Source organism: Triturus cristatus, chromosome 5_2 (genome assembly GCF_964204655.1).
Source record: "Triturus cristatus chromosome 5_2, aTriCri1.1, whole genome shotgun sequence".
In the NCBI taxonomy this organism is placed as follows: domain Eukaryota; kingdom Metazoa; phylum Chordata; class Amphibia; order Caudata; family Salamandridae; genus Triturus; species Triturus cristatus.
In genome coordinates, this window is record NC_140588.1 from 1,112,888,431 (window position 1) to 1,112,960,519 (window position 72,089).

The 72,089-nt window shown below is 45.8% G+C and overlaps 1 protein-coding gene across 1 annotated transcript; it reads right to left on the reverse strand.

The window, feature by feature from the left end:
• Positions 1 to 1,054: 1,054 nt before the first annotated feature.
• LOC146829822 (nicotinamide N-methyltransferase-like) lies at positions 1,055 to 56,998 on the reverse strand. Its single transcript, XM_085606736.1, has 3 exons — positions 56,792 to 56,998; positions 46,963 to 47,170; positions 1,055 to 1,847 (listed from the first exon to the last, which is right to left on the reverse strand). The coding sequence occupies exons 1-3, from the start codon at positions 56,937 to 56,939 to the stop codon at positions 1,412 to 1,414; spliced, it is 792 nt and encodes a 263-aa protein (XP_085462862.1). The 5' UTR covers positions 56,940 to 56,998; the 3' UTR covers positions 1,055 to 1,411.
• Between the last annotated feature and the right edge of the window lie 15,091 nt (positions 56,999 to 72,089).

Sequence of the window (72,089 nt, forward strand, 5' to 3'; positions counted from 1 at the left end):
TCTTCCTGCGAGTGCCTGTTGTGAGATACAGCATTCACTCTTGTGACAATTCTCTCTCACATTTGCCTGGGTAATAGTTGCACAAGGACACCAACACCTGTAGCTCAATCCTCTTTATCTCCTCTAGCAGAACAGTTCATTTTGTATCCGAAAATAGTAGGTTCTTTTTCCATAGACATGAGGCAAGCAAAAATATAATTTTACAAAAATCAAGATTATTTGAGAAGAAGGATAAGGTAAGAAATACACTCTAATTTCTGCATCTTCTAAAAGAGAAAGGTAAAAGGTCATGGCCTGAAAATAGGTGTGCTTTACAAAGAGATCTGCAGGTGTGACTTCTTTGCACATTCATCTCAGGTGATTTTGAAGACTGTTGGATATAGCAAGGGGAATCCAGGACCACAACATGATCAATCTACTGCTAACTCTTGCAAGGCTGCAGATCTGAAGGACAGACAGATGTGTGCTGGGGACAGAGGAGACCTGCTGGTCAGATGATAAGGCTGATGGAGTCTTTCCTCTGCATATATAAATTAGGCAGGAAAACCTCCACAAACAGGATGAGCAGATTGAAGCCTCCATCATGAAGGATGGATGGACATAATGCCAAGATAGAAGTCAGGCCCGTAGATTGCAAATTCTTTGACAATTGTGAGATGTCAATACATTACTGAACAGATGTGCTTCATAGGTTGACGTCAGCCACTAAAAAGGTATAGGTGGCTAGGGGGCAGTGGGTAAAAGGTTTGGCGATCAGAGGAAGGGAAGGGTGATGGAAAGAATACAGTGGGGTGGACTGTCCTTGTTTTATTTATTAGCAAATTATTTAACCCTAAAATGAGTACATCTTTGGAATTACTGCTAATACACATTTCATTTGTTTTTTATAGCTGTATTTAAATATAAAATGCACTTTTGGAATTCATAAATAGTAGAAAGAGGGCTATATCCTGTTCTCTAGTGGAAAATACCACTAGATAGCTGAACCATCTATGTATGGGCAGTAATGGACACACACACAGACTTAGAACATTGCAGAACAAATGGCACAAGATTTAAATTGCTTGAGAGAATGGACCATCATTTTATTGTAAGATTGAATCAACCTTTTAAGCTGCAATTCAAATACAAGATCAATCATTACTACTACAGGACGTTATTGACTTCATTTCACCTAGCAGTAAAGGACAAGGGGACATTGACTGAGACAGAACCTGGCAGAGCCAAGGGAAGGCGGTCCCAGCAAAAGCAATGTCCAGTTGTCAAGCAGTGAGGAGAGGCAGAGAGCAGAGCACCACTGGCTTCAGCAGCAATAGGGTCAACAAAGGCGGTGAAAGAAGACTTTTGATGCAGGACAGGTACAAGCTAATCCTTTCAATATTATGTCTATAAATTAGGATCCATAAGTACATTAAACAGGTATTTCTTTTCGAGCATGAACAAGTATTATACCACTGTAATCTATCACGTCATACAATTGATTAAATCTCCTGGGAAACACCTGCAGCTCCTCAATGACATAGTCAGCATCCCCTAACGCTTTCCTTATAAAACTCTCATCAATACATAGATGGGGAAACCTAAATCTCCCATTCATGTAATAAGTGGTCTCAAGGCATGCTATCATTATTAAATGCCCTCCATTTTTTAACAGTGATGAGACATTTCTTAAAGCACTGCAGAAACCTTCTTCATCTGTCATGAGGACCTCCAAGCAATGAGGCAAAATCAGACAGTCAGCTTGAGGCAGGATGGTGGGAAACAAGGGGTTACTTTTGCTGGCGTCAAATTTTAGAACGTGCCTGAATTTTCTTCTTAACAGATTTTGCTTCTCAGCCCCCGCGTCTCTGAAAATAAAATACAAACATTTTAGTTTGATTTTATTATTGATTAAAACGTGATATTTTCTCACAAGTTATGTCAATTTTTCAAAACCAGTTTGTATGAATATGTTTACAAAGGGGCTATATATATATATATTCACTTAAAAAAACATAGGTTTCACACATGTTATAGTTAGCTGGACATTTCACTTGTGAAAAACCATTGAAATTCCCCTGTTATAGTTAGTGCAGGCAACTATAACTCACGCGACCGCAATCCTCTGCTGATGACGTCAGATATTACATCACTGTATTTAGACACTTATTTACCCATGTCTTCTTCCATTAATTTTTAGCTATACATATATTACAAATATTTTTTTTTCAGAAAGACACATATGTCATCAGTGATGTAATATGTGACATCATCAGCACTGGATTGCGGTCGCGTGAGTTATAGTTCCCTTTACTAACTATAACGGGGGAATTTCAATGGTTTTTTACGAGTGAAATGTCCAGCTAACTATAACATGTGTGAAACCTATGGTTTTTTAAGTGAATTTGCAAGGTTTTTTAAATGCTAATTCCTAACTATAATGTGTGTGAAACCTATGGTTTTTTCAGTGAATTTGTACGTTTTTTTAAATGCTAAGTTATGTATTTATTTTTATATTTTTTTTTACAGTTTTTCACCGTGCACGCACGGTGCGTGCGCTGTGGGCGCACAGTGCGCTTCACGCACCGCGCGCCCACGTTACGCAGTTTGCGGAATTTTTCCGTTTCTACCGTGTGCGCACGGTGCGCGCACTCCGTGATTTTTCAGGAAAAAAATAACATTTTTGGGCCTTGGGGGTCCTTCTGGGACCCCCTGACAAAGGCTAGGGGGTCAGGAACTGTCCACCCTGCCCCCTTTTCACGTTCTCCACCCTTGTTTATCACCCCCTCAGACTGCGAGAGACAAAATGGCGGCCGACACTTCCTGGTTTCGACCGATTCGAATGTTTACTAAGATCTAACAACCAATCAGAAGTGCGCTCGCGCACGGCAGGGTGCGCGCACCGTGCGCGCACGGTGCGCGCCTATAGATATGTATATGCTTTTAAATGCTATTTTCTCAGGAAATACTGAACAGATTTACACCAGGCCTGCAAAAGGCACATCCCTGACCTGAGGACTACCTCTTTGCCAAATTTCAAGTAATTCTGTTCAGCCGTTTGGTCTGTAGCTTGGACTAAAGGTCCCTATAGAAAATTGCATGGGAAAAACGCGTTTTGGGACCCCCCCTTTTTCTCAGCCCCCGCTTGATGAATCCCCCCGAGACTTTCAGGGTACGAGCGGAGCGGAGTGCCCCACCTATTTTAAAAATTTCGCGAGGATTCGTCGATTGGCGCCAAAGTTATTCCAAATAGAATGTTGCGGATTTCCTATGGAAACACGGTCCTAACTATAACTATCTACTGGCGACCGCCAGTAGATAATATATATGTATGTATATATATATATACACACTAGCCATCAATTTGCACAAAGTGCGCATTTATAATAATAACTCCACATCCACTTTGACACTGTGGTATGTTTTGCGACCCATGACCTTCCTGGTAGGTCACTTCCCCTCCGCTGCAGATCTGCCTGCACCCCGCTGAGGTGTACTGATCGCCACCAAAGTCGAGGCCCTCCTCCACCCGCAGGCTTCCACCTGCACCTCATCCCTGGTGGCCAGTGGTGACCTTAGGTTCGTATCTGCTCTGCTGTGCCATATATCTGTCTGTCCGCTCCACTTCTGTGCCCCCCTGCCCCCCGCTAGCCGTTTTGTTCTGTGCCCCCTTTTTTGATTCTGTGCCCCATTTTTCTGACTGCTGTTGCCCCCTCTTTTGATTCTGTGCCCCGTTTTTCTGTCTGCTGTTGCCCCCTTTTGATTCTGTGCCCCGTTTTTCTGTCTGCTGTGCCCCCTCTTGATTCTGTGCCCCTCTTGCTGACTTCTGTGCCCTCTTGATCCTTGCCCCTTGCCTGTCTCCTTCCTGCGGTCGCTCCGCTCCGCTTCCCTGCCCCGTCCCAGCCGCTGCTTCCCCTGTGGCCCGCCCCTCTGCGCCCATTCGCTGCCCCTGCAGCACACCTCCCTCCTCCCAGCTGCTCCTCCCTCCCCACCTCCCCATATATGGCGCCCGCTGCGCGGTGAGGAGAGCGACCCTTGACCTTCCTGGTAGGTCGCTCCTCCCCGCTGCAGCTCCGCCTGCACCCCCGCTGAGGTGTACTGATCGCCACCGAAGTCGAGGCCCTCCACCACCCGCAGGCTTCTACCTGCGCCCTATCCCTGGTGGCCAGTGATGGCCTTAGGTTCGTATCTGCTCTGCTGTGCCATATCTCTGTCTGTCCACTCCTCTTCTGTGCCCCCCTGCCCCCGCTCACCGTTTTGTTCTGTGCCTCCTTTTTTGATTCTGTGCCCCATTTTTCTGACTGCTGTTGCCACCTTTTTTGATTCTGTGTCCCGTTTCTCTGTCTGCTGTTGACCCCTCTTTTGATTCTGTGCCCTGTTTTTCTGTCTGCTGTTGCCCCCTTTTTTAATTTTGTGCCCCGGTTTTCTGTCTGCTGTTGCCCCCTTATTTGATTCTGTGCCCCTTTTTTCTGACTGCTGTTGCCCCCTCTTTTGATTCTGTGCCCCGTTTTTCTGTCTGCTGTTGCCCCCTTTTGATTCTGTGCTCTGTTTTTCTGTCTGCTGTGCCCCCTCTTGATTCTGGGCCCCTCTTGCTGACTTCTGTGCTCTCTTGATCCTTGCCCCCGTCGCTGCTTCCCCTGTGGCCCCACCCCCTCCGCACCCATTCACTGCCCCTGCAACACACCTCCCGCCTCCCAGCTGCTCCTCCCTCCCCCACCTTCCCATATATGGCGGCCGCTGTGCGGCCGCGCCTAAGGCAAGCCCATCTGCGCCCGTCCGCACCTGGACCGCGCCCAGCGCCAGAACCCCTGCCCCCTGCACCAGCCACAAAGACCGCCTCCGCTACGACGTCAACACCCTTGTCGCTCTCAACCCTGGAAGGACCCACACCTGCTGCAAGGCTGCCCCAAAGCGCACCCACGGTCCCTTCACCTGCCTGAACTGCAGCTTCTCCAGTCTCGAAGGTGCCGAGACACCCGCCACGACGGAACCCAACCAGCTTAGATACATTCTGATCAATACTTGCTCCACATGCAAACACGCCGTCGAGCTCTGGACCTACTCGACACCGCATCCCCAGACGTCGCCTTCCTGACCGAGACCTGGATGATCTAAGCCTCCTCGCCAGATATCGCCATAGCCATCCCCAACGGGTACAAGATCACCCGCAGAGACCGCACCAACGGGGTCGGAGGAGGAATCGCCATCTTCCACAAATTGATTCTGTGCCCTGTTTTTCTGTCTGCTGTTGTCCCCTTTTTTAATTTTGTGCCCCGTTTTTCTGTCTGCTGTTGCCCCCTTTTTTGATTCTGTGCCCCGTTTTTCTGACTGCTGTTGCCCCCTCTTTTGATTCTGTGCCCCGTTTTTCTGTCTGCTGTGCCCCTCTTGATTCTGGATCCCTCCTGCTGACTTCTGTGCTCTCTTGATCCTTGCCCCTTGCCTGTCTCCTTACTGCGGTCACTCCACTCTGCTCCGCTTCCCTGCCCCCGTCCCCGCCGCTGCTTCGCCTGTGGCCTCGCCCCCTCCGCACCCATTCGCTGCCCCTGCAACACACCTCCCACCTCCCAGCTGCTCCTCCCTCCCCCACCTTCCCATATATGGCGGCTGCTGAGAGGCCGCACAGCTGGTGCGCTGCTGGCATGCCTAAGGCAAGCCCGTCTCCGCCCGTCCGCACCTGGACCGCACCCAGCGCCAGACCCCTGCCCCCCGCACCAGCCATGAAGACCGCCTCTGCTACAACGCCAACACCCTCGCCGCTCTCAACCCAGGAAGGACCCACACCTGCTGCAAGGCCGCCCCAAAGCGCACCCTCTGTCCCTTCACCTGCCTGAACTGCAGCTTCTCCTGCCTCGAAGGTACCGAGACACCTGCCATGATGGAACCCAACCAGCTTAGATACATTCTGATCAACACCCACACCGCATGCAAACATGCCGTCGAGCTCTGGGACCCACTCGACACCGCATCCCCGGATGCCAACACCCTCGTCGCTCTCAACCCAGGAAGGTCCCACACCTGCTGCAAGGCCGCCCGAAGCGCACCCACGGTCCCTTCACCTACCTGAACTACAGCTTCTCCTGCCTCGAAGGAGCCGAGACACCCTCCACGACGGAACCCAACCAGCTTAGATACATTCTAATCAACACCCGCTCCGCATGCAAACACCCCGTCGAGCTCTACGACCTACTCGACACCGCATCCCCGGACGTCGCCTTCCTGACCGAGACCTGGATGAACGAAGCCTCCTCGCCAGACATCGCCATAGCCATCCCCAATGGGTACAAGATCACCCGCAGAGACCGCACCAACGGGGCCGGAGGAGGAATCGCCATCTTCCACAAGTTGATTCTGTGCCCTGTTTTTCTGTCTGCTGTTGCCCCCTTTTTTAATTTTGTGCCCTGTTTTTCTGTCTGCTGTTGCCCCCTTTTTTGATTCTGTGCCCCATTTTTCTGACTGCTGTTGCCCCCTCTTTTGATTCCTTGCCCCTTGCCTGTCTCCTTCCCGCAGTCACTCCACTCCGCTCCGCTTCCCTGCCCCCGTCCCTGCCGCTGCTTCCCCTGTGGCCCCGCCCCCTCCGTACCCATTCGCTGCCTCTGCAACACACCTCCTGCCTCCCAGCTGCTCCTCCCTCCCCCACCTTCCCATATATGGCGGCCGCCGTGCGGCCACGCAGCGGGCATGCCGCTGGCGTGCCTAAGGCAAGCTCGTCTGTGCCCGTCCGCACCTGGACCACGCCCAGCGCCAGTACCCCTGTCCCTCGCACCAGTCACGAAGACCACCTCCGCTACGACGCCAACACCCTCGTCGCTCTCAACCCAGGAAGGACCCACACCTGCTGCAAGGCCGCCCTGAAGCACAACCATGGTCCGTTCACCTGCCTGAACTGCAGCTCCTCCTGCCTCGAAGGTGCCGAGACACCCACCACGACGATACCCAACCAGCTTAGATGCATTCTGATTAACACCTGCTCCGCATGCAAACACGCCGTCGAGCTCTGGGACCTACTCGACACCGCATCCCTGGACGTCGCCTTCCTGACCGAGACCTGGATGAACGAAGCCTCCTCGCCAGACATCGGCATAGTCATCTCCAACGGGTACAAGATCACCCACAGAGACCGCACCAATGGGGCCGGAGGAGGAATCGCCATCTTCCACAAAAACACCATCAGTGTTTCAACAAACACCAACGACACCCTCAGCACCGCCAAACACATGCACTTCCAGATCCACACGGACCCCAAGACCACACTAAGAGGCACCCTCGTCTACAGACCCCGGCCTCAATTCTGCGACTCCACCACCGACCTCATCAGCAGGCACGCGCTGACCTCCACCAACTACATCCTCCTCGGAGACCTGAACTATCATCTGGAGAACAACAACGACAACAACTCCTCCACCCTGATTGACAACGTCGCCAGCCTCGGACTAAAACAGCTTGTCACAACGCAGACCCACATCGCCGGTCACACACTTGATGCCATCCTCTCTTCAAGCCCCCATGTCACCTTCAGCCATGCCTCCGAACTCCCCTGGACAGACCACCGCTGCATCCACTTCTCCTTCCGAAAACCCCCTACACACCACTGCACCCGACAGATCCCCCGCCGCTGCTGGGGCAAAGTCAGTGAAGAACAACTACAGACAAGCCTCGCACTCAACCCTATGACCAACCCCACCAACCCCAATGATGGTGTACTCACCCTCGAATGCTGGATGAACGACTGCCCCAACACCATAGCCTGCTGAAAAAACCCACCAACAGAGACACCAGCAAAAGAGCCAGCTGGTTCACCCCGGAACTCCTCACCTCAAAGCGCACCTGCCGGAAATTGGAGAACATATGGCATAGCGACAAGACCCCGGACAGCCGCGCTGCCCACAAATATGCCATCCGCAACCACCACCACCTTATCAGGACCGCCAAAAGGACCTCCTTCACAGACCGCCTTGACAACAACGCACACAACAGCAAGGAGCACTTCAACATCGTGAAGGAACTCTCTAACCCCAGCTCCAGCGCCAACGACATCCCGCCATCGCAAGCCCTGTGCGACTCCCTTGAAACATTCTTTCATTGAAAAATCACCGACATCCATGACAGTTTCAAACCCCGGACAACCGTCCACGACTCCCTGACAACCTGGGCCAACGTGAGCATCGAGGACACAATCAAGACCAGGGGCACAATCAACTCCGGATCCCCGTCCGACCCTCTCCCACACCACATCTTCAACAAAGCCGCTCATTCCATCACACCCCACCTGCGCAACATCATCAACCTCTCCTTCGAGGCCGCTACCTTCCCTGAGAACTGGAAGCACGCAGAGATCAACGCCCTATTGAAGAAACCCAAGGTGGATCCGAGCGACCTCAAGAACTTCCAGCCCATCTCCCTGCTTCCATTCCCAGCAAAGGTCATCGAGAAGATAGTTAACATCCAGCTCACCCGTAACCTTGAAGACAACAACATCCTGGACCCCTCCCAATCAGGATTCTGCAGCAACCACAGCACAGAGACCGTCCTCATCGCCGCCACTGACAACATCAGGATCCTTCTAGAAAACGGCGAGACGGCCTCAACCTCTTGGATCTCTCTGCCGCCTTTGACACCGTCTGCCACCACACACTACGCACGTGCCTCCAAGACGCAGGGATCCGGGAGAAAGCCTTGGACTGGACCACCTCCTTCCTCTCCGGCAGAACTCAGAGAGTCCACCTCCCCCCGTTCCGGTCCGAGGCCTCCGAGATCATCTGCGGCGTCCCACAGGGATCCTCCCTCAGCCCGACGCTGTTCAACGTCTACATGGCACCACTTGCACTCATCGCCTGACAGCACAACCTCAACATAATCTCATATGCAAACGACACACAGCTGATCAAGCTCACCAAGGACCCTCTCACCACCAAATCCAACCTCCACCAGGGAATGAAGGCCACCGCCGACTGGATGAAGGAAAGTTGACTTAAGCTGAACTCAGACAAGACGGAGATCCTCATCCTCGGGTCCAACCCCGCAGCATGGGACGACTCCTGGTGGCCCTCATCACTGGGGACCCCCCATCCCCTACCGACCACGCACACAACCTGGGAGTCATCCTCGACTCAAAACTCACCATGACCAAACAAGTCAACACAGTCTCCTCCACCTGCTTCAACACCCTCCGCATGCTCCGCAAGATCTACAGGTGGATCCCGACAAACACGAGGAAAACAGTCACCCAGGCCCTAGTCAGCAGCAGACTCGACTACGGAAATGCCCTCTACGCCGGAGCCTCGTCCAAGCTCATCAACAGACTACAAAGAATCCAGAACGCCTCTGCATGCCTGATCCTCGATGTCCACATCACCCCCACCTGAGGAACCTGCACTGGCTCCCCATCGACAGAAGGATCTCCTTCAAGCTCCTGATCCACGCACGCAAGGCACTCCACAAAACCGGGCCAGCCTACCTCAACAGTCGACTCTTCTTCTACGTACCCAACAGGATACTCCGCTCCGCTGACCACGCACTGGCCACGGTCCCACGCATCCACTAGAACCACTTCCGGAGGCAGGTCCTTCTCCCACCGCGCCACCAAGACCTGGAACACCCTCCCCCTCTACCTACGACAAACTGAAGACCTGCTGACCTTCAGGAGACAACTCAAGACCTGGCTTTTCGACCAGTAGCAGCAGCACCCCCCCAGCGCCTTGAAACCCTTACGGGTAAGTAGTGCGCTTTACAAATTAACTGATTGATTGATTGATTGATCATGCTGAGGAATAAAGTGAATGTTTCATGATTAAAGCATTTGAAAAACACCCTTTAAAACAATGTCAAACATATAATACTGTAGGAGGTTCTGTCCCTATAGTGCACATGGCTCTCACCCATATGGGGTTTGTATGACACAGACATTAAACGAAATTGTGACTGGTCCAGTCTTGATAGCAAATGCTCCATGGAGACAGATACAAACACATACACATGAACCACATACATTTGTGCACATACACAAGCATTCTGAATGATGTTTGTGATTACTAATATATTATTTTCCAGTCTTCCTGTGATCAATATATCAGTTTATAACTGCATTACTGCCCTCCTGCACCATTTCTTTTAGATTGTATTTAGACACCTGGACAATACATCTGAGTGCTATGCTCAGAGAATTCTCATCTCCATTTCAACTTGTTGCACAGCTTCAAGACATTCCCAATCACCACCTTAAGAACTGCCACTTCCCCCTCTTGATCACAGTAATCAATATACAATTTTTCACTGATCAATATATTTTCCAAACTCTTCTCTCTTGTAGTAACTGGACTCTACCTGCCTACTTACAGTCTGGAAGTTAGAGTGACAAAATTCCCTTATAGAGAATTATCGCAATGAAGTCGTAACATTTACCACTTATTTGTATGTATTATTTGTAATTAGGATTTCCAGAGGCGGTAATGCCGCTGATATTTGTCCGTTAATAGCTTTGTTCCAATTTGATGAATTTCTTCAAAACTTTGCATGCTCATTCCTTTTACTACGTCGACAGAAGATACAAGGTTTTGTGGTGATTGGTCAACGGGGTGCAAATAAAAAGGAGTGACCCAAAGCGAGTTTTTACTCTTTTGCATTTTACATAGAAATGTGTATTGTAGATACCAGTTAAAAATGGCTGAACGGATTTGGATGAAATTTAACAAGCTTTTATATTATGTTTTTCAGATTAACATTTTTGGTTGAGGAGGTAACTAGGGTAAGTATTTTAAAACTCATAATCAGTGTTTCCAGTAAGTTGCGCGTGCGCGCGTCTGTTCCCCCGAGCACACAGTCTTGTGTGTGGAGCTCACACCCACAGCACATCCCGAGAGAACATTCATGCAGCAGCTTTTACAACACAGAGGCACACAAAATTGTGTGATTTCCTGGTTGCAGGGGTTCCTGCACTAGCTGCATTTCCTTCTTAATGAAGCGTGGCTGGAGGCTGTTTGTGGGCCTGTGTGAAAATATTTGTTAATTGCAGCACCGTCATGCGCTGCAATTAACATAAATATTTTCACAATGGCCCACAATCATCCCGCAGCCTCGCTCCTTCAAGAGAAGTAATGTAGTAAGTCCTAGAGCACCACGTTGAGTCTCAATATCTCTGCTAGTCAGTCCAGAGCCCATTATTTCTGCTCATGGGGCTCATGTGTGGCTGCTCAAAGCTGGTCTGGTTCCTATTACCGTGCCCGTGTCCTGCCTATCCTCAGACATTCCAAGCACATCCTTCTGTGCTGCATAAGAGACAACCTAGAGGTATTTCGAAGACTGGCAAGCTACAGAATGGGACTCTTGTTCTAAAAAACGCAGTGTTGCTCAGTTGTTAAAGGCGGTAGGAAATTCATATGCAAGTGTTGTTGAGGTAATTAACACGCAATCGAACAGTGACTTTGTGAAATATAATGCAATCACCTCACAAAAATCTGCATCAGAACTGCTACGTGACACATCTACGAAGGACTTCACATCCCAGCCAGCGGCCTCATCGGAACCACCGCTGTGCGATGTATTATCAACACAGGCTTCTCACTGCAAGCCCCTTGTCGATGGTGTCCTCGACAACAATGCAGGACTCCTCATCACAATCCCTGCAATGTCCTTGAAACCAGCCGGTATGTTACACATCTCCGATTCGGGACTTCCCATCACAAGCCCCTCGTTGGCTGCATCCTCAATGACGATGCAGGGCCTTGCTTTGCAGCATTGAAGCTTACAGGAACCACTGCTGATTGATGCATCTCCACATCAGAACCTCACATCTCCTCCACTACACGACTGATCCTTGGCGTGGGATCTCGCAACGCTTTACAACCACGCTTTAAGGTGCTCTTGTCTAGCGGGTCTAACTGGGTCCCTGTATCTGACCAGCGCTGCATCGCGGTTGGCCTGAACCTGTGACTTTTTCCCAGTCTGACGAGCCTAGATATCTATAATTGGTGCTTAGTGCTTATAGGCACTGTTTTTACTTAAATCTTTAAACTTGCATATCTCTGGTACTACCGATTAGATATTTGTCATGTTGGTGTCAAATCATTTTTATGGTTTACTGCTTTTTGCCATGATACCAGAGGGTTAAGCACAGGTTAATTTGGGATTTGCTTGTTTTTCATCCTGACAGAATGTGGTTGATGTTTGAGTAGGGTTACACCCCACTCAACCACAAACCCAAATTCCAACAAGCAGGGAGTAGCAAACTCTGAATCCAGCCACTTGTAGGCCAGGCCCACTTGAGGTTCCGTAGCGATCCGAACCCGTGTATTCGGTATCGTAGTACTGACACGATTTTGGTACCAATGAACCGCAAATGATCCATTATATACATGACAGTATTTTCGCTACGCAACGAGCATGAATTCACTGAGAAATAGGGCATTCTGTTGTTAAGTCATGGCATCCATTTTAGATACTGCATCCATTTTGTTTCTTGCCCTCACATAGTCAATGTACGGGCGATGACCCCGGCAGAATCACCTTGTTAAGGACACGTAAGTTCGAGCCGCCCGAGAAAGGCTGATGCTGCATGACTAGGCAGAATCAAGCTGCCTCCCTTGCCTGAGGCCAGTCCTGCTATACTGGTTCTCGTGTCCATTGTCCTGACTGAGAGGCCGAAGATGGTAGCCATGCCCGTTTATGATCCATAAACACCTCTTATCCTACTTTTCAATCCTTTGCACCTGGTGCTGCTCCTCTCCTTCTGGGCTTTTACAACGGGGAGGTTACGATTTTTATGATGGGGAGGATCGGGCAAAGAATGGAGAACTGACAAGGAGACCTGATCAAATACCGAAAACCTACGACTAATTATTGTTTGATGTATATTTATTGTCTGTTTGGGATACCGGGTTAGGCATGAGAAATATTCGGGCAATGTTGCCTAAAGACATATTTGGTGTATTTAAGACGCAACCCACTTAATGCAATTTGAACAGTCTCGTAGATTCTGCCTCTGTGTGGTTCCTATGACTTCTGTGTCCCTGCAGTAAATAAACCTTGGTCTTTGACGCCACCATCGAGAAACCCGCGTCTCTGTTTATTTTGTGCACCGAGACAGGAAGGAACTCAGGGGTCTTCGGGTGTTGTTTCCCTGACACCTCTGGACTCTTAAAAGTCCAGAACCTCAATTTGGCGCCCAACGTGGGGCGACGTCATCCGGTACCGGTCCAAGGCCTGAAAAGTTCGAGGAGCTTCGTGTGAAGATTCCGGAGGGAGGTACCCCGCTTCATCGATCCCTGCATGTCGTAAAAGTGGCCCGACGATCTCTTCCACGAGGGTTCCCGTTCCCAGACGGCTACAGAGGACCGCTGCCCTGACTGTCGCCCTGTCTTGGACCCGAGGTGCAGACCTTAGTACGGCGAGACGTAGACGGGTTCTCCTTGGTGACGTCTTCCACATTTCAGTTAAGTATTAAGTGGGTCGTGCTCAGTTTGGTTGTCTGGATACGTTTGTTTTGAATTCGTAGATTATCATCGGTTGCTCTTGTTAGGATAATCTTTGTTTTGATATTGGTTCATTTTGGTAGGCCTAAGTTCTCTGCGCATCTTGGTTGGAATTTGTCTTTGTTTGTCATGACTAAAAGTAGTAATTGTTTCTTGTCCTGGTTACGTTGCAACGGGGATTCCCGGTTGGAGGACTCGTGTACGGTTCCTCCGATTGGAACTCCTACATATGAGCTCTATTGTAAACATGGTGTAGGTCCTATTGCGTATAATGAAGTATGGGTTCGTTATACCAGAAAAGATGGTGTCCTTAGTTGGCCACTGCATGGTAGCTTCGAAAGTGAAATTCTAGACAACCTAGAGATGAAGTTGTTTAAAAGGAAAGCCCGGCCGGCAATGTTTGATTCTTTTCGCGTATGGCGTAAAGAAGCCAAACAGAGAGAAATTAGGAAGACGAAGAAAGAACAGAAAGAGAAAGGGTTGACTTTAATGGAGTCTGCTGGGCAGCTGCATGTCAATGAGACTGAGAAAGCAATGGAGATGGCGAATAGAAAATATAATTTGGCAATTGATAAATGTTACCCTGCATTGCCATCTTGTTCTGCTAAGCCGCTAGAGGACCTTGAAAAGGATCCTCTGTTGTCTTACCTGTTGAGCTCACCTCCACCGTATGCACAGGGTATTACAGCACCACAGTTACTACCTGTTGTACAGCCAGCTGCTGGTCAGCCTGGAATAGGTGCTCCACTTCCTTTGATTCCAGCTCCTGTCCTTCCTGTGGTTAATGTTCCCACGGCACCCCCTCTTCCTGGGTCGCCTATTCCGCCTTTGCCTGTCGTTTCGCAAACTGCTTTACCTGCAACACCCACCCTTACTATTTCATCTGCTCCAGCTGCCCTATTCCCGAACCCTGTAAACATTCTGACTCCGCTTTCTGTTCGTCGGAAAATAACCGACTCTGTAACTAACATCTTAACTCCTCTCTACAGGTCTTTAGTCGGGACCCCCGTTTCTGACTCTATACAGAGACGTAGCCAGCTTCCTGGTCCCCAGGAACGAGAAATATTAGATTCGACAGCTCTTAGGTGGATGTCGAAAGCTGCGAAGTATGATGCACGAAGAGTGTTAGATACCTTTATGCAATGGAACGAACCAACTCAACGTTATGTTTTTGACGTGATGTGTTCTCTTGTGCGTGAGGAATGGGATGATGATGACTTAGATTCTGTCCCCTCCAATCTGATAAATGTTCATCAGAAATTCGCCGCAGGAATGGTGATAGGTTCAGAAGTAGGGAAAGCGATAGAACTGATTTTAGCATATAGGGATGATTCCCCTCTTCGAGCGCCAAGGGACCCTGATGGTTCACCGATTACTAGGAAAAGACGAGGTCAATATCCGATGAGGGAAGTTCCGCCCATATGGCGCGAAGCAGTTGCCGCTGCTGGGGCTAATGGTATTGCAGCTGCTCCAGCACAATTCCAGAGAGTGTGGATACACATCCCTTGGAAGCGGGCTGAAGTATTAGCAGTAAAACAAGCATTGCCAGACCCACGTAAAAACCCTGCTGGTTATTATAAAGAATTAACGCAGACAGTCCAAGCGTGTGTCATGAATTTGGCAGATATTGAAATGCTATTTGGCAACGTAGTGCCACAGCCTATATGGGCCAAGATTCGGCAAGAGAACCACCCAGTCGCCCTAGGAGGTGATTGGCCAGCTATTGTAGCGGCAGACGCACAACAAGTTGGCGGTGCTAAACCTGAACCTCTGATTGCTGCCTTACCTGACAGAATAATTAATCTAATGAAAACGCTGATGCCAGCGTTACGGGTAAATTGGGATAAACTATCGGCATGCAAACAGAAGAAGGACGAAAGCGTCTCTGACTTCTTCACTAGATTTGAAGAGACCTTCGTAGACCACAGTGGGCAAGATATGAGTACTGAGGGAGGTCAGAGGTTGTTTGTCGATAAGTTCGTGTTTAATTTACTACCTGAGCTTAGTAATAAGTTAAAGGATTCCGAAAGCGCATGGGCAGTATCGACGACAGCACAGATACTTGCAACTGCTCAGTATTACGAGAATAGAGAGAAAGAAGAGAATGAAAAGTCAGAAAAGAAAACAAAAGATTTAAAGACTAAAGTACTATTGCAACAGGCATATCCGCCTCACTCGAATCAGTCAGATTTTCAGCAGCGACCCCAGTTTCAGCAACAGCCACAATTCCAGCAAGGGACGTCCCAAAGATTTAATTATGGATTTCCTCGACAACAGTTAGCATGGAATCAGTGTGCCTATTGTAAAAAGGAGGGCCATTATAAGAACGAGTGTCCAGTACTGCACGCACAGACCAGTGGTGTCCCAGCTCAGAGAGGTAGTATTGGGTCTATGCAAGCTCCTAGAGGTAGAGGACGTGGTACTATGATACCACAGGCCGATCGCCCATCAAATTATTTCGATCAGCGAAATGTACAACATGCACAACCAGGTAGATCTTCACAGTATCATGTTGAGGATTACTATGATCATAATGAACAGATTCAGAGAAGCGAGTACTAGGACAGCCACAGGCAAAGAGAGGGAGTAGTATCAGTTCCAGTTGATCAGAGTGGACCTTATGTCGCAGTAGTTACATCAGGCGTGGTCGAACAGTTTCTGTTGGATACTGGTGCGGCAAAAAGTTCAATTATGCATGCGAAACTCCCTGGCGCACCTTTGTCTGGCTTAACGAACACTTCAGTAGGTTTCTCAGGCGCCCCTGTTCACAATCCTGTTTCTATTCCTTTATCAATCTCTGTTGGGCCATGCGAACTAGAAGCACCCCTTATATTAACAACCGGTTGTAATGAGAATCTGCTTGGTTTAGATCTGTTGAAACGCCTGCATGCGACACTGTACTGTTCTCCTTCGGGAGTGCAGCTCACATTAGGCAAGAGAGTCATTTCTCCAATGTACATGTCGATGGATAAGCTCCCACCGGAGCTGCGTTCTCTCCCTGATACCCTTTGGGCGACTGGTCCTAACGATGTAGGCCTTTTGGAAATTCCCCCTTATGTGGTAAGTCTGAAAGCGAATGTTAGATTCCCACGAATCCCACAGTATCGGATTTTGAATGAAGGTGAACGAGCACTTTTACTGATTGGAAAGACTTAATACAGAAAGATGTGGTAGAGGAAACCAGAGGAAATGTCTGCAATAGTCCTGTTCTGCCAATTTTGAAACGCACTGACCCTTCCAAACCTCCAATCTACAGATTTGTGATTGACCTCAGAGAGGTCAACAAAATTGTGATTCCGCAGTTTCCAGTGGTACCAGATATCACTGCATTATTGACGTTGATTCCTGCCTCGGCCTCATGGTTTACAGTGATCGATTTGAAAAATGCATTTTTCAGCATCCCGATAGCCGAGGAAAGTAGAGACATTTTTGGTTTCTCCCTAGTAGGTCGCAGTTTCAGGTTCAAACGCGCTCCACAAGGCTATTGTGAGAGTCCTTCAATTTACAGCCAAGCATTGAAAAGTCAATTAGATGCTCTTGTACTTCCTCCTGGTGTTGCTCTGATCCAATATGTAGATGATCTTTTACTAGCTGCCGATGACAAGGAAACTTGCAAAACAGCTACAATTTCTTTATTACGTCATTTGTCCGACTTACATCACAAGGTGTCACCTTCTAAACTGCAATATTGTTGCCAAGAAGTGACCTACTTAGGTCATCTTTTGTCAAAGGAGGGAAGAAGGTTGACCCCAGAGAGAATCAAAGCAATTTCGCAGATGACTGGACCAAACACACAGAGAGAAGTGCGTGCGTTCTTGGGTATTACGTCATACTGCAGGCAATGGATCCCAAATTTTTCCCTCATGGCAAAACCATTGTTAGCCCTGACTGGAAAAGGTGTTCCGAGCCCTTTGCCATGGTCTGATGAATGTCAACAGAGTTTCTCCAACTTACGTGATGCGCTGTGTTCAGCTCCTGTGTTGGGTACTCCTGACTACAGTAAACCGTTTACACTATATGTCCATGAAAGAGAAGGTTGTGCATTGAGTGTATTAACGCAACAATTTGGTGACAAACAGCGGCCTTGTGGGTATTTCTTATCTACATTAACTAAGTTGTTTGAGAGCCACAGCAGCAGCTGCAGTGTCTATCCGACAGTCTGCTGGACTAGTCATGAACAACATGTTAGTAGTTATGGTCCCACATGCTGTGGATACACTCATGAATCGAACGAAAACTCAGCACCTCACCAGTGCCAGACTATCAGGCTACGAGCTGACGCTTTTGGCAAGTCACATTCAGATCAAGCGATGCAACATACTGAATCCAGCAACGCTGTTGCCGACTACTCAGGAGTCGAGTGATTCAGAGCCTCATGATTGTTGTTTTAGAACTGAGGAAGAGACAAGATGTCGGATTGATTTAAAAGACACTCCGTTACTAGATCCAGATGGCACTTTGTACGTCGATGGGTCTTGCTTTAAACTACAGAATGGTGATGTGACGGCCGCGTATGCAGTTACGACTTTGAGTACAATTGTGGAGACCGCAAGAGTGAGTCAGAATTCTGCCCAGGCTGCAGAATTAATTGCACTAACAAGAGCGTGTGTTTTAGCTGAGGGAAAGAGAGTGAATGTGTTTACTGATAGCCAATACGCCTTCGGCGTAGCACATAGCTTTGGACGCCTGTGGAAAGAAAGAGGTTTTCTCACGTCCCATGGGACTAAGATCCAACATGGACAGTTAGTCAGCGATCTATTGGAATCTCTGACCCTACCGAATGAAGTTGCGATTGTGAAGTGCAGTGCACATCGAAAGATTACGGATGATGTTGGCCGTGGGAATGCGTTTGCTGATGAGGTTGCCAAAGAGACGGCCAAAAACATAACGAGCCGGATGTACGTTGCAACGTCTGCGAGATGGATTGCTGAATCAGGAATGTGTGAGAACACGATTGAAAGTGTGAAGGCAATCCAGAATGAAGCAACTGAAAATGAGAAGAATGCGTGGAGGGAGAGAACGGGTAAATTGGATTCGAGTGGATGTTGGGTTGATCTGTCTGAACAGCAACGTTGGATGTTACCTGATGCGTATGTGCTTGCAGTAGTCACGATGGCGCACGGAGCGGCGCACATCAGTTCGAAAGGGATCTGTAAAATGTTAGCTCCAGTATGGAAGAATGATGGAATTACTAAGTGTGCGGAAAGAGTGGTGAAAAATTGCATGATATGCCTGATGCATAATCCTGGCAAGGGAACCCCAACCCCAGTCGGTCATTTTGCTCCCCCTTCTTGTCCCTTTGAAGTGATTCAGTTGGATTATATCCACATGGACAGGTGTAACAATCTTAAGTATGTCCTAGTGGTAGTCTGTGCCTTTTCAAGATGGATTGAGGCATATCCATTAAAGGATAACACTGCTATGTCCAATGCCAAAATCCTCCTCAAAGAGTACTTCCCTAGGTATGGTATGCCACGGATTGTTTGGTCGGACAACGGAAGTGAGTTTGTAGGGAAAGTTATGAAGAGTGTGGGTGCGGGTCTGGGGATTGTCCAGAAGTTCCACAGTGCGAATCACCCACAGTCAGCAGGTTTGGTTGAAGGGTACAATGTTACCTTGAAGCTGAAACTTGCTAAAATTCAAGCTTCCACTGGTCTTTCCTGGCCAGACGCACTGCCTTTAGCTCTACTGTCCACCAGAGCAACTGTACACTCTCGAGTAGGGCTTAGCCCATATGAGATTGTGTTCGGTCGTCCTGCCAATGTTTGGGGAGTCCCTAGGCCAAAGGAATTCAAACAGATCGAATATCCTATGTTGATTGATTACCTTTTTGATCTGACTACTAAATTAAGCCTTATTCATCAACAGGTATTCGAATCCTTGCCTAAACTGCCAGAGAGTCCAGGCCACACGTTGAAACCAGGCGACCAGGTGGTTGTACGGAATTTCGAACGAACTCGGAACCTCCAGCCAAGATTTGTGGGCCCGTACCAGGTGCTCCTGGCAACGAGAACTGCTTTACGACTAGCTGGGAGAAAGAATTGGGTGCACGCTAGCCATACGAAACGTGTCCCTCTCCCACTCCCCTACGACAACTGGGTTAGACAGTGATTTGGTGTATCCGAGACAGAACCTGTTCCTAGGCTCATCCCTTTCAGTGATGCAGAGTACATAACGGACAAACGAACTGAAACGCAAAACTCTGACACCTCAGCAGGAACTGCTCTTTCGAACCCTGAACAGAGTGTTGTACAAAGTGAATATTTGTGATCTGTGGAGTCGAACATTTCTGCACCTGTAGACCAGCTATTTCAAGATCAGACAAGACCTGGAAAGTACAGATATAATCTACGTTCTCATGCTATGAACTAATGACATTGCATAATTACTTTTCTGTTTGAAAACTGTGTTGATCTTGCCGCATCCCATTCAGTCAGGAAGTTTGCTTTAAATTCTTTATCTTTTTGTTTTTGATGTTCTCTCACCTTGCCGTCTGGGTTACCGTAGGGTCGTAACGTGTGCCTTGTTTTAATTTGCAGGGAACCAGACACAAGGTCGGTTTCTTCTGTCTACTTTGGGAACTCCCAGGGTAAACAGAGGCAATTTTTTAACAGGTACAAACCATCCGTTGCGAACGGTTGTAGAAGATGGAGCTTCCTGAACTGCGACGGGTTAACGTCATAAATGTGCACAAGACAAAACTATATGATATAATGTATAGCAAATGTTTCCTAATGCAATGTGTCCTGACACTTCTGATTGTTTTTATAACTTTGGTAGGCGGAATTATTTTTGGTATTCAATTGATCTTTGCACCTGTTACGTCTACAGTATCTCCCCATGTTTCTGTTTCCCCGACTATTGTTCCTATTCATTCTTTCCATCCTTTTCCTGCACACGAGCAAGCTCGACGCTCCGAGTTTATAAATAGCACTTTCATTCAGCTCTTGCACCAACATCAACTAGTGGTTAACACAACGAACTGCTGGGTATGTGGCTTGATACCACATACCATGGATAAGGGCATCCCTTATCTAGTTCTGCCCTTTAGTTATAATGGATCATTCCGGGCATTTCAGACCATGTTCGCCTATGCCCTAGAGACCTATCCTCCACGACCTCCGCGTTCCACTAGGTATAACTCCGCTAACAGAGCCTTGGTAAAGGGAATTACGGAGATGGTTAGAGACGTCAATAACACTCCGTTTATTCCCAAGGATGAATTGCGAGTTTACATGGGTTGGAACGTTACGGAATATGGCATTACTTTGGGTGAGAACAAACGTAAAAGCTCGACTCCGATCTGGGTCGTACCCCACCAAGGTCAAGTCTGCTTGCAAGGAAATGGGAGGAATCCGAGAGCTCGACTAGGGAAGAGTGACTGTATCAAAACATACGTTTTCCCGTCACAATCTTCCCCTGCATTTTTAGCTGCTAAGGGTACCTATTTTGTTTGTCAAGACAGAGCATACACATGGCTGCCCGCTGACTTCTCAGGCTCATGTTATATCGCTCAACTGTTACCTCCGACATACACTGCTGCACCGGACTATCACAAAACGAGAGTTGTGAGAGGTGTTTTCAGTAAAGAAGATACTACTGGCCAAGAAGAGGGAGACTTTTTCAAAGGTTTCCTCCCGTTCTGGGGGCCTATGGCCAACAGTAGAAACTTACGTCAACTTACACGGGTAGTTGAATCCACTATTACCGAAACTACGGGTGCCCTTATTAACCTAACAGCTGAGCTTCAAGCGGATCGCCTCATGATGTTACAGAACCGTATGGTCCTTGACGTGTTACTTGCAGATCGAGGTGGGGTATGTAAGATGATCCAATCAAGTTGCTGTGTTTTTATCCCAGATAATGCGCCAACGGTATACAAGGCCATCTCTAAGTTACACAAAATCTCTGACTCCATTCATGTAGAGGAAGGTGACTGGTCATTAATGGGATGGTTCTGGAGCCTATTATCTACGTGGGGATGGAAGGTTCTGATGGTCACTGGTGTTGCGTTGGTATTTTTATTTTCGTGCTGTCTCATCGTTCAGTGTGGTCCTGCCTTATGTAGCGTTTGTGTTTCGTCATGCGTAAGAAGACCACCTATTTTTAGAGATACGCCACGGGATAGAGTAATGCTTCAGCAACATATCAGTGACCTGATGAACATAGAAATGGACTCTGACACAGAGTAAGCTATTGCCTATGTAAGGGCAAAAGGACGGTCTGAGGTTCCGTAGCGATCCGAACCCGTGTATTTGGTATCGTAGTACTGACACGATTTTGGTACCAATGAACCGCAAATGATCCATTATATACATGACAGTATTTTTGCTACGCAACGAGCATGAATTCACTGAGAAATAGGGCATTCTGTTGTTAAGTCATGGCATCCATTTTAGATACTGCATCCATTTTGTTTCTTGCCCTCACATAGTCAATGGACGGGCGATAACCCCGGCAGAATCACCTTGTTAAGGACACGTAAGTTCGAGCCGCCCGAGAAAGGCTGACGCTGCATGACTAGGCAGAATCAAGCTGCCTCCCTTGCCTGAGGCCAGTCCTGCTATACTGGTTCTCGTGTCCATTGTCCTGACTGAGAGGCCGAAGACGGTAGCCATGCCCGTTTATGATCCATAAACACCTCTTATCCTACTTTTCAATCCTTTGCACCTGGTGCTGCTCCTCTCCTTCTGGGCTTTTACAACGGGGAGGTTACGATTTTTATGATGGGGAGGATCGGGCAAAGAATGGAGAACTGACAAGGAGACCTGATCGAATACCGAAAACCTACGACTAATTATTGTTTGATGTATATTTATTGTCTGTTTGGGATACCGGGTTAGGCATGAGAAATATTCGGGCAATGTTGCCTAAAGACATATTTGGTGTATTTAAGACGCAACCCACTTAATGCAATTTGAACAGTCTCGTAGATTCTGCCTCTGTGTGGTTCCTATGACTTCTGTGTCCCTGCAGTAAATAAACCTTGGTCTTTGACGCCACCATCGAGAAACCCGCGTCTCTGTTTATTTTGTGCACCGAGACAGGAAGGAACTCAGGGGTCTTCGGGTGTTGTTTCCCTGACACCTCTGGACTCTTAAAAGTCCAGAACCTCACACTGATCCCTGTATGGTATGCACACTTGCGCGTACCCATGTTACCCATGAGCGTGCCTTGTCTTCTTTAAAGCACACACACACAGCACATCCCTGAGAGACAAGTATTCATGTTAATCACAGATGCCTGTAGAACCATGACGGGCGCTGCGAGCAGCCATCTCCGCCCAGCTGCGCTCTATTAAGAAAGGGCATGAAGCAAGCCTAAAAGCTTTCAAAATCACAAATATGGATTAGTGATTGATAAAGCCCACGTCATATTTCAGGCTTGCTGCCCGCCTTTTGTTAATAGAGCGCTGCAGATTGTGAGCCTTTTTGAAAGTTTTAATGTTAAATGCAACCCCGTGCATTAGTATGTCGGGCTCTGCAATTAACATGAAAACTTTCAAAAAGACACGCAATCTGCCGGCAGCCACGCTCCATTAACAAAAAGCATGCAGCAAGCCCAGGGCTTTAAGTGAGCTGGGTCCTGCCGATGCTGAGTTTTTAAAAGCTGGTGCTGAGACAGGTCCCTATCAGGCTCTTCATTTTTGCTCTCACCCTCAGGGTCAAAAGAATTCTCAATTCTGCAGCAGTGGAACTGCTCAATGCCTTTGGTGTAACTTCAGAGGACTTTTTATAGTTTTTTAACAGTCTGATCATTTCAGAACTGATGCATTTCAATATTATATTCAACAAAGCCATAGTTTTGCTTATGTATCTTATGCAACTAACAACCTTTGACAAAGCCAATAGTCCTGTCTTGTTGTAGGTATAATGTTACTTGTTGTGGCATATATCTGAATGCAATGAAAGAAACAGCAACATTCAAGTAGGGCGGCACACTATGCTAAGCACAGATTTTTAGCTTACGTGTTTTTAAGCCACGCCCTTAATTACATAAGGCACGCCCCTTTGAGAGAACCCCCAGTTTTTTCATCCCACTTAAAGTCCTGAGCAAGCCTAAAACACCACATGCGCTTTCAGAATCACTAACATATAATAGTGACTCTGAAAGCACACATGGTGGACTTCTATGTACATTCCCACTGCGTATACAGGAAACCATCTTCAGAGCTGATAAGTGAACTCATGATTATCAGTTTTAAAGAGTGGAGTAGCCCCTGTCTTGCCCTAATGACCTTGAATAATTCTTAAACAGATTATTAAGAATCGCATTTTCCTTACATTTATTTTTAATCTGTGTCATGTGTGAGAGTGTATTACAGACATTTTATGACAAATGTGTTTTTGTTTTATTCAACATCCATAAAAAATATTTCTTTTAGATCCAAACCGGATCTCAGATATGAGAAATGGGAGGATGTCGCAGTGATTATTTGAAGTTGTATTAGTGAGTTTCTATTGTGTTACAGTATTGGAAAAATACATCACTATTCCTGAATATTATCTAAAAACACATTTGGAATTTGAACCAGTGTGTCTGTGCACTGTTTGTGATCTGGCCAAAAGGACACAAGAAAGCTGAAACTGGATCATAAATTCAAAGCTGATCCGCACAGAGGCTCCCAAAATGTGTTTGGCTGAGGGCTCTTAAAACCCTTAAGATGTCCTTGAGCCGCCGCTGTGTAGTTAGTTTCGAGAGCAGAGGTTCACTGGTGCTGTGGAATGGGGCCGGTTGCCGGGTTTCCTAAGATATGTTAGTGTAGATTTGTTGTGGTTGAAGATGCTCTGCACTGCGCTTTCTCATTTCGAGCATGACACAACCATTGTACGCCAGTCACCAATATGAAGGCTACCCCCCTGGCTGGACTGGCCTTAGCAGGCATCAAGCATTTGCCTGGGAGGCTGAAAAGGTGGGGGTCAGTTTTGGAGCAGTGTGGGCCAGTTTTGTTACTGGTGCAGTTTTGCAGCAATGCTGCAATATCGTCTCTCAGTAACAAAAGTGTCAGTGCTGGGGACCGGTTTTAAGCAGTCCTGCTTGACACTCCCCCTCCGCCACCCCACCCCTGGGGGGGTGAGAGCTGGTGCAGCAAAATTGCCAGTGCTACTTTGGGTTCCCAGTCCGGCCCTGCCTGCCCAATTAAACAGGCCTCTTCCGTTCCAGTACCTAGGTCAGTTATCTGCACAATCAAGCAGGAAACCCGAGGCAGAACCCCTGTCACTTCACCCACACACACGTTCAGGTTCTTGGCACCCAGTGCTGTGGGTGGAGCGCACAGAGACCTCACACTGCCTCACACAGAGGAAAACAATTAGAGGGAAAATTGCTCATAAGTCATTTTAACTTAGAGATATCTGTGGCAATGGTAATTTTTGGGGTGTGTTCTGAGTTAGGGGCTTAGATATAGGTAAGTATTAGGTTTTATATTTTCTCCCTACCTATACTGTTATTAAAGTGGTAATAGGTAAGGAAAATTATATAAAGTTTCTGTATATCTGATTATTTCTGAAAAATTCACAGAGAACTACGTATGAAGTACCAAAAAATGTAACCTGTAGAACAAATAAAAAACAATGTGATACACTAATAAAGTGTACTACAATTTTCTAAATATACAACCCTTTCAAAAATATATTGGACGGAGTTCTGCTGAAATATCAAGATATTTCTGCACTACTTACAACTATTAAAAAAGTTAGTTTAAAAAACACAGTACCACATACGTACTTGAGCTGTTCTCCTAAAACGTTTAAAAAAAAATTGCAGAAAAAAAATACATTTCCCTGCCTATTACCACTTTAATAAAGTGAATATAGGTAGGGAACAACAAAATGACTTACTCCTACTGATATTTTAGGGCCTAACCCAAAACACCGATAAGGTGTCGTAAAGCGATAATATACTTTTACTTGATTTCCTAAATTCATAAAAGGATGGAACATACCACCATAAGATGTACAATGTAACATGAGTGTACTGGGTCAAAAATAGTCTAATTCATTCCCAAGACCAAGAATATGTTATGATGTATTTTGACCACAAGATTTGTATAATTAGTTGTAGACATGATTGTTCCTCTTATTTCGAGTAAAGTGCTTGTGCTAGCAGGGAAAAAGGAAAGAGAGAAAGTGCAAGATAAAATTCTAGAAGGGACTCAGCCCGACTACTTGATGGAGTGCCGGTCATCTGTCTCTCTTTCCGAGTTCTTTGATCATAGAGTTCTTGTTTCCAAGCTGCTAGTTTCAAGAATGGACATATCTATGCTTCCAACTTCAAGTAAAGTGCTTGTGCTTAAGAGTGGGAGGGGAGTGAAGGAAAGTGCAATATAGAAGTTCTGGAAAGGACTCTGGCCATCTTCATGATCAAATACCAGTCATTTATTCTTCTTTCAAAGTTCTTTTGACCTTGAATCCTTGTTTTTGATTACTTGCGCTGCCCAATTCAAGAATGTAATAGTCTTACAAGACAGTTGGACAGAGGAGCCACTCAAGCATTTTATGAGTCCCTATTTAAGTTTCCCTTAAGGCTGGTCATAAGAGGATTTTCCTTTGATTGTGTAAAGCCGGGCAGATGCATAGTATGTGTGATAGAGACTCTGCTCCCTTACCACAGAGGTGGCAATCCGAAGTTGACCAGATCCGTGGCCATTTTGGAGTGAGATCTTTTATCGTGAGGGACCCCAGTCTTAGGAAAGTCAGTTTCCGCTTGTAGTGATCTCAGAAGCCTTCTTGTAGATATGGTGGCGGTTTCAACTGTTTCTAGGTTGGCATCTCCATCCATGCATGTCTTTTGACGGCCAATAGAGCTTTATCTGTTTGCAATGATGTTTGTTTGATCTCTTTATTGGTCATTTTTTGGAATGCGGAGTATGGCATTAGCATGTGCCAGCTTCCTCAAGGTTTAATGTTAAAAGAGCTTGTTTTAAAATTAGAACTATGGACAGGTGCTGCCTTGATTGTTTTTCAACCTCCTCCCAGCAGTGGTGGGCCAGCATGTTCTCTTCGGCTGCCCTCATTCTCCAGTAGTACTTGACCATGGCTCCTTGTCTGGCTGGTATCTGATTTTTTAATCCGTATTCCAGACATATCTGTGCCTGAGAGATATGACGTGGGATAATGAACAGTTTCTTGAATAGTCTCGACTGGGCTAAATTTAGGGTTGAGGAGTCCTTAGTGTTTAACAATTCAGAGATGTACATCATAGATGGCAAAGATTTGGCTGCTACAACCTTTAGTAGAGGGTTTGTTGTGCTGCTGATTATGTTTTTCTGCAGAGTTTTAAAGGCAAATAATAATGGTTTTATTTTAGTTTGACCATGGTCTTGATGTTGTTTGTAGGTTAGTTGACAGTCTAGAAGGACCCCCAAATATTTATATGTATCCACCTGCAAGAGGATGCTGGAATGTATCCTCCATATGAAATTCGGGCATTTTTTATGGGTGCTAGAGAAGCATGAGATATTAGATTTTTTTAGATTAATTGTCAGTTGTTCTTTTGAAATATATAGCGCTAGTTGTGCGATAAGTCACTGCAATCCCAGTGGAGTTTGGGAGAACAGCACAATATCGTCCGCGTATTGCAGGCTCACTATTGTTGTCTTTCCCAATTTAGGTGGGTAACCCTGAATAAGACGGAGGTTGCTCTCTAGGTCGTGGTGTAGATGTTGAATAAGCTGGGCGCCAGAACACATCCCTGCATTAGCCGTTGGTTGTCAGAAATATCTTTGGTAAGCTCCGGCCGTCCCCTTTTTTTATTTGGACCCAAGTTAGCGAGTATAAGTTGAAGATAGCTCCCAATAATTTAGAAGGGGCTCCCCAAGATTTCATTTTGGCACATTGCTTAGATCGTGGCACTTTTTTAGGGTGCCCATGCCAGCCCGGAACACGGTCTGTGTTTTTGGGATCAGATTTATGCTGCATGACCAGGACTCCAGGTCTGCCAATAAATTTGATGCATAGGTCTATGCCTCTACATCTTTGAGGGCTATCAGTCTATAGCTGTTAGGGTCTGAACGTGTCCCTGATTTGTGTATGTGCTGAAGAAGGCTGTCCCTCCAAGAGTACGGTATAATACCGGTCTTTAAGCTGTGTGAAAACAGAGGAGTTAAGTGGCTGGACCGAAATGTTGGAAATACCCCTAAACGGGGCGTTTGGTAGGCAATTGGGGCCTGGGGCTCCATCAGATCGCAGGTGTTTGATTTTGTTCAAAACCTGTTTTTCCGTTATCTGGGCTAATTCTTCCCTTGGCTCATTCTTGGCTACATCTCTACTTTCTTGCATTTTGATATTGTTTGGAGCGTCGACTGTGGTAACTGCGCTATGGAGTTAAATGTAGCTTCGATGTGAGCACTCCAAGTTTGCTCCATAATGTCTGAGTTGAAGTGGCGATGTTTGCTGTGTAGCATGGAATTAATGTTTGCCTAAAACTGTTTTGAATTTCTCTGCTTACTAGCTTGGATCATTCTGATCTCGAGTTTTTCCTTATATGTTTGCTTGGCCAACTTTTTTTCATGTTTTAGTTCCTTTTTCGTTTTTTTTATAGTTGTGAGGATCAATTGTGTTGGTTGAAAGCCCTTTGTTCAGAATGTCCTTAGTTATTTATTTAGCCACGTTTTTATTGACGGTAGGTTTAGGGTGTACCACTGCCACCCTCCTCTTCTTGCAGTTTTGTGACCGGTGTAGTTGTTTTGGAATTTTTTGTTTAAGTCGGTTACAAATGACTCCCAGGCCTTGATTATGTCTTGATTTGCATCTAGAGGTGTTAATAGTGTGCTACATGTCTCCATAATTAAGTCACTGTTTTTTACGTTCCAGGTTAACCGTTTTAGGTGGTAGGGTTGAGTTAATAATGTAAGAGGCTTGGCCCGCTCTGACCCGATTGGGAGATTGTCAATGAGAAGGTCTGGGGGTAGTGATTGCTTTCGACTCATTCCTCTATTTGAAAGTCCGTTATGTAAGGAAACAAATCAGGGTCTACTAAGGTGAAATCAATTGTAGAACCTGTTTTCCTTGTAACCCCCATGAATGCTGCTGGGCTGTCCAACGAGCCATTTAATGTGTGCATGCAGAGGCTGTGCAATTTTCCTGCACATTTCTTTCCCATGCTGTCTTGTCTGCTTGTATTACCCAATCTCGGCTGTACAAAGCTCGCTAGGTTTCTCTCCTGGCCTTGAATTAAGTTCATGTTGAAGTCCCCGGTTATTATTATGTTTTCATTTGGGTAAGTGCCTTTCAACATTTTGATTGTGGTGATTAATTGCTTAATTCTTTGCTCCTTCTGCATTCCTGCTGGATGGATGTAGATGTTCAGAATTAGCAGGCACATTGAGGGCCGAAGATCTAGTTTGGTGCATTGCATTCAAGGTGAATCAAGGTCGATGATGTGATCTCTCCGAAGGAAGTCGGTAGAAATGAAGGTTGATAAGCCACCTTTGCCCTTCCATGCTGTGCCTCCTTTTTTGCTGGAATGAAATATTCTTTATAACCAATTAATGGAGAGTTGTTTATCTGCCAAGTTTCTTGGAAAAGGAGTATGTCATGCTGATTGATGAATTCTACGAAGTCGGCTTCTTATAGCTTTATGCTTAAACTATTTACATTCCAGGACCAGATCCTGCAACCCCACGCTTTCTCTGGAGATGAGCTTAGTCTAGTTCATGCTGCTCCCCAATGCTCTGGTTCCGATGTCACTTGGAGGTGCCCCTCAAGATTCACTGCTTCTTGTTGAGCTATAGTTATTGTAATGTGTCTGCGTAAATGACCTTCTTCTACCTTAGAGCTTGTCAGGTCCGGACCTTTAGCTCCTTTTAGGATGCCCTGTTTTTGTATTTGCTGTTGTAACAGGCTGGGATACCCGGGGGGGGGGGGGCCCTACCTTTTTAGATCTATGCCCCAATTAGAGAACTCTTCCAAGTGCTGCAATATCTGATCTGTGATGTTATAGTCGATCCAAGTTACTATTGTGGAATCGTGGTCTGTTTGGTTGGGATTTGATTTGAACTCTATTCTGTGCAGGTCTCAAGATTTTATATGATTCAGGGATGGTAGTGCTTCCAATAGTTTTAATATAGACCCTCTATTCAAGATGTTGTGTGACCCCCTCAAACTGTATTCCAGAATTATCTCTATTCATGTGCTTATGTTTAGCCTTGGTGAGTCTGTATGTTGCTTTTTTGAGCACTTGCTTGATGTAGCCACTGATGCCCAGGTTGCGTCTTTGTCCGGTGGGGCTTGAATTAGGTGATTGAGTGCACTTTTACCTCTGGTACTCAGGAATTTGCGGCCAGCACTGCCTTGTTTCTGCCCATTAACTGATCCCTTTCTTTTCCTCCTGTGGTCTTGCTTCTCTCCTCTGGGTCCACTTTTCTACTACTGATTACCTCTTGTGAAGTGAGGAAACCTGTGTTTGCTGTGTTACCCAGGGCAGTAAGTGTGTTTTTTTGTATGTCTAGGATGGAGGGATTGAAGGATTATTGCCCAGCCTGAGCATAGAATGTGCTGTACATTTTCCTTGCTTGTAGAGTTTTGGGGTGCCCATACCCCGATCACAGGCCTGGTGTTATTTCCTGTGTTTTCCCTCTCTGTAGATTCCTTATCTTTTGCATTGGACATTATTTTTTGGGGGTGCATTACGTTCGGCCCACAATTGTTTGATTTGCTTTTTCTTGCTTTCCGCAGGCATTTTCTTTCCTTCTTTGTGAGGGAGATTGCAAGGATGGACTGTTTGGGGCTTGAGTGTATCGATGTATGAGATACATGGTTAATTAACGCCACTTCTTGTGCTCCGAAGTAAGCTTGATCAGTCAGATCATCTGGCCTCCTTGGATCATCTGTAATAGGAGCACATAGAGGTTCTGGGGATTTCAATCTATCCTTGTCTCTTGGGCTGTTACTCGCCCTGCCAATTCCTTAGTCTTCTTGGTTGTCTGTTTCCAGCTTAGGATCTTTGTTGGGCTCTGTGGAAGGTTCCCTGACAGCCCTTAGCATCTGTGACATCATTGTTGGTACCGTTGCCAGTTTATCAATTATTTGGGGACAGTGGCAAGTATGAAATGTGGTATCCATGTCAAGCTTAACCTTCTTTATCATGTGATTCAGTTCTTGCAAATTAGCTTCTATCCCCTGTACGCGGATGGCTAGGATGTTTAAAAGTTCGACTTGAGTGTCGAGTCTATCATTGCATTTCCAATCGTTTCCATAGTGTTTAGTAGTTGGGGCCAAAAAGAAGCCATTGGAGGATTCAACTTTGCTTCCATTTGTATTGGATTTGATTGAATTGATTCTGAATTCTCCCTTTGATCATTATGCTCATATAGTGGCTTATTTCGTAATAGAGCGTTAAGTGCTGTTGACCCTGCCCTTGCAGGACTGGGATTGATGGTGTCTTGTGACGGGCACCTGCTTGGTTTGATATGGAATGAGTCGTTAGTCTTCCATACATTGGGGGTTTTGGGAATATCAAGTTCTATTTGTAAGGTGAGTTGGTTGTAATTTTTAGCCGAGCCCCCTTGTTACAATAAGTATGGGTCTGTCATTAAGGAGGGAAAATAGGCCATTGCAAACAGACTTGGAGTTTGGTCCTGATGGTCCTATTGGTGGTGATAGAAGACGTCTCCTTCTGTTTCTTTCATAAGCATTTGCGGTGATTCCAAATGTGTTTGTTGGATGGAGAAGGAGTCCCAACTTTTTTCTACCACCCTATGAAAAAGAGCCTCTGCTTGCTGGAGATGTTGAGCTTGATGGACTGAAAAAGGATCCAGAACTTTAGATAGGAGTTGCTTGTCTTGGACTTCTAATCCAGGAGGACAGATATCGATGCTCCCTAAGTTTTTTTCATTTTTTTCATTTTTGTTATTGTTAGTGTTTGTGCTGCATACCACACAGCCTTTGCTTTGAGTACCTGATATTTTTTTGATCTGTCTCAGTTCCTTGGGGTCCTTGGGTTCATTGCATTCCGTGTGGTCCCTGTGGCTCCCGGATGAGAGTCTGCAACATACTTTTCGAAAGTCTGTTATCAGCGCCCTCTTACTGGCTTTAGTGCCAGAGCCGGAGCCAGTACCAGTGCCAGTGCTATTTACGGTTATGGGTGTGTCATCTTCATTTACTCCCTTTTTGGTTTTAACTGATCTACCCACTGTTTCTACGGCACTGGCGTCTTCGGCTAAGTAGGGGGCAGGGCTCAACTTCCCTTGCTTTGGGATGTTTAGATGGAGTTTTAAGTGGGTTTTAATTTCTCTTTCTGGATCGGGTGCAGACTTGGTCTTTACCTCCATCTTTATTTCAGTTTCAGACTTGGTCGCCAGCCTTGTCCTTGGTGAGACGCTTATGGCGTCAATGTCCGTGCCCATGTCCTTGCCCCGTGACCCCACCTCTTCTCTTCCTTATTCTTCCCTGTGGTTTCTAAGATTTCTCTGGGGTTTTGTAAAAAGAATATGGCTGCCTTTGATTTTATAAAGGTTGCCGTTAGTCATTCATATTCAGGGGTGGGTGGAAGTCACTGAGCTTCACTCTTTAGGATTCCATGGAGTTACATAAGAACTCTGCAGTTCCACAAATGGGTGGAAATATGCATGTCACACTAATTGTGATGCAATTCAGTGCCCGTTGCGTGAACACAGCTGAAAAATCAGCACAAACGTCAGCATGTGGTGTGCACGAGTGCACAGCCGTTCGAGTTGATTTTGCTCCCGCTGGAGTAGAAAATCCACTCAAGCACCAGAAAATCTACTCAAAAAGCAGCCCTCTGAGTGCAATTGCTGTGACTGCCCATGATAGGGGACACCCGATCTCACTCAAAAATCAGCAGCACCCTCACACACAACATCTACACCTCTTTCATGTCTGCCACTTTTTCCTATGAATAAAAACAGTCAGAAATCAATGCCATCCTCAAGAACTCCGCCACAGACCTGAATCAAATTAGCAACATTCGACCTATCTCTCTGCTCCCCTATCTATCCAAAGAAATGTCTAAGGCTATTAACAAGCAACTCACAACCCACCTTGAACTTCATTATCTTCTAAACAACACTGAATCAAGAATCAGAAAGAACCACAGCACCAAAATGACACTCATTGTGGCCACTGACAACATTCAATGCATGGCAAGGAGAAACAGCAGCCCTCATCCATCTCGACTTCTTTGTGGCCTTCTACACTGTTTACCATACACCCACATCATCATAAGACTCCACAAACTTGGCACAAAGGAACTGCTCTCAGAGGGATCTATTACTTCCTCACAGAAAGCAACCAAAGGGTCAGACTGCCATCCTTCACAGTAGAGACTGAGATATTGATATGGGGAGTCCCACAGGGATCATCTCTCAGTCCCACCAATTTCAACATATACATGATACCACTGGCCAACATCATGAGATCACAAGTTATCACTGTTACCGCCTACACTGATGACACTCAACTCACCACCAGGACCAAATTCATCAACTGCATGACCATGGTAGCAGGCTAATGGTGATCCAATTTCGTGCACCTCAACTCCAACAAGACAGAATTGCTTGCCTTTAGCAACCAGACCTCTCCACGGGACTCCACATTGTGGCCGTTGGAGCTAGGAAACACTCCCACAGACCACAAGAGAACTCTTAGTCTCATCCTAGATGGCAAGCTCAAAATAATGTTTTCAGTCAATGCAGTGTGCACCTCCCGTTTCCACATCGTATACATGCTGTGAAAGCTCTTCAAATGGTGGCATCAGAACACCAGAAGGATGTCATGCAAGCACTTATCACCAGCAGGCTGGACTATGGCAACACTCGCTATGCTGAAATCTCCAAACAACTCCTACACAGAATTCAGAACACCACTGCAAGACTCATACTTACCTTCTATGCTGCACACACATTACACCACATCTCAAGACGTTTCACTGGTTCCTCGTTCACAAACAAAAACTCACATATACAAAGCGCCATCACAGGACCAGAACATACACTTTCACCAACCAACCAGACATATACGTTATGCTTGCCTCTCCCTAGCACACATTTACCACATCCACAGAAGATAAAAAGTGCTCATTCTCCTACATTGCATCCAAGACATTAAACAACCTCCCTCAAAACATAGAGCCTCCTTCTTACTTCTTGAGTTCAGCAAGAAGTTGAATATCTGCCTCTTTGTATACGCACCTTGGGGACCTTGCAACTACACAACTGCCCTACCGCTTAGATACCCTTTCAGATGATTAGTGTGCTATACAAATCAATATAACATTGCATAGCACTGATAATATCACAGCAACATTTGCAGTGAAGTTATAGATGAGAAAACCATGTGTATAGTTACCGTAGGACATGAGTTTTATTTACTTGATATAACTGGGACTGTGTAACATACACTTGATATAACTAAAACTGTATAACATACCAACTGCACTCAAATTGTTGCCATGTAAAGGCTGAACAGCATTTAATCCCTTATCCTAATGTTTAAAAGTTTACCCTTAAGCCACTTCACCATAACCTTTTAAGATTAAACCCTTGCATACTTGCTTCCTAATCTTAACCTATCACTTATAACCAAATACCTTTAACCCCTTATGCTCACCCAATCCTAATCCTAATATAAAATGGTTAGCCATATAATATTAAGTATTTATTTTTTCCTTATATATTACTTATAATGACATGAAAAATTATTGGATTTTGTAAATTGAACAAAAGGAAAGGACATAAAAATAAAATGGATACAAACACATATTATGCTATTATTACTTTACATCAGTATAAGAACATACTTTCTGAAGTTGTTTGCTGAGCATGTTGGAGATCTTCAGGGTGTAGGAGTAATTGTGATGCCACATAATGTGGTCCCAATTTAGGTGCCGATTACGATCCTGTAAAAACCTGGTACGAACCGTCGGACGGAGGCTTTTCTCCGTCCGACTCGTACCTGGTTGTAAAACTTTACAAACATGCAAGTACAATTCGCACGGAAACACCATTTCCGTACGAGTCGTACAAAACACCGACCGACGAAAATATACATACGAATGTGATCCGGGAATGCTCCGACGTGACGTCGGGACGCTCTCAGGCAGCGTTTCACGACCCAGGAAGTACGAATCGAACCGACAGCAGTCCGGCCGGCAATATTTTTACGGCACCCAAAAAGTGCCGGAAAAGCGAAGTACCCCCACCCGTGTATGTACGGCACGAACCCCCACGCGCTGGGGGTTCGCGCCGTACATACACGGGTGGGGGTACGGTACGTACGTACACTGGTGTACATACACAGGTGGGGGTACGGTGCGTACATACACGGGTGGGGGTACGGTGCGTACATGCGGGGGCTGGGGGGGTACGGCGCGTACATCCGGGGGCTGGGGGGGTGGTACGGCACGTATGTGGGCACATGTCTCCATGGTTGCTATGGGAGTTCGGTGCGGACGGTGTTTTTTCCATACGGTTGTAACATTGGACGCACAGGATGGATCGTACTTGCGCGGTCGGACTTCACTTTTCACATTTGTACGGTAAATCATCCGAAGATGTGTCGGACACATTTTCCGACCCGAGGACGTGTGGGGAATTATTCCCAATGCGATTCGTATGGTCTTTTTCCCATGCGAATCGTACTTGGCAGTTTGTAAAGCACTTGTACGATTCGTACGGTAAAAAGACCGGATACGAGTCGTACGGAGAATTTTTTTCCAGGATCGTAATCGGCACCTAAGTGTATTTAATTTTAAATATGGCCAGCATTTAAACACCATCATCTAGTGTCCATCCTCTATGTGCACAGTTCTATATATATATATTCACTGAAAAAACCATAGGTTTCACACATGTTATAGTTAGCGGAAATTTTACTGATAAAAAACCAATGAAATTCCCCCGTTATAGTTAGTGCAGGCAACTATAACTCACGCGACCGCAATCCTCTGCTGATGCTAATACTGTATTTAGACACTTATTTGCCCATGTCTTCTTCCATACATTTTTAGCTATACATATATTACAAATATTTTTTTTTCATAAAGACACATATGTCATCAGCAGAAGATTGCGGTCGCGTGAGTTATAGTTGCCTGCACTAACTATAACGTGGGAATTTCATTGGTTTTTTTATCAGTAAAATTTCCGCTAACTATAACATGTGTGAAACCTATGGTTTTTTCAGTGAATTTGCAAGGTTTTTTAAATGCTAATTCCTAACTATAACGTGTGTGAAACCTATGGATTTTTCAGTGAATTTGAACGGTTTTTTAAATGCTAAGTTACTGTACGCCATTCGTGGCGTGCGCGCCCACTTTACGCAGTTAGTGCCGTGCACGCACGGTGGGCACGCGGTGCGCGTAGCGCACCGCGTGCCCACGTTACGTCACGTTACGCTAGATGGGCCATGTACGCACGATGCGCTTCGCGCACCGTGCGCACATGGAGGTCATATGATGCACTTCGTTTTGAAAGGTAATATTTGAATTTTTCGTATATTTTATAAGCCATGCACAAATGGTGCCCTTCAGGCACAATTTGCACACGGGGTGGAGAGAGTGTGGATAATTTTTTTTTTTATTATTTTTTTTTTTAATATTTTAGTTTATCTCAGGTGTAATAAGCCATGCACAATTGCACACGGGGTGGAGAGAGTGTGGATAATTTTTTTTTTTTTAAAATTTTTTACCGTACGCGTACGGTAAGCGTAATCGGCGAAATTACCGAAAAAATAAAAATTCCGTTTTTGGCCTTGGGGGATCTTTGGGGACTCCCTCAACATGGCTATGTGTGTGGGAGCTGTCTAAACAGCCCCTTTACATGTTTTTGGGCTTTATATTTTAAAAATCACTCTCAGTGCGAGAGAGAAAATGGCGGCCGCCGCTTCCTGGTTTCGGCCGATTCGAATGTTTACTTAGATCTAAGAGCCAATCAGAATCGCGCTCGTGCACGCCACCGTACGCATACGGTAAGCGTACCGTAAGCGCACCGTAAGCTGGCTCAGATATATATATTGATTTAAAGGCTATTTTCTCAGAATCTACTGAACAGATTTACACCAAACCTACAAAAGGCACTTCCTTGACCTGAGGACTACCTCTCTGCCAAATTTCTAGTAATTCTGTTCAGCCGTTCGGGCTGTAGCCCTGTCTAAAGGTCCTATGGAAAAATGCATGGGAAAAACGCGTTTTGGGACCCCCCTTTTATCTCAGCCCCCGCTTGACGAATCCCCCCGAGACTTTCAGGGTAGGAGCGGAGCATAGCGCCCCACCTATTTTGAAAAATTCGCGAGGATTCGTCGACCGGCGCCAAAGTTATTCAAAATAGAATGTTGCGGATTTCCTATGGAAACGTGGTCCTAACTATAACTATCTACTGGTGACCGCCAGTAGGTAATATATATATGCACAGGACATCAAGGGCCAGATTTATCAAGGTTGTGCATCATCCACTGTGCCACGCATGTGAGATTTTTCAAGTCATGCAAGGCTACTTTGCATGTGCCTGCAAATCGCTGCCTTGAGTTACTCTGCACCAGGGAGGCGTTCCATGAATTGGATTTTGGCACAAGAAAAATATTATTCCTCCTAGTTTTTTACTTTACACATAGAAATAGGAAAAATGTCTCTGAGGATTGTTTTTTTGAAGGAAGTTACAGAAACAATCCTGCCTACAGTGCAGGCACCTTTGCGCCAACACTGAAGGGTGCCTGATGTGGCACTAGGAAAAGCAAGCCGTCTTCAGGAAAGCAATCACAACTTTGTCCGGATTTAGATTCCAATGGACAGCCAATTTTCCTACCAGGGAGATAGAGTAAATATGTCTATCACCCTGGTGGAGGTACCGCTCTACAGATTCATAAATGCCTACTAAGCTGGTGGTCATTTATAACGCATTGGCAGAGACCACAGTCACAACAGTTTCTGTCAAAGTCTTTTAATCTTTGGTACAGGGCACTGGCAACATGATCAAATAGTTTTCTCTTTATTTAAAAAAAAAAGATTATGGTGGGATTACTTTTTAAATAAAAAAAACTCACCTCCTTCATGGGAGTCATTTCCCATTGGGGTTTGAGAGAATTATTTCTTTTGTATGCCTGGCAGTGTCAGGCTGTGAAAAGGAACAAGGGAGTTCGGAAGGGACCAAGGGTAGCAGTATATAGCAGTATATTATTAGAAACAGCGGTCCCTATTTTGGAGGATTTTAGTCTATAACGATAAAACTGAAATCAGCATTGGGTGTATTGTTGTCCCAATGGACCTATTACATTTATTTATTCATTCGATAAACAAAAGCAAACATACAATAAAGTGAGCAACAAGTGAAAGGGTTCTGGAAATAAAAGTTTCCTGACCTCAGGCATATAGGGGTAAGGTGACTTTTCAGTGATAAAGATTACAGTAGTCAAGATAGAAAACACATCTTGTACTCCACAATAATATGTATTTCTTTTTTTAAACGGAGTTAAGTTGTTGTTGTTGTCGACGTTTCAATCCCCAACAGCGGTTATGGGATCATCATCAGGACTGGTCAATCTAAATGCCTAATAGGTAGCAGTTTGTGTAAAGTAATGGTGTTACTCTTTTGTTGATGGGTAAATATCCCTATCTAAACCCCTATCTAACCCTTCCTCAGTATGCAGTTTAATTTTTCAATAACTATGTTTCCGGCATTTTCTTTTCACATATCCTCAAGGACCAGTTCAGTTGTAGGTCCCTAGGTGCCAGAACTGCCTGCCTCCTGGTTCGGACCACTCGCTGATTAAGTTTACCTTTCAGTAGTTGTTTCCATTCTTGTAAAGTTCTTTACAGGAACATAGATGCAGCAGATCTTCGTGTGCAGAACCGCATAAGCGGCACATAGGGCCCGCCTTCTCCTTTAACCAGGGTGGGAGATGCTGTATGCAGGGTAGCAGACCAAGTTTATACTTCAGAAAGCTAATTTTTATAAACTTGGCATAGATCAAATGTAAGTACTTTTGAGCGACTGGCTCCTGCTAGGTATTCAGAGTCATCCATCCGTGAGCCCTTTTTGAGAGTGAGGCTTTATCCTCCAGCCATGAAAGATATTTGACTGTTTTCCAAACCAGTTTCTTGAGCACGCTGGTATTTGTAGGTGTTTCTCAGAGTTGGTTCAATCCCAATTTTAGTAAGCCATTTTTAAGATAACTCGCTGCAAGTGAAGTGGGATGGTGCTCTATCTCCTTCCATAGCTGTTCATTTAAAGTTCCTGGAGGGGCTTTCGTACTTTATCCCAGGTAATGATGTATGCCCCTTGTCTTGCGATAGATTGCTTCTGTATGCCAAACTCGAGTCTGATTTGCGGGGGTAAAGTATATTTAGGCCCCCTAAATATGATCCTATATGTAGTTCATACTGTGGAGTCAAGTATTTTGGCATCTCTTCCTTTCTGCGCCTCACTGCCATAAGTGATTGTTGGTAGTAGCTTTGCACAAACCACGTGCACTATAGGTAGAATCGATGGGCCGTTTAGTTTAGAGTTCAAAGCTTTTAAAGGCATTGCCAGTGCAAAACCTTTGTCTATCTTCATGCCAAGATATTTATTTTTCGAAGTGTTCTCAATTTGGGTCCCCCTCTGAACCATGCTGCAAATATTTCCCTTTTTTTAGAGATGGACATGGTTCTTGTTTTTTCTAGATTTATTGTTAGGCCATTTGCTTTGTAATAGTCCTGTGTAGCATTTATAAGATGTTGAAGGCCTACTTTCTTTTAGCTAATCAGTACTATATCGTCTGCATATAGGAAACATGGCAATAAGATGTCTCCCAATTTGGAGCATGTGAGTTAGAGGCATTTAATATCGGTACAACTTCAGTTATAAAGAAGTTAAAGAGTGTAGGTGCTAAAACGCATCCTTGTTTAAGCCCTTTGTCTGTTAATATGCGTCTCGACAGGAATGATCCATCGCCCAGTTTAATCTGAACCCAAGTGTCTGTATGCAGGTTTATCAGCATGTTTAAAAGGCACTGGGGGAGCTCCCAGCAATGCAGTTTGGACCACAGTCTGTTATGATTAGCGTGATCAAAGGCTGCTTTATAATAGATATAACATAGATGCAGGGGCCTCCTTGCAGTCTCAGCCTTATCAATAAGCATTGCCATTGGTATTATGTTTGTAGTGGTCCCCACCTCTTTCGCAAATCTAGTCTGGTTTCATGGGATTGTGGATTTCTCTTTCGTCCATGCCTCAAGCTCCTCTAGTAGCGTTCCAGCAATTTTTTTTTGCCTCGTTGTCCATTAAAGCCATTAGCCGATAGTTCTGTGGAGTTGACCTTAACCCTGACTTGTAAATTGGTGAAATAATCGATCCTCTCCAAGAGTCTGGCAAGATGTTTGTCATCATTATTTCCCTGAACAGTGGTTCTAGCGCTTCAGCCCAAACAGTTGACTCTTGCTTGTAGAGTACCGGTGGTATTCCATTTGGGCTGAGTGCCCTTTCTCTCCTGCCCTTGACTATTTGCCTTTTAATTTAATGATCTTAATTTGGCTCGTTGGAGAATCCTCAGTTAAGAAGTCTTCTTCCAATTTCCCAAGTGTGTTCTGGTTACTTGTTGCACACACCATTCTGATGGTATGACCTTCTGATACATTCCGAGAATTATTTCCCCTTTACACAAAACTCCCAGAGATCCCATCATGGTTAGGATAAATAAATTGGTTTATGGTTCTCCAAAAACTCACACTGTTATTTTGTTTCTCTGTTTGTATCCCTGTTTTGTTTTTTCAATAGTGCCTTGTTCTTTCACAGTAAGTTTAATTGTATTGTATCATGTGGCTTACGTCAAAGCTGTCTCAATGAGCAATAGATGGAGTTCTTAGTAAGCTTGATTTCTTTCTTAGTGGTTTGTGATATGGTCTTCACTCCGCCGAATCTCTGCTGGGTTTGAGGTTTGATCTTAGTAGCATAATCTGCCATAGTTTAAGTGAAATGTTCCCATTTCCTGATTTCATCTTGTCAAGCCCTCAAATCAAAGAGTTATTTTGCAGTTTCCAGCATTCTGCAATCTGTGGCAGTCCTGAGTTTGATTCTCTTAGGGTCAATGGTGAAATCTGATCCTTGAGGAGCCCGGCACTGCATGAGCATGGGAACAATTGTTCTGAGCTCGATTTCTTGTGGCCGGTGATTGCCATCTCATTTGTCGCCATACTGAAATTAGATAATTTAGTGGCACACTTCTAGGGAGACAAAAGTATCGTCCAGTATTGAGTTTGTTCTTTTTGAGCTGTGTGTTGTTACAGAAGGATTGTCGCCTCTTGATCTACCGTTTAGTGCTCTTAAGTTTAGATGTTCCAGTTCCTCCAGGGCCAACTGTGCAGCCTTAGTTTGTTTGCATGGATGAAGTTTCCCTTGCATTGGGATGTTCCAAATTGTATTTTGTAAGGACACTTCTTTATCCAAGGAGGAACCTATTAGATTTAAGTTTAGGTCGCCTGTAAGAATGAGGTCAGCTGTAGGCCCTTCTCTAATACACGTTTCTACATATGTACACATTTCTTTTACTAGTTTGCTTTTCTGTTTTGGTTGAATGTAAACATGTATTAATATAATGTTGGTGCCCATTGCATGTGTTGATGTTGGGGAGAATAAGTTTACCGGTGATGTAGGACCAAATTCATGGACGATAAGATTGATTGTACGTACAACATATATTACCAGACCTCCCTCGAGGTGTCTTTATTTTGCCCCTGTTAGTGCACTTGTATAGAAACGCAGGAATAATTGCATATGAGGAGAATCAACCAGCCAGGTCTCTTGTAGCAGCACAATATCAAACGCCCTGATATGGGTGACTAAGTCCAGATCTATTAATTTATTTGCCAATCCATTCACATTCCAAGAGCATATCCGCATGGACCCTTTCGTGCCGGACCTTTGCAGGGGACATGGAAGTTGTCAATATTTGTTATTGTTATTTATTGTTCTCGAGATCCATCTCATATCAGAATCCCAATTCTGCAGTGTAATGGGATCATAATAGGTTTCAGGTTCAGCTGGGGGGAGCTCCCTGTTCATTTTACGCTTCCCCATGGCTCCTTTCAGCACCCATGTTGTAGGCCTGTTTGCGGTCACTTCGTTTTCCCTTGTGTGCTTTGGCATTAACAGGTCAGGCTATCCTGGCTTGATGTATGGGATAATAGTTATCCCCCAGGGTTTGAAAATGACGCTTTCTAGAATTTTATGCAATTGTGCAATTGTAGATGAACTCCATGTTGCTCTCGTTTTTTCTCCTTCTGTGGAGTCCTTGCATTTGATGAATTCTATCGAGTCTAGGTCAGTTGTCTTGATCTCAGTAAAGGATGGAATGTGGGATAGCAGAAGTAGTATATTGCCTCGATTCATGATATCATACCTTCCTTTAGAGGTATATTCTGGTATAAACCATATGGCAATTGTTTCCTTCCACTTATCCCTTTAGAGTCAGTATTTTGCTTTGTATACGGAAGGGTAGCATTATTTTGACATCCTCCTATTTATCGCAGGTTCCCTTCTGCTCTTTTCAGTTGTGCCTTTTGTTCAGCTTCCGTTATTCGTCCTGCAGATTCTCTCTGATTTTATTCCCAACTAATTTGGTTCGGCTCTGGGAGTGCCTCACGATGCTGTCCCCGGTGATATTCAATATATGTAAAGGAAGATGTTTGTGTGTCAATCATATCCTTATGGGGAAAATGAGTGGTCCTTGAATTCTCAATTTTCCTATGAACCATGACTCTGTTGAAAAAATGTCTCATCCTCTGGTTCCATACATTTGATTTCCTGGTTGTCCAAGCTCACCATGTCTGCCTTACTTCCCTCAGTGACTTAACCATTTGTACTTGGATTTTGAGGCATTCCAGATGGCATGTCATATTGTTTCAAGTCTTGCAATTGGATTCCCATTGTAATTTCTACTTCAATATTTTTGAGTCGATTTATAGGGCGGTCTCTTTCCGAAAGATGCTATGTAGATTCTATATCCACTGCTTCCCCAGATTACTCTATCTTTCTAACTTCTTGGATCCTGATTGGGGACTTTTGACTTAATCACACCGTTCTTTTTATACTTTTTATATTTGATATTTCTGGTGTGGATGAATTTTGATGATTTATTTCTTTTTGGGTTGAGGTTGTCATGAATTTGTTTTTGATTGCGACCTTTCCATTTTTGTGCGCATCTTTGTTTTGCATTCATTTTGTTTTCCCCTTTATCCTCTCCTGGGATATCCAGCGCTTTATGTTTTTTTGCTGTTCATGTTTTCTCCATTGTTTTGTGTTAGTTTAAACGTGGTCAATAGGTTCTCTTCCTTAGTGATTTCATTTGGATGAGTTGTCATGACTTTATAATTGCCATTCAAGGATTGTTCCGCTGATAGCTCAGTACGGCCGTTATTTGAAGACTTTTTGATTTTTGAACATAAGTTGCTCAACATTGTCGGGAGAGTCGCTAGTTTATCAACAATCTTACTGCATCCACAGGTTTGACTATTATCTAGGACATAGTTCTGGATGCTTTGCAGAGAGGTGTTCAACGTGCCTAGCTTGCTGTCAATTGCAACCACAAAGACTGCCAAAGTATTCATTAAGGTTAGTTTTGTATCCATTTTATCAGATTGGTATTGCAGGGCCTCAACCAGAAGATGCACTGTTTTAAGGAGGCTTACCCAGGCTTTCCCATTATCTGATTGGTGCGTGTCTTCGTGTTGATCTCCATATTTACTCTTTATGCATTCCAGCAGGTTTGCTTTTACTTGAATCCCCTCCCCTGCATTATGTGCTGTGTGTCCCATTTGCACCTCTGTTTTTATATCTGTTGGGATGTTATTCCTTCTGTTATCCTGTGAGTAGGTTTAGAAGAGAGGCTCCCATTCCTCCTTATCGAGGTACGAGAAATTGTCCAGGACTTCACTATCTTCCATTTCACTGAGTTGGGATATCGCGCGTTATATTGTGTTGGTGGTGTTGCAAGCAATATGTTGTGCTCTGAGCCCAGATTTAGGATTTTGGGTTCACCCACTGTTGTTTTTGTTTTTTCTATTTTATCTGCAGGCATGTATGTTCTTTTCCTTGCCTGCGGGTTTACTTTGGGGCTGTTTAGCTCAGAAATTGTTAATGCCTCTGTTATAACACAATTTCCTCCTTTGACTTTCTTTCATAGTATACTCCTAGGTGATGGAGCATTTGAGATGTCTATTACATCAAGATTGTAAACGCCTATTCCTTCTGTAGTAACTTTCCGTTTTTCCCTAGTCCAATTCTGTTTGTTCGACTCCTGGTTTATCTCTGTATCTTCATCATTGGGTTTTTTCCCCAAGGTCTGAGGCGTCCGGGAGGCGTAGATAGTTTGCCACTGTAGGATTGTTGTTAAACTGACAAGACTGGCTGGACTGATTAGACCAGAAATCACTGCCCTACTACTTTGATCTTGGTTTCCTTCTCTCTCTCCACTTTCCATTTGGTGTAGGGGCTGGAGGGGATTCAAAAGGCCCATTGCTGGTGTAGGGCCTGAGAGAAGAGTGTCTCCCGCATTTTTTTAGGAAGCAAAAGTTTGTATCTATTTTTGGCTGGTAAAGGCAATGTTTTAAGATTTTGTTTTCTGGAGTTATGTTGTTTATATTGCTTGTCCGTTTAATATCTGCAATTAATTCAATTATAGTGTCAATTATAGTGTCAGGTTTCTGTATAGCAGGTCTAATTTTTGCCTGCGGTTTGTCCACTGTGCCAGCAGTTGTTTTCAGCTTCCTTTTGCGCTCAGTGATGTTATCTGTAGATGTAGTCCCTCCACGCACACGTCCTGACCTCAAGTTTTGCTGTGACTGCTTTTAATTTTTTGGGGGTTTTCTGGCTTTGTGGCTTTGCAGTTCGCTCGCACCCCTTTTTCAGTCCCCCGTGTCCAACGGCTAACAGCCAGTGCTCAAGACTGCAGGCCGCGAATAGCAGTCAACAGCAGGAGGCAGCAGGAGTCAGCAGGCAGCAAGGCTTCAACAGCTAATGCATCACCGTCTGTCAAAATGATGCCACCCGCCCTCTGCCCTCTGTGCGTCACTGTGCATCTTTGCTCCCCTTTCCTCCAGGGGTGTTTTGCAGAAGCCAGAAATTCCCTGGAGTGAACCCCCAACTTTGACCCCCCCAGAAAATAACAGTCACTGGCTCATCTTATCGCAGGCTTGACTTGCTTTTGTAGCTTTAGCAGCTTTTGTAGCAGCTCCCATTTCCTGGTTCCTGGTTCTGAGCTGGGCTGGGGATTGTGGGTGAGTCCAGGTCCCAAGCGGGAACACACCAGATGCCTTGCAAGACGCACCCAGGCCTAGCTGGGCCGCTTCTGCTATGAACTGGGCTCGCACTGGGCAACTGGTAGCTACTACCACCGCCGCTTGGGCACCCCTCCCCCCATGATCCCCTCTTCTCTTCCCTGCCTTGCCTTGTCTGTTATTGTGGCCTCAGCAGGGTCTGGGGATGCCGACAGGTGTCAGGATTATCAAGAGCCCAGGTACAGGGTAGCAGCCTGGAGGGGGAAAGGTGTTGCTGTGAGAGAGGGGGTACACCAGCTAACCAAGCTGACCAAGCTAAAACGTAGCAGCCGATGCCTGGGCAGTGGTAAGGACAGTCCAGGCAGAGGCGGCGCCGGCAGAGCAAGAGTCTCTGACAAAAACTGAGGCTGCCTCCTCCTGGTGCTGCTCTATTTCAATTGAGCTTATGCTCAGCTCACATTGCTGGGTTGTGCTGATGCTGAGACTGATGCTCAGGTTTATTTAGTGCTTGTTTGGTGCTTTTTGCCTCGACGGGAGGTGCCTAAAATTGGGCTGGGCACTCCCTAGGTGGCACAAGCTCTGTACAAGCTCTAGCGTGCAGTGTTGTGTGAACGTAAGGGCAGCATGGACTCACCCCTGTCTCATGGCCAATCTCGCTGCCAATCTGTTGTACAAGCCGCAGAGATGCCGCAGCCTCTGCAACGGCCGCACAATTGCCTCTCAACGGCCTCACAAACGGCAGTGGCACAGTCTCTTGCGGGCTCTTGTGGGCTCCCCTATGGGGGCATTCAATGCTGCTTTCCTGCCACTTCCCTGCCTCTCCTTGCAGCGGCAGCAACCCCAACAACCGGAAGTCAGGCACCGGTGTGTAGGCTTGTCGGTCTGAGGTCCAGTCAACCTTTGCGATTGACACCGTTTTTTCTCCTCGGGTGCCATATCTTATGGCGACCGTAGTGTTAAGGTGAAACCTCTGGAGAAGGGATACTAGTGCATCCTCTACACCCATACCTCTCATCATGGCCCACAATGTATCCCAGATAACTGTGTCGAAGGCACTGGACAAATCCATGAAGGACAAGTGGATTGAACCCTTCCGGGCCTTCAAATCTGACTTAAAAACATTCATCATCAGTAGTGCCCACATTTTAGGGTTGCTGCAAAAAGCTCAAAGGGCACACCATCTGGGCCTGGCGCTTTCAAGCAAATCCCCTGTGCCATTGCCTCCTCCACCTTGGATACTGTGATAAAGAGACTAGCTTGGGTGGCTACAGATATATCTTGAGGCCAATCCATTGGAGAATGTTCTACCTTTTTACCTAATGGATTAAAGATACCAGAAAAGTGAGATACCCATCATGTGACAAAAAAAGTCTATCTGCCTCACTTCTTCAGTAAAAAACAAATATTTCAACTCTCCAGATCTTCACATGCTTCTCATCTCAACTTTTCATTCCTCAATCATAAGTTTATATTTGTCAAAATGTTGACATTTCTTCTTTTATATTTGCTGATAAGCTGAGAGAATGTTGTACAAACTGATAGGTCACAAATAGCGGTCGGGGGTTGTACACCAAGTTCTCTTGAACTAGCTGCAATAAAACCTTTGTACTAATATAGTTACATTGCAGAATTTAGTTACATAGGGTCGGTAAAAAGCTGCCTAATGTTTAGTAAATAGGTAGGGCACATTTTGTGACTCCCAGTGACTGGCTCCAAACACAAGGATGACCGTTTATGGGGAACAAAATACCACCATCCCTTTAGTTGAATTCCAAAATGAGGTTTGTTTTTCAAAGCTCTGCTACTGTTGTACACAAAAACCTTTTGGGAATATTATTTACAGGAGCAGCAACACCTATACAATTCCTAAATGGGTAACTTTTTAAACCTATATTACCACAATTGCAGTCACAAACCAGTGATACATCTCGTTGAGAATCATAAGAAAAAGAGGAGATGCCCAATCACGACTTCTCCTATTTGTGATTCAGAATGAGTTTGTAAACATCTGTGCGATCTAATACGTGTTTACCGAATTGCAAACCACTTTGCACACCATTTGATGTGATGCATTTCAAGAAAAAGTGAGAGACAGTTCATGCTTGCTCACTTACAGGTCCAAAGATGGAAAACTGTTTTATGAGTGCCCTACAAATTTCTAGTATCAACAATAGAAAAATGGCATGAACCTGCTGCTCACCTCTGGAAAATTTCAACTGATTTCAAGAAAGTAATCCTGAAGCCCTTGCTGCTAGGACTGCTGGCAAGGTAAACATGGGTAGGCATTTGAAATACATCATCAGGTGCAGAATACATACCTTTTGCCCTGAAGCTCACAAAGTGCCGTTGCTACATGACTCCAGTCCAAAGCTCCGGGCTCATTTCTCCGCCACTTCTCAATCACTGCAATACATTGATCAGTTGAGACACCAAGAATGATGTCTGAAAAGTAGTCACAGGCTGGAAAGGTCCATTGGAAGAAAGGACCATTGGACAGCTCAATCAGGAGCTCCCCTTTGACAGCACCTGGTAAGTAAAATATACAGAAATGGATTATTGATGATGTATTTGAAGTAATTAAACTAAATCAACCTATGCACACCTCTGGGTAGTTCGGCAAAGAGCAGTAAGGCTTAACTTTAGAGGCAACGTGTAACATACCCGGTGTGACAACTAGAGCTTAATTAAATGAACAAAACACTACCACAATGTCAATAATCCAATAAGTTGACCTTGGGTTATTAATTATTAAAGAATAGACTGAAATGTATTGGTCAGAAACATAAACTGCACAACAGGGCTATTTGGCCGTGATTGAACGGGACAAATACAAATGTTCAGGGCAACCATGATGGAGCCTTGGCCAGATACTGGGACCAGGCTTGGCCAGCAGCAAACTACCTTAGTTGTGTCATCGACGGAGGTGAGATGCGAGAAGCAAAATCGTCAATCCACAGGATGAAGGTGACACACTCTTTCTGTATCAGCACAGCACAATGTGGATGTTGTATATGTATCACTTGAAGACAGGCCAAAAAACGTACTGGTCTCATAATCATATCTGTTGTGGTCCTCTACATGTGCAATCCCATTCTTAGACAAAACAACTATATTTCACAAGTCAAAATTAAAGGTACACATGTCTTTTAATAATGATGTCAATGTATGCAATGACACATATTTCAGTCGAGCAAAGATCAGCAGACCATAAAGTCTGCTCCTAGCCCATTGTCTGAAAGTACAGTTTTATACATATGTTTGCAATTTGTGCACACACACAACAGGCACCTGTTGCAAAGGTGCATACACTGAATAGGTTACAAATAGTAGTATAAGATGTAGAGATGCACCACAACAATAACACAAAGCATGGATATGATTCTTGTCTTTATTTTATTTTATTGTTTTTACAGAGCATACTATGTATGCAATGAAGACAGGCAACACATTTCATCCATGTAAATGGACTTCTTCAGGGAAAATATGATTGCGATTGAGAGAGATTTGCCAAATGGAAGCATCGCAATGTAGGTCCTAGAGAAAACCCACAGCAGTGTACTTTCTCAATGTTTCAAATTCATGAGTAAGAAAGGTTATCTATCCCTGTCGTCCCATTTGAGCTGCATGTTTAAGCTAAAATATTAGATTCCCAAGTAGAGAGATGACCACAGTTGGGGAATAGGGAAAGGAGCCAATACGGGCATTCAGATTGGTACCAGTACTGCCAGCGTCCGTCTGCTTCCGTCTGCTTCACCCAAGTGAATGGAGCGTCAAGATGTGGAAATAAATACAATGATACATGTGTGATCAAAAATGAAATCAAAACACAAATACAACCTCTTCATCAACACCGAGTCAGAAATACATGATCAGGCAGACTCAGTGACCTAGGCCTAGGCCTGAGGCAACTGATTGACATATCATGCATGTGGTCACACGTAACCAGCAGAAAAAACACATGAGCAGGAAAAACCCAGACGAATACCACAGATAGGCAGCAACAACACCATGGTCCAGGGAGATTGCCCCCTAAGAAAGCGCACATGGACAAAGGGTTGTGCATTCCCAAAACAACATAATGTTAGATTCTACATGAAGTTAGGAACACTCAGCCAATAAGAACACAGCACACACAGCACATGCAGTGATCATGTGCTCCCCATGCCGGATATCTGGACATGTTACCCACTGGTCAAGCTGCGCTGATGGCCTAGACTGACCACAGGAGAAGCCCCCTAGACGATCGGGTAGTAGTCCCGCTCTCCAGGGAAAATAGCCGATATATGCTGCAGCAGCTGAGTGCTGAGACAGGCCCAGCTGATTGTGGTGTCGCGACAGAGTCTGCATTGGGCCGCGCTGCGGCTGATACCTGGTGTTGCTCCCTGAGACGCGTAGCTGATGTCAGAGTGAGCCCCTTCAAAGAATCCAGCTGTGCAGCTGTGTCGACTTCCTGAATGAAGCATGATCAGGCACTCGCAGAGATGATGGCCGGAGGTGCAGGATGGTAAGGCGGAAGATGCTGAGGAGCGGCATGTCCTGCACCTGCTGGCAAGACCTGCCCAAGGGAGAAGAACCAAGCGCTGAGAAGAGGTAATGCGAGTGCGGTCCTCCACTGATGTGCAGGAGTGGCAGAGGGGAGCAGAGGGATGAATCAATCATGCAGTGACAGCAGGAGGTGTGGTGACAGCATGACTGCAGGCGCCCACTTGGGGCTTCATGGCCACGGCCATCTGGAGTCTTACTCTGCCAGCATGAGCGACCTCCTTGCAGTGAGGAGGTCAGCCTTTGGGGCAGAACATTCCTAGGTGATGTGTGGTGGCCTGGGGGACTGAGAACTGTACCGGACGAGCCTGGGAGGGATTTGACTGACTTCAATATGGCACTCAGACAGGACTTGCCTGACCTTAACATGGCGATCGCCCCATAGGGAGGCAGAATGCAGGATTGAGACTGACTGCCACACTGGGAATCTTCAAACAGGTCTGCTCGGAGTTGTTGACCAGCGGCGAGCGGGAGCTTTGAGTTCTACACAGCCAATGGTGGAAATGGGTGCTGGCTTTGGATTTTACATGTGCTGAACTTGGTCCCCAGTGTTGGGGAGAGGCACAGGATTGTTTCTTTTGAAGAAGTAGGAACACCTCCTGGGAAGTGGTGGAGCGGCATCACTATGGAGGTGCCTGGGGTGCCTCTACACACTTTATTCTCAGCCAAAATATTCCTGACCTCAAGATGGCATCTGGATTTTGTTCGGACTGCGGTTTCTCATCTCTCCAAGTCCCCTGCTTTATTATGACATTCTCTGATTGCACCTGATCATTATCCTGACAGCGGAGTCCGAGCACTTTGTACGATGCCTGTTGGAGCTGCTCGATAAAGCTATAGAGGAGAGCAGCCCTGGTTCATCCCATAGGCCATCACCTACCCAGCCAGACATTGGGCACAGTTTCTCCCTGTCTCCCTGTTTTTATCCCATCCCTCCCCCTCCCCTGATGAATTTCCGTAACTTTGCTTCCCTTTTTCCCATGTTTGATTTTTGCTCTTGGAACAAATGTAACTTGTAACCTGTAACTCTGATCCTCATGTAAAGCACTCTGATACCTCCGGGTCTAGCCAGACCTATATACAACTCAAAAAAATAAAATACAAAGGTGGACACTTGGAAAATAGGTTTAGGTATCTGCAATTTATATTTTCCTGCTCTTGACAACTGTGTATGTGAGGGCCAAGAATGACAGCTATGAATTTGCCACAACACCTTAATACATGGGAATCTATTATGGGTGTTTGCATGGGAAAATCCATACTTCAGCCATTTGTTGCGCAATGTCTGCTGTGTGAGGCTGTGCTTTGATGTGTGCAGTGTAGCATAACTGAGTGTATTCAACCACTCAGAGGGATTGAATGCGAATATGATTCTGATATGAACTGATCTTGCTTTTAAAGCCCATGCATTATGCAATCTCTACGGCCACCAGTTTAGTATCCATTTGCATGTAGCTTGCACCATGCAAGGCCACGCAAATAGTACACAAAGGCTTCATTGATACATAGTAAAAAGCAACTTAGATACTGCCCATTGCCCTTGAGCCTGTGCTCATGCCAGCCCACATGCTTCACATATTTTGGACAGACTGTACCACCTTGACATTTTCCTCAAAGAATCAGTTAAAAATGTGTTATTGGCAGTATATCCAGGCTAGTCTTCTTCACACCTCTAGGTAGACTGACAAATCAATTCCTCCTTCGGATAGACTGGCAAAAAGACTTTTTAGACTGCAGCCATTGCCAAAAACCTTGTACCCAAAGTGTTGCTATGAGACACTTGAAATAAGGACTTTTACATCAATGTGGAACGCTGTCAGAAGTGATGGTCATGGTAATCTCTGTACAATGTGCCCTATGTCAGCCCATGAAAGCTCAAGCCATGTCTTGCTTTTTGCGCCAAATATAACAAGCCTAGAGGCAAATGGATTCACCCGCTGTGTAATTACTTAAGCATTATGAGACATACAGAGGCTTTAAGGTTCCTGAAAGGTGATAGCTCTTCTCTGTGTTCACGTTGGCCACTGTGAGTAAATATCTCTTTGCCGTAGGGCTGATAAGGTGAGGGAAATAGCAGACGTTCTAGGGGTGGCAGAGGAGCATAGTTGAACAGCACACTGACCATCACTAGTACTTGTGTCCCCTAGTATGACTAGTGTACGGGCAAGTTTCAAGTATATTATCCTTTTTTACATTTTTAACTGAAACAAAATTGAATTTTAATCTTAGCAAGTGTCTACAACTAGTCTGTATGAATAGGTTAGCTGAATAGTAGGCTCGGTGACCGTAACAAAGCATCAAAAGGTAGGAATTGTTTTTGTGTTCTATTTCCTCGTATTATTGACTTTACAAAAACTATTACTACTTAAAAGAGGCGGGCTGATTGGACAAGGGAACTATTATTTTACATGCATGATGCACTTATTCAATTGAATTTCATTTTAATGCTGTATTAAGTTTTGGATTATTTCATAGAATAAAATATTGTATGGAATGTATGTTTTATGGAAAGAAATCAGTTACTACTACTACTACTACTACTAGTACTACACACAAGGCCTGATTTGTGTGGCCTTGGATGGCTTTATAACAACATGTTAAGCATGGCAGATGATTGATCTCTGTTACATAAGTTGTCAGGGAGGCATACATTCAATAGGTGGTCTATGCCCATTTCCATGCATACATCCATGATGTATAACGACCTCTCCAACTTCTTCCATGAAAATACCACCAAGATCTGCAGCAACTTTAAACCCGAGTCACCTCTGTCAATCGTTCCAGCCTGCTAAGCTCATCAACCAACGATTGCCAACTGATAGCATGATAACCCTCTATGTATCAATTACACTGCAGCAATATGAAGACAGTCCACTCAGGGGCTCCCACCATATCTACAACCTGGGAAGAGCCACGATAAATGCTGCACTCACTTCCATCATCAAACCTGGAACAAAATAGCCCCTTCCCAGATAGCTGTAATCTTGACGAAATCATTGCGCTCCTCAAAAACACCTATAGCCAACCCTGCAGTACTCAGCAACTACCGACCATTCTCTCTGTTCCCTTGTCTAGCCAAAGTCACAATTAGGACCACTTAGAATGCAAAAACCTCCTGGATGACTCACAATTATGATTCTGAAACAGCCACAGCACCGAAACAGTGCTCATCGTTGCCACAGATGACATACGCACCATCCTGGACCATGGGCAGACTTCTGACCTCTTCCTCCTTGCCCTCTCTGCTGCTCTGCTACTTTCTACACTGGCTCCCACTACACACTCAACACCAGGCTACACACTGCTGGAATATTAGGCCCAGCACTCAAAAGGATAGCTTACTTCCTCTCCAGAAGAACATGACAAGTCAGGGTCGCACGTTCACATCAGAACCCAAGGACCTCATCTGCAGAGTCACACAGAGATGTTGGTAAATCATTGAATGTGTCAAAAACCACGGCAGTTGCATTAGAATTCCCTAAGTGCCCCTTCCTTTCACATATGAAGCTGGACCCATGTAGATAGAGTCCCCGGGTTTTACATCGGCCAAGGGAGGGGGGATACATGCCCCCTTCCCCTTAAATGTGTTGCTGGGCCCTGGGAGTGAGTAAATAGCTTTAAAAAAATCTTGGAAATTCACTAAAAAACAACGGTTACAGTGACGTTATAGTAAGAGGGCAATGCTTCTCAGGGGAGGCATAATGAGGAGAAATAGTTTTATTTATTGTTGTTACTCTTTCCATGTGTGCTGCATTCCAAGTAATTTGCCTCATTGCTTTGTGCAGCTCAAGGACAGAAGCAGAAATTCTTTTGAATATGGCACATTGCTGCCCTTTCCCTATTATGCAGAGCTGCAAGCATTTTTGTTAAATAAATGTAACCCTAAGCGGCGAAGTGACCCTTGCTCACTATGCACCTGGAACCAACCTACACCCAACTGATGAGGCCCAATCAGGCTGAAACCTTTCTTCCGTTTCTCATGTTTCATTTCAGAGAGGGCGTGTCTTCACAATTTGGGATGGACTTTTTATATTGAAGCAGTACCAAGACTAATTTGCATATTGCTAGGACTGGACTGATGATGGGCAAAAGAACAATGGGTCAGAATACTACCCTGAGCGATTGCTAGTGGTTAGACAAACTGCAGGAATTCCTCTCATCATTCTTTGTGTCTTTGTGCGTCTGCTGTCTTTATGGTGCCTTGAACCATTGCTCAATGTCCACAGGTCCGATGCATGCCAGAATATGCAGAGCATCACACACAGTGAGTCACCGGAGCATAACAAAAACAATCAAACAAATACTTAACCGTGTATCCAGGGAGTGTTTCCTCTGGGTACGAAGTCAATATTTGTTTTTCTAGCCCCACCTCCTGGTTTTACCTGGCAGTGGGAAACAGAAAAAAAGGCCTCCGACAGTATGCTCTAAATAGGGTGGGCTGTGTAAGGTGCTTACTAAGACAGCACCTATTCCATCGGGCAATGACCGGTAGCTTTCCATCAATAGAGGGCTTCGACAGAAAGCTGGTGGCACTCCCTATACTAAATACTAAATATGGTAGAGAGACAAACAGTTTGTTGGAAAGGTACTCCTTCTAGTCAAATATATTAAATGACCATTATTTTTCTGAAGTATAGAAGACAAAAAAATCCTACATAAAGTTAAAATATTGTGGGGCAGATTTACAAGGAACTGACACATCTGTAGTGATGTGTCAATGTTTCCGCACCAGCCAGTGACACCCTTGCAACACCATAGATGCGTCGTATTTATAATACGGGGCACCATGGCAAAAGGATTGACAGATGCATCAGAAATTCTGACACATCTGTTGGCCCAAAAGTCATGCATTGCTTGAGTCATGTCGCAAGCACGATGCAACTCCAGTAATGCATGTTGAGGTCTATACTTATTGTACTCGTCACTCTGCTTGAAGCAGAAATAAGGTTTTGACGCTGTGGTGTCCTTGAAGTGGAACAACAAAATCTTGTAGATTCCACTGCATCACTTTCACAAGGCTTTCCTGTGTGGGAACACCCACCCTACATACATTATTCCTGACGCAGGTATAATGTGACGCAGGGCTTTACAACATGACACATCTCCCTAGATGAGTCACGTTGGAAATTGGCCGCTTTTTACACCGCCGCTGAATCACATAAGTGAATGAAAGGCGGTGCAAAAGTGTTGCAAAGGGCTTGTAAATCTGCCTCTGTTTTTTGTATATTTTATTATTACTTATGACAAGTTACAAATAGAATTAATTTAAAGTAATTCAATTATATTTTACTAAAAATGATTAAATTATAAAATGTTAAAATAATTCAGAATAAAACAAAACATGTTGTTTTAGATAATTTTTTAAACATTAAAATATATGTTTTATGTTTTTCATTATTTTAAATAATGTAGTTAAATTTTAACTCTGCGGTTTAAAATTCACATAACTAGACAAAATCCTAAACTTACTACCATTTTGGTATTCACAGACGGCACTTACTCATTTCGGTATTCACAGACGTTAGGGGTCCTAACTTTTGGACTCCTAAATCCCTTCAGTGAATACCGAAAGTCATAAAGTTAGGATTTTTCTCAGTTTAGGAGAATTAAAGTTAGGACTCCTAACTTTAGAACTCCTACATGCCTTCTATGAATACCGAAAGTCTTAAAGTTAGGGTTTTTCTCAGTTTAGGAGCAGTAAAGTTAGGACTCCTAACTTCTGTGAATACCGAAATGAGTCTCTGCCTTCTGTGAATACCAAAATGGTAGTAAGTTTAGGATTTTGTCTTAAGTTAGTTCTGTGAATAGGCTCCAGTCTCGCTCATTTTCCATGAAAGTGCTCCGTCTCAGTGGTGGACCATGTATGGTGCTGGACTTACTACTGTTCGTTTTTGGCAGTAGTAACTTTCCACTTATACATTTGTCTCTACCCCCTCTTTCAGGGGGTGTAGAAAATTAATTCTATGTGACTGATTTAGTTTGATGGTGCTTTGGTGGGACCTTCTCGCAGCTGCACCGGCGAACCTTTGTGAGATCCGCTCACCACATAATGACTTTTTTTTGTCATTGGCGGACGATTCCTTTGGTATCCCACTGCGGTGCCTATAAAAATAGGCACCACAATGGGAACATCAAAAAAAGTTCCAGCACTGTATATTCTGAAAAGTTCATGCTGTCCTGGGACACATGTTTTGCCACTGTCTGCATCTACAGGGTATGAGGCACAGGGTTGCCCTGTATGACCCCCTTTGTTTCCTTTCTACCAGGGTTTTCAAGGAATAGAAACCACCATGATAACCCTAATAGAGAAGAAACTTGTAATATGCTTGCCTGGACCACGGCAGCCCTCTGCGCCACAGGCAGGGAATGTGTATTTGTAAAGCGTACTATCACGCGGGGGTATCTTTGCACTGAATAACAGATGTTTATTGTTACCCAACTCAATGGTACTAATTTTATCGACCTCATATGGATGAAAGGCTGAGTGGGCCTTCTGGTATTTGAACATGTGACCATAAGGTCAAACACAGGCCCCTGCAGAGGACGCTTTAGTCCATTGAGCACACAGACCTGGAACGGTGGTTCCCTAGACGGTGCTCCCAGGGTGGCAGGACCACTAGGGTTGTAATGTGGCAGTCATAAAATGGTCCCACCACAAGTCTGGCAGTCCAAGGACTGCCAGACTCGTGATTAGGCTCTAAATGCCTGGGTGACTTTACACTCCTATTGTGTTAATACCCGCAGAAGTTTAAACCCATTGTGCATTCTACTAGTAGTAGATTTACCTTTGTGAATAACGCCGGAGTAACCCAATATAATACAAAATGTAAATATGCGGCAATAGGAAAGCACTGCTGACCACATAAATGTGGGAGACAGAAGTACCTTTGAATGCAGCCCTTGAACGTGCACTATTCATGCTCAGGGCAAACTAAAGGTAAAGAGGGGCTACATTGTATGCCTGATGTGAATTTAAGTCTAGTTTATGTAATCTAGGCTAGAATATATGAAACTGTGCACATATGCTAATAATTGTTTTATCATGAAATACTGAGATATACAAGATTCATTAAAAGAACCAGGGAAATATATTTGCTTATTTCATTCATGAGGCATCAGAATCATTAATATTTTAAGGTCCCATCTAGTGTATTTTTCATATTGGGTTGTAGAAACAGCCTCCTGTATTTTATTTCGATTCTCCAGTCTCAAAATTTACATTATTTGTGCAACATGAGTCAAAATAAATGACATTCTTGACATTCATCTTGCTTTTCAATGCACAATGAACAAAAATCTATGGATGAATGGTAAATATGTATATAAATTACAATGTACTTTTCATTATCAATGTGTTTTTTGCCCCAAGCACAAAAATGTAATTTGATCTTTCTGTCATGTGTCTTTTAACCCTTTTGACTTCAGTAGCTACATCAATTTGCATTTACATATATTGATCATTCTTGTCTTTGTATAACCAGAACCGATTAAACAACTGAGGCACCAAAAGCAAGAATTCAATTCATAAACATAGATTACATATTTGTCAACCTCAATATTTCTCCCCACCTTCAGCTGGGATTAGAGGAGATATTAAAAACAGACCTGAGGTGAAGATTTTGGTGAACAAAGGAAATATCTGTGTTATCAAATCATCGAGGAAGGCAGAATCCTTTGCCAAATATTCAGTCATCGCCGCAGTTGCATCCAAGTGTCGATCATGGAGCTTTTTCAGCTCAGAAAATGTTGCCATTTTCAATAATGTGAAGTTTCAAAATCTACGTCTTCTGTGTGTGCACCTATTTTTATATTAAGTAATCTAAATTGCAAATTATTGAGGAACAGAGAATGGTTTGATTTGCGTTTGCTCCAAACATCATTCAAACTTCTGTTAGTCTTTGCTGTCAGCTGAGTCAAGATTATACATATTTAGCATATTGTTTGCAAAGCATAATGTTGTCAGGTCTGCCACGTGTCCAATCATCTTAACTGAAACAGATACAGCAATGTTATTTCTGCCAATAAAATGAATAGAATTTTTATAAAAGTCCTTCAAAAACATGCTCTTGATATTCATTCTTTGAACACACTTGGTTTGGGGCTTTTTCTTTTTAGTTTTTTTTGTCAATGAAATTATGAGCAGAACCATATGAGTGCTATTAGATTCACTCGAAATCTGATCAATGTTCCAATGTAGGGAATCACCACTTTGTGAACATGTCTTTTAAAAATGGGGTTACTATTTGAGAGGAGGTACTCATACCAAAACACAAAAAAAACCTTTAGTTATATCAAAACAACATTCTGAGAGAATCTCCACTAAACCCTTGGTGGCTATAGCACACGTAGCCAACAGACTTCAAGGAAATGTGAGCTATGATGAAGCAGCACAAAACTGGGAAAACCATCTAGGTCAACTCGTTTCCTTCTTAACAAGGTGCATTAGGGTCCTTCAAACTTTATGTAACATCATCAAGATGTGCTGGATAAACTGATTTTGTCAGCAATCTGTTCTCAGTGGGACCAACCTGGATTATGCTCCACTGGAGAGTGCTTCACCAGGCAGAAGGATGTATCCCCTTCCCTGGTTCTAGGTTTTACCATTGGACTTAGTCCCTATTTGGAAGCTGCTATCCTCCAGCAAGGCAAGGCTGAGCAAGGCTCCACAATGGTGCATGCCTTTGACAAGATGTCCTACTGACTCTCTTTTGATCCGAGTGAAAATCTAGGTAGTGGAACTGGTCCCTTGGAACACTGCCTCCCCTTAAAAAATGTTTTTTCAACCATTATCAAAGGGGAAAGGGGTCTCTTAGTGACACCTTCACATTTGCAAATGGATTCCTAACAGCTTTCAATTAGCTGTAAATTGCAAAGGTTTTGTGACAGCATTTCAGTCACAAGACATTTGTATGTACCATTCCACTTTGTATTCAAAATGCCCCTTGCTAAGCATTTTTGGGACTGGGAATAGACCGATTGTGTGAATTGGGCCGTTTGCAACTCCACAAATGGTTTGTGCAAGTCAATCCTTATTAGTGATTAAATTACCACAACACTGTAAAGAAGACTGGTTATAAATTGTGTCAGCAGATCAAAGTTCTTAATTGCTTGGGTCCAAAGGGCATAACAGTTACATCCTCAGCCATGGCGCTCACATGCTGAGGACGTACTCATTAGGACCTGTCCCAGCCCAGGGGGGAAGTGCTGGAGATCCCCCTGTGGGCCTTCCATGTACAAGCTCCCACAATGGGAAATGAGGTAATATTTTACTAAGGAGATTGAGGGGAATGGTAGGTGGTAGGAGATTTGTACTGGGGCAGTGATCCCACACAGAAATGTGAGGAAAATGTTATTTTAATAACTAAATTTGAGGTTTGCAGGGGATTCTGGGTAGAACAACATTGGGGGATTCATGCAAGCAACACATCCCTTGACTCTGAAGGGTGTATAGTTTTCAGAAATGTCTGGGTTAGGTATGTTTCTTTAGATGGTTACCGAGTCTGGGACCAAAAACACAGGTCGTTTTGTGATTGATCTTTTTGATTCCTCCAAAATACGTTTTGGTCCCTTCCCTGTTGTGGGCACTTGGCTCACCCACACAAGTGAGGCCGAATTTTTATCGGGAGACATGTTGGCAAAACTTGATTTTATTTACCTAAATTTGAGGTTTGCAGGAGATTCTGTGAAAGTAAACTTTGGAGGATCCACACTAGCCACACCTCCCTGGAGTCCCCCAGGTGTCTAGGTTTCAGAAATATCTGGGTTTGGTTGATTTCCCCATATTCCCACCAAGCCTTGGACCAATAATGCTGGTGACCGTCTTGCAAAAAAGGGCCTTTGTGATAGCTAATTTTGATCTCTCCGCAATATGTTTTTGGCCGTTCCCGGTCATGCACAGTAGGCCTACCCACACAAGCAAGGTACTCTGTTTATTGGGTGACTTTGGGAAATGCAGGGAGCATGGAAGTGTCTGGCTACCTGCAGTTTCTAGAACTTTATGGTGAGCAGTCTAAATATCGAATATCGAATATCGAAACTTTAATTTCGACCTACAATAATATCGAGTTGAGAATATCGAAGGGACAGAATATCGATGTCAAGAATATCTATGGACAGAATATCGACCCTAAGGTAAGTAATATCGATTTTATTTATATCGATGTTAGTAATATCGAAATTAGTAATATCAATATGAAATATATCGATGTTACTAATATCCATGTCACTAATATCTATAGTTATAATATTGCTATGTATTTTAATTTGTATTTAATATGTATGTGTTAATTATTTTTTGTTAACTGTTCTACTGGTTTTAAAATATATGTATACAATTTGTATATGTTCATAATGGTTATTTTAAGTTAATTTTGTGTTTTAGTACCGTAGCGGGTTGTGGGATTATAGGGGAATAGGGTGGGAAGTAATTTAATTATATGAATTTAATTATACATTTTTGGGAATTGTAAATTAAATTTAAATAATTTTTGCGTTTAAATTCTGTAGCGGGTTGTGGGTTTATAGGGGAACAGGGTGGGAAGTAATTTAATTATGTGAAGTTAAATATAAATTTTTAGGAATTATAAATTAATTTTAAATAATATTTGCGTTTAAATTCTGTAGCGGGTTGTGGGTTTATAGGGGATTAGGGTGGGAAGTAATTTAAGAATATGAAAATAATTGTAAATTTTTAGGAATTATAATTTTTTTTTAAATAATTTTTGCGTTTAAATTCTGTAGCGGGTTGTGGGTTTATAGGGGAATAGGGTGGGAAGTAATTTAATTGTAATTAAGTAATATTTATATATATTTATTGGTATTGATAATTATATTATTGTAAATTAAGTATTAATTGGTAATTAATTTTCATTAATTGGTAATTAGTTTTTAATAATTGATTAATTGATAATTATGTTAACTGTATTATTTTATTATTTGAGTGTTATAGGGGAATAGTGTTGGAAGTAATTGTAATCTAATTAAGTAATTATTACATTTGTTGTTGCGTATTGATAATTAATTAATTGGAGATAAATTATTAATTGGTAAATATTTAAAATAATACATTTTTGGTTATGAAAAATAATTTATTGTTGATTAATAATAAATTGGTAATTAAATATGTTTAAATATTATTTAATGATATTTCTAATTAATATATTAATAAGCAATTATTAATTGGTAATTAATGTATAATAATTATTATTTTGGGTATAAAAACTATTTCATTGTTTAATATTTTTTAATTGGTAATTAATATTTGATAATTAATTTTTGGTATAAAATATTTAATTGTTCAATATGTTTAAATTGGTAAATAATATTCATTAATTATTATTTATTGGTATTTATTAATAATTTATTGCAAAATAATTATTTATAGATAGTTATGTTTTTAATAAATATCTATTGGTATTTGTAAGTAATTTCGAGTTATGTAATAACTAAATTATTAATTATTTTAAATATTTTTTTTATTTATAAGTATGTTATTTTTAACTTCTAAGCTATCCAACACTTTCTCTACTGTTGCACTCTCTGGAGTTAGAATAGTAATTTTTACCCCTACGCAATCCAACACTTTCCCTACTGTTGCACTCTCTGGAGTTGGAGTAGTAATTTTTACCCCTACACTATCCAACACTTTCCCTACTGTTGCACTCTCTGGAGTTGGAATAGTAATTGTTATCCCCTACGCTATCCAACACTTTCCCTACTGTTGCAGTCTCTGGAGTTGCCACATTAATTTTTACCCCTACGCTATCCAACAATTTCCCGACTGTTGCATTGTCTGGAGTGGGAATCTTAATTTTTACCCCTACGCTATCCAACACTTTCCCTACTGTTGCACTCTCTGGAGTTGGAGTCTTAATTTTTACCCCTACGCTATCCAACACTTTTCCTACTGTAGCACTCTCTGGAGTTGCAATAGTAATTTTGACACCTACGCTATCCAACACTTTCCCTACTGTTGCACTCTCTGGAGTTGGAATAGTAATTTTTACCCCTACGCTATCCAACACTTTCCCTACTGTTGCACTCTCTGGAGTTGGACTACTAATTGTTACCCCTAAGCTATCCAACACTTTCCCTACTGTTGCAGTCTCTGGAGTTGGAATAGTAATTTTTACCCCTACGCTATCCAACAATTTCCCTACTGTTGCACTGTATAGAGTGGGAATATTAATTTTTACCCCTACGCTATCCAACACTTTCCCTACTGTTGCACTCTCTGGAGTTGGAGTATTAATTTTTACCTCTACACTATCCGACACTTTCCCTACTGTAGCACTCTCTGGAGTTGGAATAGTAATTTTTACACCTACGCTATCCAACACTTTCCCTACTGTTGCACTCTCTGGAGTTGGAATAGTAATTTTTACCCCTACGCTATCCAACACTTTCCCTACTGTTGCACTCTCTGGAGTTGGAATAGTAATTGTTACCCCTACGCTATCCAACACTTTCCCTACTGTTGCAGTCTCTGGAGTTGGAATAGTAATTTTTACCCCTACGCTATCCAACACTTTCCCTACTGTTGCACTGTCTGGAGTGAGAATATTAATGTTTACCCTTACGCTATCCAACACTTTCCCTAGTGTTGCACTCTCTGGAGTTGGAGTATGAATTTTTACCCCTACGCTATCCAAAACTTTCTCTACTGTAGCACTCTCTGGAGTTGGAATAGTAATTTTTACACCTACGCTATCCAACACTTTCTCTACTGTTGCACTCTCTGGAGTTGGAATAGTAATTTTTACCCCTACACTATCCAACAGTTTCCCTACTGTTGCACTCTCTGGAGTTGGTTATAGTGATTTTTACCCCCACGCTATCCAACACTTTCCCTACAGTTGCACTCTCTGGAGTTGGAATAGTAATTGTTACCCCTACGCTATCCAACACTTTCCCTACTGTTGCACTCTCTGGAGTTGGAATAGTAATTTTTACCCCTACGCTATCCAACACTTTCCCTACTGTTGCACTGTCTGGAGTGGGAATCTTAATTTTTACCCTTACGCTATCCAACACTTTCCCTACTGTTGCACTCTCTGGAGTTGGAGTACTAATTTTTACCCCTACGCTATCCAACACTTTCCCTACTGTTGCACTCTCTGGAGTTGGAATAGTAATTGTTACCCCTACGCTATTCAACACTTTCCCTACTGTTGCAGTCTCTGGAGTTGGAATAGTAATTTTTATCCCTACGCTATTCAATACGTTCCCTACTGTTGCACTCTCTGGATTTGGAATAGTTATTTTTACCCCTACGCTATTCAACACTTTCCTTACTGTTGCACTCCCTGGAGTCGGAATAGTAATTTATACCTCAACGTTATCCAACACTTTCCCTACTGTTACACTATCTGGAGTGGATATAGTAACTTTTAGCCCTGCGCTATCCAAAATTTTCCTTTATGTTGTTTTTTTGGGAGCTGGAGTAGTAGTTTTATTGTCTCTGCTATTTAATATTGTTTTTATTATTTTAGCTAATGTAGTATATAATTAATTTTAACAATATTTAAATTAAATGTAATTTTTTTAATTTGGTATACATAATTATTCCATTTTTATTTATGTTATTGTTTTATGTGTGTAATGTGTTTGCAATTTTTAATATTTTTAAATAATTTGTAATTTATTAAAATAATTATAAAAACATTATTAAGTAAGTATATATATATTATATATTATATGTATATGTTTAATTATTTTTTTATTACATTGTATTGATTAATTATTAATTTGTAACATTATGAAATATATTTAATTATGTTTATTTTATTTATAAGTATTATTATGTTTATTTTACATATTTTTTGTAACAAAAAAACCCGATATTTTTAAAAACGATATTTTTGACATCTATATTTTTTTTCCGATTTTTTTGCACTTACCATGTTGTAGATAGGATGTCGATATTCTTGACATCGATATTTGTGTTGCGATATTTGTGTAGGTCGATTTTCTGACCTTCGAAATTTTGTCAGAGAACCGAACTTTATATCACATAAATGAAGAAAAAAATGTTGTTTTTTTACAAAATTCCAGGATTGTAAGGGATTTTGGGTAACAAAACAAGTGAAAGCCACACAAGTCACCCTAGCGTGGATTTCCCTGGGTGTCTAGTTTTCAAACATGTACAGATTTACTAGTTTTAGCGTTATGCCAGCTAAGTTTAGGGCCCAAAATAAACAGCATGGCACACTGTAAAAAGAAAGGTACATTATTCAGTGGAAAAATGTGATGTGTCCATGTTGTGATTTGAGACGCTAAGGTCCGGATCACAATCCTGTAAAAAACAGGTACGAACCGTCGGACGGAGCATATTCTCCGTCCGACGCGTACCCGGTCGCACCAAACTACAAACATGGAATTACGATTCGCATGGACGCCACAGTTCCGTACGAATCGTACAAAAGCCCGGCCGACTAAAAATACCATACAAATGTGTTCCGGGAAAGCGCCGACGCGACGTCCGGACTCACGCAGGCAGCCATTCACGAACCAGGAATCACGATTCGCACCGACGTCATCCCGCACGGTGAATATTTTCCGGCTGCCAAAAACTGCCGGGAAATCAGGACGACGCGAACAAGGAGTACCTGTACGCGACGGACAGACATGGACCCGAACCTACGTGTCATCCCGGCCCTCATAGCAATCGACCTCCTCTACAGGTTCTGACGCAGACGCCGCAGAAGGTCAGAACAACACAGGGAGGGGGGAAATGGGGGGGGGGCAGGAGCATGGGCAGGCCACTAAACCCCCACCCAAGTCACACAGCACACATGCCCTGACCATACCTGACCCCCAGGCCCTGGTCACTACGAGGGGGTGGGTGCGTGTCCAGCAACGCCAGCGTCCGCCACAACGGAAGTGCCTGACGATGCGAACCGGCAACAGTACCATACAGGTACGTCCCGTACCCACGCCTTAAGAGCGTGGGTACGAGTCGTACCCCGCCCACAACTACGTCATCCCAACAATGGCGAGACGGCTGTACCCACATGGCAAAGGCCTGGGTACGGCCCGCACAAGCACCACATAGCGTGGGGACGCACATGTACGACCCGTACCCTCACCCGCGTATGCACGGAGCGGACCCCCACCCCAAAGGTGTAAGTACGACATGTACCCCCACCCGCGTATGCATGGAGCGTACCCCCACCCCACCAGTGTAAGTACGACTCGTACCCTCACCCCCCGTATGCATGGAGCGAACCCCCACCCCAACAGTGTAAGTACGACCCGTTCCCACACCCGCGGACGAATGGAGCGTACCCCCACCCCACCAGTGTAAGTACCACACGTACCCCCACCCGCGTATGCATGGAGCGTACCCCTACCCCACCAGTGTAAGTACGACTCGTACCCTCACCCGCGTATGCTTGGAGTGTACCCCCACCCCAACAGTGTAAGTACGACACGTACCCTCACCCGCGGACGTACGGACCGTACCCCCACCCCCACCAGTGTAAGTACGACACGTACCCCCACCCGCGTATGCATGGAGCGTACCCCCACCCCACCAGTGTAAGTACGACTCGTACCCTCACCCGCGTATGCATGGAGCGTACCCCCACCCCACCAGTGTAAGTACGACTCGTACCCTCACCCGCGTATGCATGGAGCGTACCCCCACCCCAACAGTGTAAGTACGACACGTACCCTCACCCGCGGACGTACGGACCGTACCCCCACCCCCACCAGTGTAAGTACGACACATACCCCCACCGGCGTATGCATGGAGCGTACCCCCACCCCACCAGTGTAAGTACGACTCGTACCCTCACCCGCGTATGCATGGAGCGTACCCCCACCCCAACAGTGTAAGTACGACCCGATCCCACACCCGCGGACGAATGGAGCGTACCCCCACCCCACCAGTGTAAGTACCACACGTACCCCCACCCGCGTATGCATGGAGCGTACCCCCACCCCAACAGTGTAAGTACGACTCGTACCCTCACCCCCCGTATGCATGGAGCGTACCCCCACCCCATCAGTGTAAGTACCACACGTACCCCCACCCGCGTATACATGGAGCGTACCCCCACCCCAACAGTGTAAGTACGACTCGTACCCTCACCCCCGTATGCATGGAGCGTACCCCCACCCCCATCAGTGTAAGTACGACTCGTACCCTCACCCGCGGATGAATGGAGCGTACCCCCACCCGCGTATGTTCCAAGCGTACATATCCAGAAATAGGAGGTGTGTGTGCAGAGTCCTCCCAGCAGTGCCCTGAGACAGGAGGGGTGGGTGTAGAGTCCTCCCAGCAGTGCCCTGAGACAGGAGGGGCGGGTGTAGAGTCCTCCCAGCAGTGCCCTGAGACAGGAGGGGTGGGGGTAGAGTCCTCCCAGCAGTGCCCAGACATGAGAGGGGTGGGTGTAGAGTCCTCCCAGCAGTGCCCAGACATGAGAGGGGTGTGTGTAGAGTCCTCCCAGCAGTGCCCTGAGACAGGAGGGGTGGGTGTAGAGTCCTCCCAGCAGTGCCCAGACATGAGAGGGGTGTGTGTAGAGTCCTCCCAGCAGTGCCCTGAGACAGGAGGGGTGGGTGTAGAGTCCTCCCAGCAGTGCACAGACATGAGAGGGGTGTGTGTAGAGTCCTCCCAGCAGTGCCCTGAGACAGGAGGGGTGGGTGTAGAGTCCTCCCAGCAGTGCACAGAGACAGGAGGGGTGGGTGTACAGTCCTCCCAGCAGTGCCCTGAGACAGGAGGGGTGGGTGTAGAGTCCTCCCAGCAGTGCCCAGACATGAGAGGGGTGTGTGTAGAGTCCTCCCAGCAGTGCCCTGAGACAGGAGGGGTGGGTGTAGAGTCCTCCCAGCAGTGCCCAGACAAGAGAGGGGTGTGTGTAGAGTCCTCCCAGCAGTGCCCTGAGACAGGAGGGGTGGGTGTAGAGTCCTCCCAGCAGTGCACAGACATGAGAGGGGTGTGTGTAGAGTCCTCCCAGCAGTGCCCTGAGACAGGAGGGGTGGGTGTAGAGTCCTCCCAGCAGTGCAAAGAGACAGGAGGGGTGGGTGTAGAGTCCTCCCAGCAGTGCCCTGAGACAGGAGGGGTGGGTGTAGAGTCCTCCCAGCAGTGCCCAGACATGAGAGGTGTGTGTGTAGAGTCCTCCCAGCAGTGCCCTGAGACAGGAGGGGTGGGTGTAGAGTCCTCCCAGCAGTGCCCAGACATGAGAGGGGTGTGTGTAGAGTCCTCCCAGCAGTACCCTGAGACAGGAGGGGTGGGTGTAGAGTCCTCCCAGCAGTGCCCAGACATGAGAGGGGTGTGTGTAGAGTCCTCCCAGCAGTGCCCTGAGACAGGAGGGGTGGGTGTAGAGTTCTCCCAGCAGTGCCCAGACATGAGAGGGGTGGGTGTAGAGTCCTCCCAGCAGTGCCCTGAGACGGGAGGGGTGTGTGTAGAGTCCTCCCAGCAGTGCCCTGAGACAGGAGGGGTGGGTGTAGAGTCCTCCCAGCAGTGCCCTGAGACAGGAGGGTTGGGTGTAGAGTCCTCCCAGCAGTGCACAGAGACAGGAGGGGTGGGTGTAGAGTCCTCCCAGCAGTGCCCTGAGACAGGAGGTGTGGGGGTAGAGTCCTCCCAGCAGTGCCCAGACATGAGAGGGGTGTGTGTAGAGTCCTCCCAGCAGTGCCCTGAGACAGGAGGGGTGGGTGTAGAGTCCTCCCAGCAGTGCACAGAGACAGGAGGGGTGGGTGTAGAGTCCTCCCAGCAGTGCCCTGAGACAGGAGGGGTGGGTGTAGAGTCCTCCCAGCAGTGCCCAGACATGAGAGGGGTGTGTGTAGAGTCCTCCCAGCAGTGCCCAGACATGAGAGGGGTGGGTGTAGAGTCCTCCCAGCAGTGCCCAGACATGAGAGGGGTGTGTGTAGAGTCCTCCCAGCAGTGCCCTGAGACAGGAGGGGTGGGTGTAGAGTCCTCCCAGCAGTGCCCAGACATGAGAGAGGTGTGTGTAGAGTCCTCCCAGCAGTGCCCTGAGACAGGAGGGGTGGGTGTAGAGTCCTCCCAGCAGTGCCCAGACATGAGAGGGGTGGGTGTAGAGTCCTCCCAGCAGTGCCCTGAGACAGGAGGGGTGTGTGTAGAGTCCTCCCAGCAGTGCCCTGAGACAGGAGGGGTGGGTGTAGAGTCCTCCCAGCAGTGCCCTGAGACAGGAGGGGTGGGTGTAGAGTCCTCCCAGCAGTGCACAGAGACAGGAGGGGTGGGTGTAGAGTCCTCCCAGCAGTGCCCTGAGACAGGAGGGGTGGGGGTAGAGTCCTCCCAGCAGTGCCCAGACATGAGAGGGGTGTGTGTAGAGTCCTCCCAGCAGTGCCCTGAGACAGGAGGGGTGGGTGTAGAGTCCTCCCAGCAGTGCACAGAGACAGGAGGGGTGGGTGTAGAGTCCTCCCAGCAGTGCCCTGAGACAGGAGGGGTGGGTGTAGAGTCCTCCCAGCAGAGCACAGACATGAGAGGGGTGGGTGTAGAGTCCTTCCAGCTGTGCCCAGACATTAGAGGGGTGGGTGTAGAGTCCTCCCAGCAGTGCCCAGACATGAGAGGGGTGTTTGTAGAGTCCTCCCAGCAGTGCCCTGAGACAGGAGGGGTGGGCGTAGAGTCCTCCCAGCAGTGCCCAGACATGTGAGGGGTGTGTGTAGAGTCCTCCCAGCAGTGCCCTGAGACAGGAGGGGTGGGTGTAGAGTCCTCCCAGCAGTGCCCAGACATGAGAGGGGTGGGTGTAGAGTCCTCCCAGCAGTGCCCTGAGACAGGAGGGGTGTGTGTAGAGTCCTCCCAGCAGTGCCCTGAGACAGGAGGGGTGGGTGTAGAGTCCTCCCAGCAGTGCCCTGAGACAGGAGGGGTGGGTGTAGAGTCCTCCCAGCAGTGCACAGAGACAGGAGGGGTGGGTGTAGAGTCCTCCCAGCAGTGCCCTGAGACAGGAGGGGTGGGGGTAGAGTCCTCCCAGCAGTGCCCAGACATGAGAGGGGTGTGTGTAGAGTCCTCCCAGCAGTGCCCTGAGACAGGAGGGGTGGGTGTAGAGTCCTCCCAGCAGTGCACAGAGACAGGAGGGGTGGGTGTAGAGTCCTCCCAGCAGTGCCCTGAGACAGGAGGGGTGGGTGTAGAGTCCTCCCAGCAGTGCACAGACATGAGAGGGGTGGGTGTAGAGTCCTCCCAGCAGTGCCCGGACATGAGAGGGGTGGGTGTAGAGTCCTCCCAGCAGTGCACAGACATGAGAGGGGTGGGTGTAGAGTCCTCCCAGCAGTGCCCAGACATGAGAGGGTTGTGTGTAGAGTCCTCCCAGCAGTGCCCTGAGACAGGAGGGGTGGGTGTAGAGTCCTCCCAGCAGTGCACAGAGGCAGGAGGGGTGGGTGTAGAGTCCTCCCAGCAGTGCCCAGAGACAGGAGGGGTGTAACACATGTGTGTGAGGCTGGAAGTACACACATGTATACTGCCTAAAAGGGAACATGTCCCCATGAACTCATGTCAACAGACTCCATACACAAGTACAGTGATCACCAAGGATGCCACGAATGTTGCAGGTGGAGACATGGCCCTGCATGCATGGCCAAAGTTGAAGGGCACCGTCACACACACAGCTCATGTAGACACAGCCCTGCGCTAAATATTGGGAACACCCTGCAGGGAAGATATCAGGGTACACAGAGGAAGGAATACACCTTGGGACAATTGCACCATGCAGTAACTGCTTACATGAACAAAGAAAGTTAGCTAACACCTTGTGATGGCACACAGATCCCAGGGCCCCCCCAATGAGCAGCACACTACTACATTTCCCACACACCCAACACATAAACACCACCCAAAACCATGTAGCAGTCCCACCAACACCAATACCAGCAAAGCAGGAGTGTTATAATGAAAAAAAATATAATGCTTTATTCAGCATAACCCCAATGTTCGTGGATTGCAGGCAGTTCAATATTTACAAAGCCCATAGGGCAGTCAATAAGTCTCAGCTGGATGGGGGACACAGTGGGATGCGTGTCCCCTAGCTTGCCTGCACAGTCAGACTCCGTCGTCTTCCACAGGGGTGAGGGCATCATGGGGGGGGGAGGACCAGGCCCCGCAGGGACATCAGGGCAAAAGGGGAGGCGTTGTGGGTGCAGGGATGGAGGACTCCACCACAGGGGGTGGGGCAGGGCCAAAGGCGGAGGCCAGGATGTCACTACACACCTTTGCAAGGTCCTCCAGGGATTCCCCTGCACCCGAAGGAACCACAGGCCCCAAGGAGGGGGGGGTCAGAGGGATGGGTCGCAGCGCCACTGGGGGAGGGTGTGGACAGGGGGGGGACTTAACCACCCTGACCGGGGACTTCCTTGACCGCTTGCGGGGTGGTGTCACTGTGGGGCTCAGGGACAGAGCGGCCATGAAGGAGTCTTTGTGCCCAGACATGAGAGGGGTGTGTGTAGAGTCCTCCCAGCAGTGCCCTGAGACAGGAGGGTGGGTGTAGAGTTCTCCCAGCAGTGCCCAGACATGAGAGGGGTGGGTGTAGAGTCCTCCCAGCAGTGCCCTGAGACGGGAGGGGTGTGTGTAGAGTCCTCCCAGCAGTGCCCTGAGACAGGAGGGGTGGGTGTAGAGTCCTCCCAGCAGTGCCCTGAGACAGGAGGGTTGGGTGTAGAGTCCTCCCAGCAGTGCACAGAGACAGGAGGGGTGGGTGTAGAGTCCTCCCAGCAGTGCCCTGAGACAGGAGGTGTGGGGGTAGAGTCCTCCCAGCAGTGCCCAGACATGAGAGGGGTGTGTGTAGAGTCCTCCCAGCAGTGCCCTGAGACAGGAGGGGTGGGTGTAGAGTCCTCCCAGCAGTGCACAGAGACAGGAGGGGTGGGTGTAGAGTCCTCCCAGCAGTGCCCTGAGACAGGAGGGGTGGGTGTAGAGTCCTCCCAGCAGTGCCCAGACATGAGAGGGGTGTGTGTAGAGTCCTCCCAGCAGTGCCCAGACATGAGAGGGGTGGGTGTAGAGTCCTCCCAGCAGTGCCCAGACATGAGAGGGGTGTGTGTAGAGTCCTCCCAGCAGTGCCCTGAGATAGGAGGGGTGGGTGTAGAGTCCTCCCAGCAGTGCCCAGACATGAGAGGGGTGTGTGTAGAGTCCTCCCAGCAGTGCCCTGAGACAGGAGGGGTGGGTGTAGAGTCCTCCCAGCAGTGCCCAGACATGAGAGGGGTGGGTGTAGAGTCCTCCCAGCAGTGCCCTGAGACAGGAGGGGTGTGTGTAGAGTCCTCCCAGCAGTGCCCTGAGACAGGAGGGGTGGGTGTAGAGTCCTCCCAGCAGTGCCCTGAGACAGGAGGGGTGGGTGTAGAGTCCTCCCAGCAGTGCACAGAGACAGGAGGGGTGGGTGTAGAGTCCTCCCAGCAGTGCCCTGAGACAGGAGGGGTGGGGGTAGAGTCCTCCCAGCAGTGCCCAGACATGAGAGGGGTGTGTGTAGAGTCCTCCCAGCAGTGCCCTGAGACAGGAGGGGTGGGTGTAGAGTCCTCCCAGCAGTGCACAGAGACAGGAGGGGTGGGTGTAGAGTCCTCACAGCAGTGCCCTGAGACAGGAGGGGTGGGTGTAGAGTCCTCCCAGCAGAGCACAGACATGAGAGGGGTGGGTGTAGAGTCCTTCCAGCTGTGCCCAGACATTAGAGGGGTGGGTGTAGAGTCCTCCCAGCAGTGCCCAGACATGAGAGGGGTGGGTGTAGAGTCCTCCCAGCAGTGCCCTGAGACAGGAGGGGTGTGTGTAGAGTCCTCCCAGCAGTGCCCTGAGACAGGAGGGGTGGGTGTAGAGTCCTCCCAGCAGTGCCCTGAGACAGGAGGGGTGGGTGTAGAGTCCTCCCAGCAGTGCACAGAGACAGGAGGGGTGGGTGTAGAGTCCTCCCAGCAGTGCCCTGAGACAGGAGGGGTGGGGGTAGAGTCCTCCCAGCAGTGCCCAGACATGAGAGGGGTGTGTGTAGAGTCCTCCCAGCAGTGCCCTGAGACAGGAGGGGTGGGTGTAGAGTCCTCCCAGCAGTGCACAGAGACAGGAGGGGTGGGTGTAGAGTCCTCCCAGCAGTGCCCTGAGACAGGAGGGGTGGGTGTAGAGTCCTCCCAGCAGTGCACAGACATGAGAGGGGTGGGTGTAGAGTCCTCCCAGCAGTGCCCGGACATGAGAGGGGTGGGTGTAGAGTCCTCCCAGCAGTGCACAGACATGAGAGGGGTGGGTGTAGAGTCCTCCCAGCAGTGCCCAGACATGAGAGGGTTGTGTGTAGAGTCCTCCCAGCAGTGCCCTGAGACAGGAGGGGTGGGTGTAGAGTCCTCCCAGCAGTGCACAGAGGCAGGAGGGGTGGGTGTAGAGTCCTCCCAGCAGTGCCCAGAGACAGGAGGGGTGTAACACATGTGTGTGAGGCTGGAAGTACACACATGTATACTGCCTAAAAGGGAACATGTCCCCATGAACTCATGTCAACAGACTCCATACACAAGTACAGTGATCACCAAGGATGCCACGAATGTTGCAGGTGGAGACATGGCCCTGCATGCATGGCCAAAGTTGAAGGGCACCGTCACACACACAGCTCATGTAGACACAGCCCTGCGCTAAATATTGGGAACACCCTGCAGGGAAGATATCAGGGTACACAGAGGAAGGATTACACCTTGGGACAATTGCACCATGCAGTAACTGCTTACATGAACAAAGAAAGTTAGCTAACACCTTGTGATGGCACACAGATCCCAGGGCCCCCCCAATGAGCAGCACACTACTACATTTCCCACACACCCAACACATAAACACCACCCAAAACCATGTAGCAGTCCCACCAACACCAATACCAGCAAAGCAGGAGTGTTATAATGAAAAAAAATATAATGCTTTATTCAGCATAACCCCAATGTTCGTGGATTGCAGGCAGTTCAATATTTACAAAGCCCATAGGGCAGTCAATAAGTCTCAGCTGGATGGGGGACACAG

Bases quoted from the DNA above. Each gene is read 5' to 3' on its own strand.
- LOC146829822 (XM_085606736.1), bottom strand. From the start codon at position 56,939: ATGGCAACATTTTCTGAGCTGAAAAAGCTCCATGATCGACACTTGGAT. The intron at 47,171-56,791 runs GTCTGTTTTTAA...TTTACTTACCAG, and splicing joins CACCAAAATCTTCACCTCAG to GTGCTGTCAAAGGGGAGCTC. The intron at 1,848-46,962 runs GTATGTATTCTG...TTTTATTTTCAG, and splicing joins TGTGAGCTTCAGGGCAAAAG to AGACGCGGGGGCTGAGAAGC.